Source organism: Coregonus clupeaformis, unplaced genomic scaffold, assembly GCF_020615455.1.
Source record: "Coregonus clupeaformis isolate EN_2021a unplaced genomic scaffold, ASM2061545v1 scaf0329, whole genome shotgun sequence".
NCBI lineage: Eukaryota > Metazoa > Chordata > Actinopteri > Salmoniformes > Salmonidae > Coregonus > Coregonus clupeaformis.
This window is the reverse complement of record NW_025533784.1, coordinates 323209-395297: the sequence shown is the minus strand read 5'-3', so window position 1 is coordinate 395297 and position 72089 is coordinate 323209. Positions and strand designations below refer to the sequence as shown.

At 42.8% G+C, this 72089-nt stretch overlaps 1 protein-coding gene across 1 annotated transcript; it reads left to right on the top strand.

Annotated features, from left to right (window-relative positions):
- Positions 1–28551: 28551 nt before the first annotated feature.
- On the top strand, positions 28552–65888 carry LOC121538766 (cytospin-A). Its single transcript, XM_041846927.2, has 11 exons — positions 28552–28839; positions 30072–30183; positions 31134–31736; positions 31936–32009; positions 59295–59863; positions 60355–60451; positions 60644–60710; positions 60834–61006; positions 63277–63393; positions 65055–65114; positions 65234–65888. Exons 2-11 carry the CDS (start codon positions 30144–30146, stop codon positions 65321–65323), a joined length of 1890 nt encoding a protein of 629 aa, XP_041702861.2. The 5' UTR covers positions 28552–28839; positions 30072–30143; the 3' UTR covers positions 65324–65888.
- Positions 65889–72089: the final 6201 nt, after the last annotated feature.

Here is a 72089-nt window from a genome sequence, read left to right as displayed (position 1 = left end):
GCGCTGTTCTGTGAAGGGAGTAGTACACAGCGTTGTACGAGATCCTCAGTTTCTTGGCAATTTTTCGCATGGGATAGCCTTCATTTCTCAGAACAAGAATAGACTGACGAGTTTCAGAAGAAAGGTATTTGTTTCTGGCCATTTTGATTCTGTACGCCTATGTAGATATTCCATAAAAAAATCAGCCGTTTCCAGCTACAATAGCCATTTACAACATTAACAATGTCTACACTGTATTTCTGATCAATTTGATGTTATTTTAATGGACAAAAAAATTGCTTTTCTTTCGAAAACGAGGACATTTCTAAGTGACCCCAAACTTTTGAACGGTAGTGTGTATATATGTACAGTTGAAGTCGGAAGTTTACATACACTTAGGTTTGAGTCATTAAAACTTGTTTTTCTCGTTTTTCAACCCCTCCACACATTTCTTGTTAACAAACTATAGTTTTGGCAAGTCTGTTAGGACATCTACTTTGTGCATAACACAAGTCATTTTTCCAACAATTGTTTACAGACAGATTATTTCACTTATAATTCACTGTATCACAATTCCAGTGGGTCAGAAGTTTACATACACTAAGTTGACGGTGCCTTTTAAACAGCTTGGAAAAATCCAGAAAATGATGTCATGGCTTTTGAAGCTTCTGATAAGCTAACTGACATCATTTGAGTCAATTGGAGGTGTACCTGTGGATGTATTTCAAGGCCTACCTTCAAACTCAGTGCCTCTTTGCTTGACATCATGGGAAAATCAAAAGAAATCAGCCAAGACCTCAGAAAAAGAATTGAAGACCTCCACAAGTCTGGTTCATCCTTGGGAGCAATTTCCAAATGCCTGAAGGTACCACGTTCATCTGTACAAACAATAGTACGCAAGTATAAACACCATGGGACCACGCAGCCGTCATACCGCTCAGGAAGGAGACGCATTCTGTCTCCTAGAGATGAACGTACTTTCGTGCAAATAAATCCCAGAACAACAGCAAAGGACCTTGTGAAGATGCTGGAGGAAACAGGTACAAAATTATCTATATCCACAGTAAAACGAGTCTTATATCGACATAACCTGAAAGGCCGCTCAGCAAGGAAGAAGCCACTGCTCCAAAACCGCCATAAAAAAGCCAGACTACGGTTTGCAACTGCACATGGGGACAAAGATTGTACTTTTTGAAGAACTGTCCTCTGGTCTGATGAAACCAAAATATAACTGTTTGGCCATAATGACCATTGTTATGTTTGGAGGAAAAAGGGGGGTGGCTTGCAAGCCGAAGAACACCATCCCAACCGTGAAGCACGGGGGTGGCAGCATCATGCTGTGGGGGTGCTTTGCTGCAGGAGGGACTGGTGCACTTCACAAAATAGATGGCATCATGAGGAAGGAAAATTATGTGGATATATTGAAGCAACATCTCAAGACATCAGTCAGGAAGTTAAAGCTTGGTCGCAAATGTGTCTTCCAAATGGACAATGACCCCAAGCATACTTCCAAAGTTGTGGCAAAATGGCTTAAGGACAACAAAGTCAAGGTATTGGAGTGGCCATCAGAAAGCCCTGACCTCAATCCTATAGAAAATGTGTGGGCAGAACTGAAAAAGCGTCTGCGAGCAAGGAGGCCTACAAACCTGACTCAGTTACACCAGCTCTCTCAGGAGGAATGGGCCAAAATTCACCCAAGTTATTGTGGGAAGCTTGTGGAAGGCTACCCGAAACGTTTGACCCAAGTTAAACAATTTAAAGGCAATGCTACCAAATACTAATTGACTGTATGTGAACTTCTGACCCACTGGGAATGTGATGAAAGAAATAAAAGCTGAAATAAATACTTCTCTCTACTATTATTCTGACATTTCACATTCTTAAAATAAAGTGGTGATCCTAACTGACCTAAAACAGGGAATTTTTACTAGGATTAAATGTCAGGAATTGTGGAAAAACTTAGTTTAAATGTATTTGGCTAAGGTGTATGTAAACTTCCGACATCAACTGTACATACACATACATACATAAAAATACATATACAGTGGGGAAAATATGTATTTAGTCAGCCACCAATTGTGCATGTTCTCCCACTTAAAAAGATGAGAGGCCTGTAATTTTCATCATAGGTACACGTCAACTATGACAGACAAAATTGCAAAAAAATTCCAGAAAATCACATTGTAGGATTTTTAATGAATTTTTTTGCAAATTATGGTGGAAAATAAGTATTTGGTCAATAACAAAAGTTTCTCAATACTTTGTTACATACCCTTTGTTGGCAATGACACAGGTCAAATGTTTTCTGTAAGTCTTCACAAGGTTTTCACACACTGTTGCTGGTATTTTGGCCCATTCCTCCATGCAGATCTCCTCTAGAGCAGTGATGTTTTGGGGCTGTCGCTGGGCAACACAGACTTTCAACTCCCTCCAAAGATTTTCTATGGGGTTGAGATCTGGAGACTGGCTAGGCCACTCCAGGACCTTGAAATGCTTCTTACGAAGCCACTCCTCCGTTGCCCGGGCGGTGTGTTTGGGATCATTGTCATGCTGAAAGACCCAGCCACGTTTCATCTTCAATGCCCTTGCTGATGGAAGGAGGTTTTCACTCAAAATCTCACGATACATGGCCCCATTCATTCTTTCCTTTACACGGATCTGTCGTCCTGGTCCCTTTGCAGAAAAACAGCCCCAAAGCATGATGTTTCCACCCCCATGCTTCACAGTAGGTATGGTGTTCTTTGGATGCAACACAGCATTCTTTGTCCTCCAAACACGACGAGTTAAGTTTTTACTAAAACGTTCTATTTTGGTTTCATCTGACCATATGACATTCTCCCAATCCTCTTCTGGATCATCCAAATGCACTCTAGCAAACTTCAGATGGGCCTGGACATGTACTGGCTTAAGCAGGGGGACACGTCTGGCACTGCAGGATTTGAGTCCCTGGCGGCGTAGTGTGTTACTGATGGTAGGCTTTGTTACTTTTGTCCCAGCTCTCTGCAGGTCATTCACTAGGTCCCCCCGTGTGGTTCTGGAATTTTTGCTCACCGTTCTTGTGATCATTTTGACCCCACGGGGTGAGATCATGCGTGGAGCCCCAGATCGAGGGAGATTATCAGTGGTCTTGTATGTCTTCCATTTCCTAATAATTGCTCCCACAGTTGATTTCTTCAAACCAAGCTGCTTACCTTTTGCAGATTCAGTCTTCCCAGCCTGGTGCAGGTCTACAATTTTGTTTCTGGTGTCCTTTGACAGCTCTTTGGTCTTGGCCATAGTGGAGTTTGGAGTGTGACTGTTTGAGGTTGTGGACAGGTGTCTTTTATACTGATAACAAGTTCAAACAGGTGCCATTAATACAGGTAACGAGTGGAGGACAGAGGAGCCTCTTAAAGAAGAAGTTACAGGTCTGTGAGAGCCAGAAATCTTGCTTGTTTGTAGGTGACCAAATACTTATTTTCCACCATAATTTGCAAATAAATTCATTAAAAATCCTACAATGTGATTTTCTGGGGAAAAAATGCTCAATTTGTCTGTCATAGTTTACATGTACCTATGATGAAAATTACAGGCCTCTCATCTTTTTAAGTGGGAGAACTTGCACAATTGGTGGCTGACTAAATACTTTTTTCCCCCCACTGTATATACATATCCTTTAAAAATATATATATATTTCCCTTTATTACTTTCCAACCCCACCACTCCTTCCCTAATTGGAGTAAACTAGTGAACAACAACGCTCAGGCCTCTACTTCCAGCTTATACATACTATATACATTTTATGGACACAGTCAATTTTACAATAATTCTATTTTGTTTGTTTTTACTCCTGAACTTCCTCTACCCTCAACCTCTCCGATCAATTTCATGATGTCCATCCGGTTTGCCATATATGCCATATCTTTCTAATTGTGCTCTTTCACAAAACTCTCAACCTATAACCTATATGCTTATTATGGACACAGTATGCTTTACATTAGTTATCTTGTTGTTATTAGTTGTTGTTAGTTGCTATTAGTACCATCCTTCAGCTCCATCAACACCTCCCATCTATCTCTTAACACCATCCATATTGGATTTCTATTTGCCATATATTTTTCAACTGTACTGTGATGTTTCACAAAAGTTCTGAACCCTTCTGTTCTCATTGTTTCTACAGATTGTAAATTGAAAATAAACATTTTTGCTAAAAGTATTATTATATTATTGATCAATTAATAATAATAATAATAATAATATGCCATTTAGGCAGACACTTTTATCCAAAGCGACTTACAGTCATGCGTGCATACATTTATTTTTTTTATTTTTTGTGTATGGGTGGTCCCAGGGATCGAACCCACTACCTTGGCGTTACAAGCGCCGTGCTCTACCAGCTGAGCTACAGAGGACCACAATTGACTGTGACTTTTCAGATCACCCAGTAGTGCTATCTGCAGGGTTAGCTCCAGGTAAATATTGCAATCCTTTAGCCATTCCTGGACCTGTGTCCAAAAACAAGCTACAAATGGATAATACCAAAACAAATGATCTAATGATTCTCTTCGCAGCAAAATCTGCAGAGCTGGGAAGATTGTATCCCCCATATAATATAACATTATATTAGTAGCAAGAATTTTGTATAATAATTTAAATTGAAAAATTATAAGTTTTGAATCCGGCGTCGTTTTCCGTATCAGTTCATAAACACTATGCCATGGAATCAATACGTCAAAAATCTCTTCCCAACTATTTTGCAATCTATATGGGACGGCTGTCAATCCTTTGGTCCTTAAATAAAACTGGTATACTTTTTTCTTTATCCCAATTTTCTTTAACCAATGATGTTCTTAAATGCAGGGCCGACAGACAAGTTCCTTACTTTTTCCCCCTTCCTCTTTCATTTTTGCGGTAATGCTGCAATTATTTGGTTGTAATTTTGGGTAGAGTAGACATTTCCATATGTTTTTGTTAGCTGCATGTGCGACAACTCCACCAGTCCTACCTATGATATCATTTATGAAGATTATACCTCTTTTAAACATCTTTCAAAAAATATATATATATTTGAGTTTAACCACAATATTTGTTGCATTATTTGTTCTGTAGTTTCTGGAGGATTAAATTGAAATTGCAACCAACTTTCTATGGCTTGTTTTAGAAATAGTAAAATTTGGGAGATGATTTCCTTTTCAAATAACTGAAAGTGAGAGGTTGTAATCTGAATAAAGGGAAAAAGGCCATTCTTGAACATGGGGTGTGACAATCTTACTAATTTGCTAGAGAACCAGTTCGGATTTAAGTATAACTTTTGTATGACTGAAGCTTTTAGTGATAGGTCTAATGCTTTAATATTTAATCATTTCTGTCCTCCGAATTCATTTTCATATTATATAAATAGGGCCGTTTAATTTTGTCTGGCTTGCCATTCCAAAAAAAATTGAATATTTCTTTCTCATATAATTTTTAAAACTGTTCGCTAGGCGTAGGCAAGACCATAAGCAAATAGGTAAACTGGGATAATACTAAATAATTAATCAGGGTGATTTTTCCACAAATAGACAGGTATTTACCTTTCCATGGTAGCAAGATTGTATCTATTTTTGCTAACTCTCTATTAAAATGTATTGGAGTGAGATCATTTAGTTCATTTGGGATATGTATTCCGAGTATATCCACATCACAATCAGACCATTTTATTGGTAAACTACATGGTAATGTAAAAATTGTATTTTCTTGTGATCCAATACGTAATATAGTACATTTATCATAATTTGGTTGTAATCCAGAGAGGTTAGAAAATGTATCTAGATTCTCTGAGGCTGTGGAGGGATTCAAGTTGTGGATTTAAAAGAACATGAATCGTCAATGTACAATGACAACTTTGTTTTTAAGCCCTGGATTTCTAATCAGTAGTGCTTTTCTTTCTATGTGGTGCTCGCTTGAAATTGCCCTAAACAATTCAAGTGGCCCCCGGGACTGCACAGGGTAATGGTAGTTGGCTGCAATGTCCACTCTGGAATGAGCATATCAAATTTCTCTTCACACGTTACACTAGCCTTCTGCTCCAGTGTCAATACATTTTTTACAGGTGTTGCACCAATGAGGAATTGCACTGTCCAGTGGTCATCACTCTTAACGGATCCCAAGAAATATGAAGCCTGGTCATCATTTTCTGTAACTTCACTAACCGATTTTGTATGACACATTCTTTCCCAATGTCCTGTTTTCTGGACATCTCTCCCGCTTTTTATGTTGCATTTTCCTTCTGCACACTCCGTGTCCCTTGAATCTCTGTTCTCATTGCGTTTTGTGCACCATTTTGCATTCTTCTTGTGCCACCCGTGCAATCTCTTACTTGCATGCTAACCCCCTCTGACTGACGGCTGTTTGTATAGTAGTTGCTAATGTGAGATCTGACATCAACTGCAGTTTGCGAGACAGTCCTTTATCCAGTCCTGAATATGCTCATCTCTATTCGCAGCAGTCACAATGCTCTGAAAGCTCGTAAAGGGCTCTTCCTTTTCCCCAGGCCGCTGTACTCTTTGATAAATACAGGCACGTTCGTGAATAATATTCTGCTTGGGGGGAGTATTATTTACTGAACAAAAATATAAACGCAACATGCAACAATTTAAGCGATTTTACTGAGTTACAGGAGGAAATCAGTAAATTGAAATAAATAAATTAGTCCCTAATCTATGGATTTCACATGACTGGGCAGGGCCGCAGCCATGGGTGGGCCTGGTAGGCCATAGGCCCACCCACTGGGGAGCCATCCCAGCCAACCAGAATAAGTTATTCCCCACAAAAGGGCTTTATTACAGACAGAAATACTCCTCAGTTTAAACAGCTGTCCGGGTGGTTGGTCTCAGACAATCCTGCAGGTGAAGAAGCCGGATGTAGAGGTCCTGGGCTGGTGTGGTTACGCGTGGTCTGCGGTTGTGAGGCCGGTTGGACTTACTGCCACATTCTCTAAGACGTTGGAGGCAGGTTTATGGTAGAGAAATGAACATTAAATTATCTGGCAACAGCTCTGGTAGACATTCCTGCAGTCAGCATGCCAATTGCACTCTCCCTCAAAACTTGAGACATTTGTGGCATTGTGTTGTGTGACAAAACTGTACATTTTAGATTGGCATTTTATTGTCCCCAGTACAAGGTGCACCTGTGTAATGATCATGCTGTTTAATCAGCTTCTTGATATGCCACACCTGCCATGTGCATAGATTATCTTTGCAAAGGAGAAATGCTTAAGATGTAAACACATTTTTGCACAAAATTTGAAAGAAATAAGCTTTACATGTTGAGTTTATATTTTTGTTCTGTATATTTCCACATGACAAGATCAAAGTCTGCTTTCTCATCCTCTGATGCAAAGGTGAACAATTAGAAAATGTTCTCTGCCTTGCTGCCCATGGCCTGTATGAGGGAACTGACCTGCACATCGCCATCTTCCTGATCCAACTTGGTCGTGGTTCTGAACCCCATAAAATGTTGTTTACAATCCGTTCATTCCGTCGGTTTATCAAAGTTAAAGTTTTGCGGTGCTTCAAACTTCGCCATAGTCCACTTTCTTAGTAGGATGTTAGCCTGTCACGCACTTCTGACACCATGTAATATAACGTGAATGTCCATTCAGAGAAGTATCTTTCTAGGTAAGTTGTTTTTAATGCACGTCTCACAAGAATGTCTCAAGATAACTCACTGCCTTACGAACTGCTTTACAACATGCCGTAACACTGTCGTGCATATTATGACAGTCATCTTTGGGGTGATGTGGACATGCATCGTATCCTATTAAATACCTTTTTGTGAGTAACAATCTACTTGGACTGACATTGGGGAGAGGATGCTCTGAAAGCTCAGTGGCCTAGTTGAGTGAGTGTGAAATGTACAAGCCACGGTTCAGAGGTTCTGTTGAGTGGAGGGTCATCACTGGTTCCTCTGTGCCACTGTTCCTTCTCTCCCTGTCCAATGAGGATGTTATCAACCGAACAACCTCCTTATTATTAGTGTTCTTCTGAGCTGGAGACCACCCCCAGGCAAGTATGGACCCAACAACACAAAGGGATATTAAACCTCAAGGAAGGCGCTGACTTAGCAAGAACAGAGGACACACTGCTGCAAACATAATCAGAAAAACATCCAGATCTCCCAACTCGGCCGATTTGAAGGAATCTTTGTTGTTGAGGGTTCAACTCACAACTAACGATACTCACTCTACCCTTGGGAAGGGGAGAGCAGCTAACCAACTGGTGTCGATGTGTTCTAATGCCCATCCTGTTGTAGGTAGCCTACCATTTAGTATGCTTGACCATATAACATTACTTCTAACCATGTATTACTACTACTGTACAGCTACTATGTATGCTGTGTTTACATATTGATCTCTGAGCAATGTGACCCACTTCTCACCTGGCTCACTAGTGATTGACTTGTTGTGTCTCCCCGTTGATGACCTTGTGTATAATCCCCCCTCCTCCCTGTCTGTTTACTCCTAGGTCATTGTCTCTGTGCCAGCAACTCCCATAATCCACTCACACACACCACCTGTGTTCTATACTGTACTGTGATTGTGTAAAGAGGAGAGGTTATATAAGAGCTTCAGAGACTGACACGCACCAGGTAGACAACAGCAGGTCCACACATCCAGATCCTCTGTCCTCTGACGAGTCCTCTTACAGTGGGTTCCTCACCGGAGAGAAAGAGAGGGAGTCTGAGAGGAAACAGTTTGAGGAGCTGACCAGTAGAGCTGTATTTTCACTATCAGTCTCTAAGCAACAGGTTGAAACCCTGGAGACCCGCAGCAAGATGTTTTTCAGACTCCCAAGATTAACTCCTGGATACATACGGTATTTACAGGTGAGTGGCCAGTGATGTGTACAACATTTTACTGTTTAGTCTTGTCCTTTTAGACAAATCTTATAAGAGTATACAAAGTACTGTATGTTTTGCTGTGTCATTCCTTACTCTAAGGTGATTAGTGGCTTTTAAACTGTCTGCTACCTCAAGTAGCTCAGGGCTAAATTAGTCCTCTTCTGGCTGAGTCACTGGAAACAGTATGTCCTCAACACTGGTTAGCATGAGGCAGTGGATTCTGCTTTGTTTGGCCTGATCTGGCCTGGCCTTGATTGAGGACCTTTCAAACATAAATGCCCTGCAATATCTGCTGATGTTCTAGTATAGATGACTTGGTCCTTGGCATTCTGTGGTTTTAGGAGTCTCTAGGGAGTACCTGGGAAGTAAAAAAATGGAATGAACTTGAAGTAGTGTATTGATGTATGCTGTATTGCCTGTAGTTGTGGACAGGTACTGCATGGCTTCCAGGTTAATACCCCATGGCCAGAGATTGCTTTACTGAGCCTAATGTTATCATTTATTACTAACCTATCGCACCTTATAGTAGGGCAGTTTGTCTCAAATGGTTTTATGTTTAGGTCCTTGTAAAAAGTGCAGTGGCCTTGCAATTTGATCGGACATAGGGCAGTTTGTGTCTCTGTTTCTATCAAACCACTTTAACACAAGTGGCCAGCTTGATCATATGTATTTTCCCCTTTCCATTCAAACTTGAGTGCCTGCAGGCAATGAATGACAGAGAACACAGTGGCGTTGCAATGTGTGATAGACCACAGTGCAGTTTACACCTCTACTTCATAAAAAAAAAACTATATTCTCTGTCTTAATTATCAGCTGTAAGTTTGAGGAAGTCTTTTGTTTTAGCTCACAACTTTGTTGGACTTATTTAGTGGTGTTTACCGCTAGCTAGTGAGGGAAAAATCCATGACATGGTTTGTTGAATTATGATTACAAATAACTCAGTGAGGGAGCATCAGGAAGGGCTGCTTAACAGCCTGAGTCCCAGACCCATTATTTCCTCTTCTCTGCTCTTTATTATTGTCTAGGGGCCTGCGAGGAAATTGCCCGTCTCGCAAAATAACAGAGCCTTTGTTTGACACAGACACCGACTGTAATTTGGCAAATGGGAGAAAATGGGTTTTTAATCTCTTCAGTTGGGATGTGGGGGGTGAAGGGGGCATAATGTGGCTGACTATTGGTACTGTGGGAATTTTGTCGCAAGAGACTGGGAGGTTTTATGTTTTTCAAGTTGTTCTTTTTAAGTGACTGCAGCCCACTACATCCCCTTATCTATCAGTATATAGCATAATTGCATTATATAGTGTATGTGATTTTGATTTAGTTGGCTTATATGGCCACAATGCACAGTACATTCAGTACATTGGTCAGTGCCGTAGTCTCAGTGGTTAGCATTGAGCCCGTTTAGAAAACCTATTCTGATTATCCTATGGATGCCAATGCCATGCCATCTCCCAGACCATTATTCATGAATAAGAAAGCTTTCCCCTTTAACCATGTCATGTTGCTTTGTCTGCCCCTCAGACCCAGGCTGTGGCGAGTGAGACCCAGAGAGCTGGGGACCTGGCCATGCCGCGTCTGGCCATGCTCCTGGGGGCCTTGGGGATCGGAGTGTGTGGCTACAGCTCCAGGCAGCTGGCACTGCACCACCGGCCCTCCGCCCGCGTGCTAACCTGGATGGACGTCGGGAGCACCCCAGTGAAGGGGAGAGCACCTTCCTTCATGGACCTGTCTCAAAGCCACAGCGTCTGTCAGGACATCCCGCCTCCAGCATTCGCTGGGCAGAAAGTGCCTTAAAACAACCACCAAATCTAGAGTGCATGTTTTAATCCCTCAGTATGCAGTACCTAGCCAGGTATGGTGGAGCTTTACTCCACTGTGCTAGCACTTCAGTGTTAACACAAGTTAAACCCTAACCCAGAGATCCATAATCTGATAATCAATGATTACTAGCCACACTTGTGCATTGGCATGCAGTATAGGAGCTGCTATACCAGGTTATGGATAAAAAATTGCTGATTGGATGAGTAGTTCAACTTATTGCTACAGTGGCTAGGAAGGTTTAGCTGTGGAAGTCTATCTGATTAGCTACATCCTGTGTGTCTTTTGTGAAGTCCCCGTGTTTTGCTCGTCACCCTGGTACACAGATATGGTTGGCAAACCCTGCTCACTGGAGCAGGTTGCCATCCATAAGTGGTGGGGCAGCTCATCCACAGCCAACAACTTCCATTGATTTCAACGGATAAGAACTAGGGGGACCTATCCATCACTAGAGCTTGGCATCCACTGTCAGGTCTGGTCTGGACTGGACTGAAAGACAGGTTTTATTTCCCGGTGTCTTCAAACGATAGCGCTACAGTAGTCGTCCTCTCTGAAGGTGTCAATTCTCTTACATATTGATATTGTAATGAGGTACATTGCAAGGAAAGGCTGGACGATTTTTCAGTTACTGAAGCATGCTAGTGATGCCTCTGGTTGTACAGAATGATCCAGACTCTCTTTATGATGTCTTACTGTCATGCTATTTAAATAATGTAACTGTATCAATACTGCTCATTCGATTACAGCTCTTATTTTACCCATGGTTATAATGATGATGGAGGGAGGGAGGGAGAGAGAGAACAAAGCTACTCATCACTAAGCCAATTTCCTCCTGTGGGATGAAACCAGGTGGAACATCAGTGAGCTGGCATACATCGCTCCAATCTGGTATTAGGGATGAGGACAGGAGACTGGTTCCTGCTGTGCCGTGAACAGAGGCTGGGTACCAGAGTTCATATGATATCAGGTATCTTTAACTATGTTTGGAAATGTGCACTGCATCTTTCAGAATGAGAATGTTTCTGTTACTGCTACCAACGCCTGTAATGGATTTCTCAGAGCTAGGGTGAACCACAACTATATTTTCCCCCAAAAGAGGATGGTGAGATTCATTGTACAACCACTGGAACCACAAAATATCAAACCAATGCTATTGTCTGTAAACAAGGAGAGCAGGTACAGTAGAGGTCAGCAAAAGCTGATCCCATAATCCTTTTCCACAGCAGCTGAGCCAGTTTCCTGTGTCTGCCAAAATAGATGTTTTTAGCAGGACCTGATTAGCTGTGCTATTAGCTGTGCTATCCCTGCCACTGCATTTTAGGTCGCTACAAATGGCCCTAATCCACTCAGCAGATGTGCTAATTGGCCGAGCTGGCATCAAAGAGCGACCGGCAGTTCTCTCAACTCATGACTGAGGCTGAGACTGACACTCATAAACACTTGTTAATGGCCCACCTAATGGTTGTACGCAGAAACATTACACGGTGTGTTCCCGTTGGGCTCGATTTGGAAACCACCTTGCATCCTGTTAGGTCACCCCCTATTTCCCTCAAACTGAACATTTTGTAGTCTGTACCTACTGTATAAATGTTATATGTAATTTGCTTAGGCTTGTAAGGGATTTCTGGGACAAATAAATGTTGTAACTTTTGGCACGTTTTTCTTCTCTAATTTATATTTGTTTTTAAAATGTATGATTATTTTACGTTGTTACTATTGTTGACCACTATTGTTGACTTTTACTACTCCTCAATCAGTCTGTTCTATCTACCTGTACATTAGAAAGTCCAAAGATTTTTTTACAAATGGATTGAACAATGTATTATCTATTGTTTAGTCTTATAGACTACATAATAATGGTCACTGAAGCGGTATGTGGGCATTTCCATCAAAAAGGACCCATGACCACCAACGTGATGTTCATATGAAAGTTAAGAGTATATATTTTGGGGAAATGAAGGCATAGATACATTTTTTGAAAATGTTTTATCTTAATAATGTGGCAAAAGTAAAGGCTTTGAGTTCTGGAAAAACAGATGGAAAAGGGGTCTTAGAAAACATCTACCAAAAAAAACCCTGCCAACTAATACCAACATTTATATTTAGTTTTGGAGAAATTGTTAACCTTCTGTAAGTTTAAGAAATAATGCCTTTGGCCTCCCGAGTTGCGCAGCGGTCTAAGGCACTGCATCACAGTGCTAGAGGAGTCACTACAGACCCGGTTCGATCCCGGGCTGTATCACAACCGGCCGTGATCGGGAGTCCCATAGGGCGGCGCACAATTAGCCCAGCGTCGTCCGGGATAGGGTGGGTTTGGCCGGGGGGAATTTACTTGGCTCATTGCGCTCTAGTGACTCCTTGTGGCGGGCCGGCTGCCTGCAGGCTGACTTCGGTCGTCAGGTGAACGGTGTTTCCTCCAACACATTGGTGCGGCTGGCTTCCAGGTAAAGCAGGCGGGTGTTAAGAAGTGCGGTTTGGCTGCTCATGTTTCGGAAGATGCATGACTCCACCTTCACCTCCCGAGCCCGTTGGGGAGTTGCAGCGATGAGACGATCTAAATTGGGGAGAAAAAGTACACACAAAATATATATATATATATATATATATATATATAATACAGTGAGGGGAAAAAATTATTTGATCCCCTGCTGATTTTGTACGTTTGCCCACTGACAAAGAAATGATCAGTCTATAATTTTAATGGTAGGTTTATTTGAACAGTGAGAGACAGAATAACAACAACAAAATCCAGAAAAACGCAAGTCAAAATTTTTATAAATTGATTTGCATTTTAATGAGGGAAATAAGTATTTGACCCCCTCTCAATCAGAAAGATTTCTGGCTCCCAGGTGTCTTTTATACAGGTAACGAGCTGAGATTAGGAGCACACTCTTAAAGGGAGTGCTCCTAATCTCAGCTTGTTACCTGTATAAAAGACACCTGTCCACAGAAGCAATCAATCAATCAGATTCCAAACTCTCCACCATGGCCAAGACCAAAGAGCTCTCCAAGGATGTCAGGGACAAGATTGTAGACCTACACAAGGCTGGAATGGGCTACAAGACTATCGCCAAGCAGCTTGGTGAGAAGGTGACAACAGTTGGTGCGATTATTCGCAAATGGAAGAAACACAAAATAACTGTCAATCTCCCTCGGCCTGGGGCTTCATGCAAGATCTCACCTCGTGGAGTTGCAATGATCATGAGAATGGTGAGAAATCAGCCCAGAACTACACGGGAGGATCTTGTCAATGATCTCAAGGCAGCTGGGACCATAGTCACCAAGAAAACAATTGGTAACACACTACGCCGTGAAGGGCTGAAATCCTGCAGCACCCGCAAGGTACCCCTGCTCAAGAAAGCACATATGCAGGCCTGTCTGAAGTTTGCCAATGAACATCTGAATGATTCAGAGGAGAACTGGGTGAAAGTATTGTGGTCAGATGAGACCACAATCGAGCTCTTTGGCATCAACTCAACTCGCCGTGTTTGGAGGAAGAGAAATGCTGCCTATGACCCCAAGAACACCATCCCCACCGTCAAACATGGAGGTGGAAACTGTAGTGTATTAAGATTATGACTTTCTTAATGGGTTTAAGTGGAACCTTTGAGGATGTTTATTTTAGTATCAAGAGGGAATGTTTTAGTGTAACGCCACATACAACAGACAGGAAATGTGTGTTGTAGACAGGGGATTGGACAGTAGAGGGAGCCACCCACATCTTGGGAAGATTATATATACTGGGTAAAAAGCGAAGAAGAGGTTAGAGCGGCCATTGCAATTCGGGGGATGCCGTTCTCCGGGTGATCTTGACACCTGTAACTCATGCTGAAAGCTTGTGATATGAATAAACTTATGATCAAGGTTCAGTATGAGCGGACTCCTTTGTTTATCAGCAATAATTGCCAGCATTTACTCGATACTACAAAACATTATGCTTTGGGGGCGTTTTTCTGCTAAGGGGACAGGACAACTTCACCACATCAAAGGGACGATGGACGGGGCCATGTACCGTCAAATCTTGGGTGAGAACCTCCTTCCCTCAGCCAGGGCATTGAAAATGGGTCGTGGATAGTTATTCCAGCATGACAATTACCCAAAACACACGGCCAAGGCAACAAAGGAGTGGCTCAAGAAGAAGCACATTAAGGTCCTGGATTGGCCTAGCCAGTCTCCAGACCTTAATCCCATAGAAAATCTGTGGAGGGAGCTGAAGGTTCGAGTTGCCAAACGTCAGCCTCGAAACCTTAATGACTTGGAGAAGATCTGCAAAGAGGAGTGGAACAAAATCCCTCCTGAGATGTGTGCAAACTTGGTGGCCAACTACAAGAAACGTCTGACCTCTGTGATTGCCAACAACGGTTTTGCCACCAAGTACTAAGTAATGTTTTGCAGAGGGGTCAAATACTTATTTCCCTCATTAAAATGCAAATCAATTTATACAATTTTTGACATGCGTTTTTTTTTCTGGATTTTGTTGTTGTTATTCTGTCTCTCACTGTTCAAATAAACCTACCGTTAAAATTATAGACTGATCATGTCTTTGTCAGTGGGCAAACGTACAAAATCAGCAGGGGATCAAATACTTTTTTCCCTCACTGTATATTGCCTTGTGCCTTGTAATTTCATTACCAAAAACCCACATATCTTTAAGATATTTTCACATTTCTTTCCCTCATGAGGAGGGAGGATAATGAAAGTTCACAACAGTAACAAGTAACATGTTTTAACTTTGAAATCAATGCTTTTTGTTTGGCATACATTTTAAAGTGAAAAAACTGAGTTGAAGTATAATTCCGTTATCGTGGAATTATCCATGTAGAGTAGCATAAACTGTACCAAGAACACTAACTAGAACGGTTGATATGCCACGTCTTATTCCTTCCAGACTGTTTCCTGTGGAGGCTTAAGGCTCTTTGGCTGTATAATGAAGAATTGGGCATGAAACAACATTGAGAGGCATTAGTTCTACATCAGCTCTGTTTGCTGTGGTCAACAGAGCACATACAGTGCCTTCAGAAAGTATTCACACCCCTTGACTTTTTACAGCCTTAATTTTAAATTAATTAAATTTAGATTTTTTTTGTGACTGGCCTTCAGGATAAAAAAGAAACGGAATGGAGCTAAACACAGGCAAAATCCTAGAGGAAAACCTGGTTCAGTCTGCTTACCACCAGACACTGGGAGATGAATTCACCTTTCAGCTGGACAATAACCTAAAACACAAGGCCAAATCTACACTGGAGTTGCTTAACAAGAAGACATTGAATGTTCATTAGTGGCCGAGTTACAGTTTTGACTTAAATCTACTTGAAAATCTATGGCAAGATCTGAAAATGGTTGTCTAGAAATGATCAACAACCAAGCTTGAAGACCTTTGAAAAGAATAATGGGCAAATGTTGCACAATCCAGGTGTGGAAAACTCTTAGAGACTGACCCAGAAAGACTCACAGCTGTAATCGTTGTAAAAGTTGTATTGACTCAGGGGTGTGAATACTTATGTAAATTAGATCTTTCTGTATCTCATTGTCAATAAATTAGCTAACATTGTTCACTTTGTCATTATGGGGTATTGTGTGTAGATGGGAGTGGAAAAAAAATATTTTTTTAATTCAAGCTGTAACAACAGAATGTGGATTAAGTCAAGGGGTATGAATACTTGAAGGCATTGTATTGCTGGTGTATCCTCACCGCCACACTATCATCATCCAACTAGATACCATACATTCTCTTAATGAACCCAAAGGTTGGAATAATGGTCTTTTACGCAGTACTAAATTCCAAATTGATTCAACTCGGTTTTACCAGGGAGAAATTAATTGAGTCATTAATTATATTTAGGGAGGAAAAGTTAACTGTGTGTGACAATATAAAGCCAAGTGTGTGAGCTCTACAACCAAGGAGTGTATTCATAGAGTTGGGTTGTTTTCATTCATGTTCTTCATATAGATATATTACGGATATTTGGTTGTTCATTATATTATGTGACCAAGTATGGCTGTTGATACTCTATCAAATCAGTTTGGGAAATCATGAAGAGTCTCTATGATGTAAGGGCCAGTGGCGATTTTAGCATGTAAATCTTGGTGGGGCAAACTCAAAAAAATATGTTTTAGATGCATGCCAGCAAAGCCACTACACAATACAACACTAAACAATACATTAATTGCACTATAACGGTGACAAACGGTGCCCACAAACTATTAGGGCCTACATAAAGCTGTCCCAACAGCAGAGTCCCAACAGCAGTCCAAACACCTTACCACTGCTACACCTGGCTATCAGCGGAGCCTTGTCGGGCAGCAGAAACTGTTCATTCAGCCTCATTTAATGCCTTTAAATAAAACATAGCTGATATGGCTGACTTGCTTAAACAAATGTGGTTTCTACTGACAATTGAGATGTACAAACTGGCATAAGGGAACGACGAGTGGATAAGAGGCAATCCGTAGTTTTGATTAAGACATTAATGAGCGAGCTAGGACGGACATAGTCAATATAACTATTTGTTCAGCACTTTTTAAATGTACAGCGACAGAATTCAGAACATGGGCCGTTCTTACAGTATTCTCACTGTACACCAAGTCAGAACCGTAGGATAAATAAAGGGGGCATATAAGCAGACAATGAAAGCTCTTACAATATTCAACGATTACATTTCCCTAAAACAGGCTATAGGCTACATGTGCACCACCAAGTCAGAACAGTAGGCTAAATTATGGGGGAAAGGGACCAAATTATTAGGCTGAGGCACATGGGATACTAACAGCTTACCACACAACATACACTTAGGGTTACTTTCTTAGCCACAGTATACATATCTCCCTGGCATATTGACATCAGGGATTTTCAGGTCGGAGCTCTAGAAAGAGGCCCGAGTTCCTGACTTGGAATTCTGAGTTGGATGACCGTTCAAAACCTATTTTCCCAGTCGGAGCTCTTTTTTTTCCCCAGAGTTCCCAGTTGTCCTGAACTCACTGAAGTCTGAGATATCCCAGTTCTGAGTTCCCAGTTGTTTTGAACGCGGCAGAAGTCATGCTGGATTGACAGCATGACCAATGTATTCAACCTTTTCTGGCCCATGGCATGTGAATGTTTATCCTTTTAAGCTTGGAAAAGAGACCCTTAAACCCAGACTTGGACCAAACACCCACTCCACTGAATAGCAGGCTAGTGATTGCTTTGCAACTCTTGCAGTTAGCCACTGATTCCTTCCAAACCACACATGACCTTGAGCCTTCTTGGATTGGAACTTCAAAATGTTTTTTTTATTTTGTATTATTATTTTACCCCTTTTTCGTGATATCCAATTGGTAGTTACAGTCTTGTCCCATCGCTGCAACTCCCGTACAGACTCAGGAGAGGCGAAGGTTGCGAGCCATGCGTCCTCTGAAATGCGACCCTGCCAAGCCGGACTGCTTCTTGACACACTGCTTGCTTAACCCGGAAGCCAGCCGCATCAATGTGTCGGAGGAAACACCGTACAACTGGCGACGAAGTCAGCGTGCATGCGCCCGGCCCGCCACAAGGAGTCGCAAGAGCGCGATGGGACAAGGACATCCCGGTCGGCCAAACCCTCCCCTAACCCGGACAACGCTGGGCCAACTATGTGCCGCCTCATGGGTCTCCCGGTCGTGGCTGGCTGCGACACAGCCCGGGAACGAACCCGGGTCTGTAGTAACGCCTCTAGCACTGCGATGCAGTGCCTTAGATGGCTGCGCCACTCGGGAGGCCACTGGATGGGCACTTCTAATGTAACTCTATGGCAGCACCCAAGGGGTCTTCCCGTAGATTTTGCGGTGACGTAGTGTCCCCATGAGTGACAGAACGCTGAGCCAATCACGGCGCAACTAGAGAACATTACCAACCCCTATGCTCTGTATTTTCCGCTGGCTGACCCACCACCACAAAAAGCACTGAGCTAGGCTGAAACATCAGCATTTTGGAGCTGCCTTACTCAAGAAAGCAAAAAAGAGACCATGTTTGTATGCGGCTTTATCAACTCAAAGATTATTTTATTTTTTTACATTGTTTGCAAACTGATATGTGACATGTATTAATACCCAAATAACATACAAAACAGGCAATAATAAGACATTAAAATAGTATACACTACCGTTCAAAAGTTTGGGGTCACTTAGAAATGTCCTTGTTTTCGAAAGAAAATAAACAAATGTCTCCATTAAAATAACATCAAATTAATCAGAAATACAGTGCAGACATTGTTAATGTTGTAAATGGCTATTGTACCTGGAAACGGCAGATTTTTTATGGAATATCTACATAGCCGTACAGAGGCCCATTATCAGCAGCCATTAGTCCTGTGTTCCAATGGCACGTTGTGTTTGCTAATCCAAGTTGATCATTTTAAAAGGCTAATTGATCATTAGAAAACCTTTTTGCAATTATGTTAGCACAGCTGAAAACTGTTGTGCTGATTAAAGAAGCAATAAAGCTGGCCTTTTTGAGACTAGTTGAGTATCTGGAGCATCAGCAATTGTGGGTTCGATTACAGGCTCAAAATGGCCAGAAACAAATAACTTTCTTCTGAAACTCGTCAGTCTATTCTTGTTCTGAGAAATTAAGGCTATTCCATGCGAAAAAATTGCCAAGAAACTGAAGATCTCGTACAACGCTGTGTACTACTCCCTTCACAGAACAGCGCAAACTGGTTCTAACCAGAATAGAAAGAGGAGTGGGAGGCCCCGGTGCACAACTGAGCAAGAGGACAAATACATTAGAGCGTCTAGTTTGAGAAACAGACGCCTCACAGGTCCTCAACTGGCAGCTTCATTAAATAGTACCCGCAAAACACCAGTCTCAACGTCAACAGTGAAGAGGCAACTCTGCGATGCTGACCTAGGCAGAGTTGCAAAGAAAAAGCCATATCTCAGACTGTCCAATAAAAATAAAATATTAAAATGGGCAAAAGAACACAGACACTAAACTTTTTCTTTGCAACTCTGCCTAGAAGGTCAGCATCCCGGAGTCGCCTCTTCACTGTTGACGTTGAGACTGGTGTTTTGCGGGTACTCTTTAATGAAGCTGCCAGTTATTGACCCCAAACGTTTGAACGGTAGAGTATATATACAGTACCAGTCAAAACTTTGGACACATCTTCTCATTCAAGGGTTTTTATTTATTTTTACTATTTTCTACATTGTAGAATAATAGTGAAGACATCAAAACTATGAAATAACATATATAGAATCATGTAGTAACCAAAAAAGTGTTTAACAAATCAAAATATATTTTAGATTTGAGATTCTTCAAATAGCCACCCTTTTCCTTTATGACAGCTTTGCACAATATTGGCATTCTCTCAACCAGCTTTACCTGGAATGCTTTTCCAACAGTCTCTTGAAGGAGTTCCCACATATGCTGAGCACTTGTTGGCTGCGTTTGCTTCACTCTGCGGACTGACTCATCCCAAACCATCTCAATTTGGTTGAGGTCGGGGGATTGTGGAGGCCAGGTCATCTGATGCAGCTCTCCATCACTCTCCTTCTTGGTAAAATAGCCCTTACACAGTCTGGAGGTGTGTTGGGTCATTGTCCTGTTGAAAAACAAATGATTGTCCCACTAAGCCCAAACCAGATGGGATGGCGTATTGCTGCAGAATGCTGTGGTAGCCTTGCTGGTTAAGTGTGCCTTGAATTTGATGGTTTTTGCGACTGCACTTGAAGAAACTTTCAAAGTTCTTGAAATGTTCCGTATTGACTGACCTTCATGTCTTAAAGTAATGATGGACTGTTGTTTCTCTTTGCTTATTTGAGCTGTTCATGCCATAGCCTTATTTGGTAAAAGACCAAATCCATATTGTCTTCTGTATACCCTCCCTACCTTGTCACAACACAACTGATTGACTCAAACGCATTGAGAAGGGAATAAATTCCACAAATTAACTTTTAAGAAGGCACACCTGTTAATTGAAATGCATTCCAGGTGAGTACCTCATGAAGCTGGTTGAGAGAATGCCAAGAGTGTGCAAAGCTGTCATCAAGGCATAGGGTGGCTATTTGAAGAATCTCAAATATAAAATATATTTTGATTTGTTTAACACTTTTTTGGTTACTACATGATTCCATATGTGTTATTTCATAGTTTTGATGTCTTCACTATTATTCTACAATGTAGAAAATAGTAAACATAAAGAAAATCCCTTGAATGAGTAGGTGTTTCCAAACTTTTGACTGGTAGTGTATATACAGTATATATATTTTTTTGCTAAACAGGTGGGGCTCGAAACAGGTGGGGCTTTGCACCTGACCTGAATGACGGGTCGCCACTGGTAAGGGCTTAGGATGGCTAGGCCTCGTCACGGGGCTATGAAGCACCTAGACCTACAACACCATGCCGTGTGTGCACACATCAGATAAAATGTTTGTAGGCTACAGTTACCTGTTTGGTAACTCTGTATAGCCTACTCTACATAATCCATGCCGGCTACTTCATTCTTAAAAATTGTAGCTGTTGTTTGTAGTCAGGAAAGGCCACGGATGAAAGTGACTAGTATGCTAGATAAATATGAAGTAAGTAGGCCTGTCTTTGGAAAGGAATACCGGCGCATTAATTGCCACCACGTACTCGCGTATCATTGTTCTACATCTTTGCATAGACTATTATTTATCATTACATGTATTTACATCAACTATTTATAAGAAACACTCAGACACGTTTTTATATTTGGAAGTCATGTCATATTTATTGTAAATCATTAGGCAGGTTTCCATTGACACAGGTTTATTCGACAAAATCAATTTCGTAAAAGAAATCATTGCGACATGTATAATGGAAACGGCAGATATAGGTGAAACTAAAGATCGACAAAAAAAAAAAAAGATCAGTTTAACGGGGTGGATTTTTCTTTTGTCAAACTTTCTTTATTTCAACAAATGATGACAGAAACTGTTTTTCGATCAATGATGATTGCCGAATCATTTTGAAGGTACAAGGGACACGTAACTATAAAGCTCTACTCCACATTTAATTTGAAATGCCTACCGCTTGTTTATTTGTTTATTTTAAAGGTTTATTTGCAGGACAACGATTGTCCTGACTTTCAAGAATGCCTGAATTGCTTCGCCATGCTTTTCTGGTTGTCTGGCAAGCAGGCCCTGAGTTCTGGGCGTGGCCCGCCCTACCGAACCTCCTTGCCCTTCCAAATAAAATATTGAACTATTGATCATTTATTTGACCAAGACGCACAATCTCAGATAAAGCATCCGAGCGAGCGAAACAGCGCCCCCCTGTCTCCGTATGTGTAGACCATGTATTTGATGCTGTCTGGACAAAAGGAGTATGGCATATCATACTTTTTCTGGCCAGACAACATCAGATACATGGGCTACATATAGGGGCGGTGTTTCGCTCGATATTTTCAGCAGAGAGGAAGAGGCGAATCGAGAGGGCTCACTTTCGGCCATATCTGTCCTGAATAAGCCCAATGCTTTTCTATGGGCATAATATGCAGACCTAAGCTTGTCGCCTGCATTCCCGCCTTTGAGACAACGACTCACATTGTTACATTTTTACATTTACGTCATTTAGCAGACGCTCTTATCCAGAGCGACTTACAAATTGGTGCATTCACCTTATAGCCAGTGGGATAACCACTTTACAATATGTTATTTTTTTAAAATATTAATTTTATTTTTTATTTATATTTTTTTGGGGGGTGGGGTAAAAGGGGGGTAGAAGGATTACTTTATCCTATCCCAGGTATTCCTTAAAGAGGTGGGGTTTCAAGTGTCTCCGGAAGGTGGTGAGTGACTCCGCTGTCCTGGCGTTGTGAGGGAGCTTGTTCCACCATTGGGGTGCCAGAGCAGCGAACAGTTTTGACTGGGCTGAGCGGGAACTGTGCTTCCGCAGAGGTAGTGGGGCCAGCAGGCCAGAGGTGGATGAACTCAATGCCCTCGTTTGGGTGTAGGGACTAATCAGAGCCTGAAGGTACGGAGGTGCCGTTCCCCTCACAGCTCCGTAGGCAAGCACCATGGTCTTGTAGCAGATTCGAGCTTCAACTGGACGTGAGAGAACTTGGGAAGGTTGAACACCAGACGGGCTGCGGCATTCTGGATGAGTTGTAGGGGTTTAATGGCACAGGCAGGGAGCCCAGCCAACAGCAATCCAGACGGGAGATGACAAGTGCCTGGATTAGGACCTGTGCCGCTTCCTGTGTAAGGCAGGGTCGTACTCTTCGAATGTTGTAGAGCATGAACCTACAGGATCGGGTCACCGCCTTGATGTTAGCGGAGAACGACAGGGTGTTGTCCAGGGTCACGCCAAGGCTCTTCACACTCTGGGAGGAGGACACAACGGAGTTGTCAACCGTGATGGCGAGATCATGGAACGGGCAGTCCTTCCCCAGGAGGAAGAGCAGCTCCGTCTTGCCGAGGTTCAGCTTGAGGTGGTGATCCGTAATCCACACTGATATGTCTGCCAGACATGCAGAGATGCGATTCGCCACCTGGTTATCAGAAGGGGGAAAGGAGAAGATTAGTTGTGTGTCGTCTGCGTAGCAATGATAGGAGAGGCCATGTGAGGATATGACAGAGCCAAGTGACTTGGTGTATAGCGAGAATAGGAGAGGGCCTAGAACTGAGCCCTGGGGGACACCAGTGGTGAGAGCACGTGGTGCGGAGACAGATTCTCGCCACGCCACTTGGTAGGAGCGACCGGTCAGGTAGGACGCAATCCAAGAGTGTTGTTAGGGCGGAGACATGTGGATCTTGTCATTATATATTGATCTCTGGTTTCAGCCACCTACGAAATAGAAAGGAAAGTTGGAGGGTGCACAGTGCACTGTTCGGATGCTGGTTCCCCTAAAGTAAACTGATGTTTTGCCAAAATTTTATAATTACTCCTGTCTAAATAAAATCATAAAAAATACTTTACCAGAGAGCTTGACTTAGCAACAGAGGATCATTAGCTTCTTCTTCTTCTTTTTTTTTTATAGCTGTGGATTGTTTCAAATCACAAGTTTATAGGCGTATGCCTATTAGGAAGCCAGCAATTTGGCAGCGCGCGTTGGCAGTAGGCCTAGCTGATTATTGCGTTGCAGCTGTCAGTGAAAAGCATCTAAAATGTGTGAATATAATATTGAGTATAATTTAAAATGTTGAGACAAGAAGGGAGGGGTGTGTGCCGGCGAAGATGTGGCCGTCTACGTCTCCCTCCAGAATGCATGCACTCAGCTCTCCAGAATGTGCTCTGCTGTCTCCCGCCAATTCTTGCACATTTATTGTGTGAATTGTTTGTCCACTGATTGTTTATTTTGATACATTCCTCATTACATATGTAACTAGTAGGCCTAGTAAACGTACTGTTAATCCCCATCATTTGGTTACATTAATTTCTGTTAATGCATGTATTACAGTCATTTACTGTTCTCATTCTCGGAGTGGAAATGGTGTTTGCAGAGTTCACAAACTGCTGCACTTGTGAGAAACAAGTTTTGGTTTATTTCATAACCATCATTAGGAGTTTAGTCAATTGTTTCATTGTATTTTATTTGGAGTGCGCAATGTGAGCAATGACCATGTGTGTGGTTTCTCTGACTTGTTAAAGTGAGGGAGCGCGCGCATGAGCATGCCAACCTGCTGAGTTGATACAATGTTGCACTTCACTAGCGATAGAAAGAACCTGCATTTTCATCAGGATACATCGACTTTAGGCCTATGTATTTTACTTAGTTGAGGATGGAAGTTATAGGCCTACTGCTGCATTGGCCTATAGGCTACCTCAGTTCCATGCGCTTATTTCTTTAGCCGCCAATGGATCATGATGTATCAATGTTTCGAAATGGCAAAAGCTGGTGCTCATGCATTAGTTGAATTTTAACTTTTAGATTTTTATAATTTTAATTCAGATTTTTATGATTAATCACCTGACAATAATTTTGAGAAACTAAAACATTATTGAAATGAAACTGTTCCATGAAAATGCACATATAAAAATGATCATAACTGGCACTCAGATAGGTAGCAATATGGTAGGATAAATTGTAAGCTTCCCCAAACTTGAAACTCACAAGCTGCCTATGGTCTTTATTATAACACCCATTAACATTTTTATTTATTTATTTTTTAAACGTCGAACTGATTTGTTCTGGCGCCGGCCCTGCTGTCAAGTTTCAACATCCAATTATTTCCGATCTACAGGAGTGCAAGTTTCACTATAGCACAGACCGTGGCGATACCTTGGCACATGAGAATTATTAGAATATGGCAAATATTAGTCAACTATTGCAAACTATAGCCAACATGCGGGCTATAGGCCCACCTGAGACATGAAACAGATTGCTGGGAGGGCATACAGGCTGTCGCCAATTTATTATTGCACAATGTGCCTAAATGGGTAATGGAAACACTTCAACCACTACATTTTTATTCGACACTGTAAGTGTCCATCTCATTATGTCCATCTGTTTTTATGAGAAGGGTGCAACTGCAGTCAGCAATTCGGGGTGTTTCTGCATGTGGGCATTCCTGCATCTGCAGGAACCCCTCTTTATACTTATTTTGGTCCATTTCTAAGCTACGACTCCAGTACATAGGCGGGAGGCAGGGGCGCTCCAGTACAGTAGATGTCAGTAATGCACCATAATGTTGGATGCCAACCGATGATAAACCCCACAGAAGAAGAGGCGGGGAGCGAAAACAGTAGCTAGCCATAGTTAGTACACACCGGTAGAGTGTGTTTCTCCCTCCTGCCTGTCCGGCACTGTTTTCTCGCAGTTCTGTTAATGACGGCGAGGACAGGTTTTCGGCAGGTGGGAGCGAAGAACATTGTGTGCTAGCTTAGCCAGCTAGTCCTAAGGAGGACTCCGGTACACAGCAGGCGGCAGTGACACTGTGTCATGGAAATTCTACACCATGTCGTGGAAATTACCACTAGGGACACTCCAAGTCAATCTTAAATTAATCATCCTTTATTGTCAGCGCGCTGGAGAGGTTCCAACCAACTCAATGCACCAGATGTACACATGTCGACCAGGAGCTCGGCTGGGGTAGTCCCAGCAGTTGTCTTATATACGGCTATACACAGACAAGTTATATGATTTAGCATAATTAATTAATCATTAGCATTTTGTTTCATTCATGTGACCGACCAATACTGGTTCATAACATGTGACAGACCAATACCTCACGAGGATTCTTCTCTCTAAGCGGAGACCTTGGAACTGAGATATCTTCTGCCACCCCTGATCTATGTTTCCCAAGTGCTGGGTGTTTGAAAATGTTCTTATAACAATTTCTCAAAATCACCAAACCTTCAAGAAAAATCTAATGAATATCAATATTCAGGTGGTTTATGCCTACTAGTTGAAGAGCCCTGCCATCATCTTACTCTACATAGACAAAATATGATGCTTTTATGAGTTGCCTAGAATGTGCACAATACTAAAATGTAAAACATTATATTTGATTCCTGGAGCATTTAATATCCAGTCCTTATTTGTATGACTTATTCAAAACGGTCAATGAATGGCTGCAAAAATACATAGCCTCATATAATTCATTTTCAAAGACAAGTAGACATATGATATTTTAAATATGTGATTACACTGGCAAAATTGGGAAGAAGTGGAATAATACAATAAGTGTGGTTATTGTTCCTGCTGACAAGCACAGTAATTACCCTATATTTTAGCCCATTGTTAAGAATGAGAATTGTTTCACTGATTAGACTAAATAAAATGGATAATAAAATCTCCTGAAGACAAAATGACATAAATATGCCCCTACACCCTAACAAAATTATTTGTATGTTTATTGTCCCCCTACTAGAATCAAACGTACACTTTTGGGTTCACAATCTGTTTGACAAAATTATTTTCATAGTGACAAATCATGTCACCCTACCAAACATCCATGCCAAATACATACTGTAGGTCTGTCTGCTGCCTTTTCGTTGTCACAGCCTAAATTCCAATCACCAAACGAGGGGACTAATGCAAGTGTGGATTAAATCGACTTTAGTACATGCTGTCAAAAGGCTGCATTCTTCAATAGAGATGGGAGTCAAAGCAACCTAATTTTGTTGACAACATTGTACATAAAACAGCGCTGCCATGCTACTCTTTTTACAGTTTTATAAACTCAGCGGAGAACGTTCTCTCTCTCAATTCAGCTCCAATCTAATCTTGAGGGGCGTTTATTTAAAACATTCATCCAATCCCCTTGATTCCTTAAATAACTAGACCAATCATATGCTTCAATGTGCCACTGTTCACAGTGCTGTGGCAAGACAGGACAATGATAGAGGTTCTGCTCGTGATGTTAAATTGCAGGCGCAGATGCTCCGATTTGGAGCACAGTTGAAAAGTTAACGCGCTGACTATACAATGGACTACTTAGAAAAATTCATGAAGGAACCAATTGGGTGCTCGAGGGGAGGCGTTCATGCAGGAATCAATGGGAATCTCGAGTGGGGGCGTTCCTACAGATGCAGGAATGCCCAAATGCAGGAAGGCCCCGAATTGCTGGCTGCACACCATTGGTTTTTATCAACACAAGAAAGTTAAATGGAAACGCATCCTAGCAGGCAATTGTCACATCTATGTTCTATGCAAACTCTAAATGTTGACTTTAAAATTCACTGAAACACTTAATGGAAACTTAATGGAAACTGTAGCTTCTGAAATCAGAATTATGGTTCTGTTGCCATTCAACTCACCTGTCCGAATCTCCATCTGTCCAAGTTGCAAACCTGAATTGGGAGATTCCAAGGACAGAGAGACTGGAGAGGTTCCAGCCTTCCAGGGTATCAAACCACAGGAGGTTGGTGGCACCTTAATTGGGGAGGATGGGCTCATGGTAATGGGTGGAGCAGAACACATGGAATGACCATCCTGATCTCGCAAACTTACATTTTGTTTCGCGAGAGCAGGATGGTTCATACGAGGCTAACACTTTTTAGGGCCCAAGCCAAGTTGGCGTAGTCTAAACCAAGTTTGTTTTTTCAAGTTTGTATCATATATAATATAATAATAATATAATATGCCATTTAGCAGACGCTTTTATCCAAAGCGACTTAAGTCATGTGTGCATACATTTTTACGTATGGGTGGTCCCGGGGATCGAACACACTACCCTGGCGTTACAAGCGCCATGCTCTACCAATTGAGCTACATGTTATTTATTTTATTTTTTGTCAGGCACTGTAAATAGCCTAATTCCCATAGAGACCTGGAACTTTGCATATTTTCTATGAAACAAACCAATGATGTAAGGCCACTGCTGCCTCCATTCCAACGCTTTCAAGCCTACTGCTGGGCCAACCTTACAGGCGCAGGCCTACCCCTACCCCTACCCCTGGATTAATCAATATGTTTCACTTTATATGAGTGTACACCTGAAAGCCTAATAAGATACCACTAGATCAAAAATAGTTGACACCTCAAAAGGCTATAACACAGAGTTTCTAAACCCAGAGGCGCAACATCGCAAGACTTCCGGGAACGCTTGAGAAGCAGACCAGTCCGGGGTTTGAGAAGTCAATGAGTGAAAAATTCTTCCTTAGGTCTTAATTTTCTCGAAATCTAAAGGCACAACTTAGATTCGTGCCAAAGTAGTTGAACATGTCATTACTCCAGCCTCGTGAAAGTGAAAAACTGACACGTTTTCATTTTCGTCAAACACGACTTTATATTGAAGGAGTGCCTTTGATTTGACGGCTTGCACATGCGCAGTTTGGCGCATGGCGACCATTATACCCGAGCATGAGATTAGCTAGCTATCAGCATACTGTACTGTCTTTGACTATAATTCCATCTGTAAAGTTGCATACCATAGGACAGCCCAACTATGCACCCTAGTGGCCAAGGCCAGAATTGAGAGAAGAATGGATCAAAGTTAGAGAAATTTAGGCCTGTGTAAAGTTGATAACGATAAAGATGCATTCAGTTCTGTTATAAAATAATAATCACATGACATATTGGGGGTTTTCATGAGAGAAACAGGAGTTTATATGTCTACTCCACCGAGAACAAGCGGAGTTGGTGCACTTGGCTACTTCATCCCGACTCTTTCGTGGTGCGCAACCCCCGCCAACCCCACCGCATTGACAAAGACGGATCCAATGCGCGGTAGGCTACAGCGGGAAGATAGGACAACAAACGGATTATATTTCCACGAGGAGGAAAAGAAAGCGATTAAAAAAGAAATTATTCTACTTTAAAGGTTGTGTACAGTTACTTTTTTTCGCTGAGTAAAAAGCTTGTTGCATGCGTCACTGTTTGGAAAGAAAGAACATCTCAGCCAACTTCTTTGAAACGGGTTTTGTGTTTTTTGAACAATGTTTGCTCCTCTAATTCCTTGGATAAATAGGTATGTTTCAGAATAAATATTTTTTATGGGACGACTTGAGTTGCGCCTGTAGGCTACATTAATTAGGGGAAGGTGCGGTTCTGTAAGTGTAGGGCTACATGCATGACACTTCGTTCGGTTATCAATCATCCAATTTAGATCTTGATTAAAGGCCTTCGTGTTAATTTAACATGTGAGAACAATGCAAACACCCAAAGCCACTCAGGTTTGAGTGATCTCCATCATTAGTCAGCTACAAATTTGGATTGAGGACCACCAGCGCCTCATGTATTGGCAGGCTTTTTTGGACTGATCTCACTGACATGATTAGACGACCTAACCTAGGATACCAGCACTGATTTATTATTACTACTAATGTAAATAGTCTTTACATCTAGTGTCTTCTATAATTAAAATGTATGCAAATGTACCTTGGACATTATATAGTTTGTCATCTGTGCTAATGATAAGAAGTTGTGTGATTCTATTGTCTCCTGGTCTATCCCTCTCACTAAAATGTGGTTTATTTTGTTGTAGGCTTTGATTTACACCACAGGTACTACACCAAATTCAAATGAACATTCAAATGAACATTGTGTAGTTTCTAGGGTGTGTAATGTTTAGTCTGGATGCACAGTCTCTCTTAATGGGCATACAATATGCTAGACTAGAGGGTCAGGGTCAAGTGATTGGTTTGCATGTGAAACAAAGTAGCCTTTTTCCATAGCACTTCTCTAATCATATCTAGAGTGATTAGAGAAGCACTATCACTGGCTTACCACACACCCTGCAACCCCCGCCAAAAAACAAAACTGCAACATTTTCTCTCAGCCTCATGCCAAAATGTGTAGAATGGCATGATATTAGCTATGTAACTGCACATTTTTCTTTTTGCCCCATGGCCAAATGTGTACAACTGTTGGAAGTTTGCTCTTTTCCCCCCCAGACCTTGTGGGGGCCCCTCAAAACTGCGTTATGCCACTGAGTGCTATGTGTATGATTAGAGAAGTGATGTGCTATTCATTGGTGCATCATTTCCCTTGTGGAATATTACATACTTGTGCAGTGTCATATTGGAGATTAATCCTACTGATTGTTGTGTGCAGGTCTCCTCTGCAGCCTCTGCTCTGTCCTGACTGAGAGAGCCACTGGTGTGTTGCCCACTTTCCCACTGCATCATGGGTAACTTCTCCAGCAAGGATGGCCATGGACCCACAGGTACCCTCTGCCCCCCAACAATACACACACCTCACTTAATTAAGCTGTCAACCCTCCTGCTGTGCTGAACAGTCTCTGAAGTCTTTGACTTTTCTTACAGAGAACACAGACAACATACCCTGAGACTCGCATACATATTTCAGCTTTTAGTCGACGGTGGAAAGACCGAAAGGAGGGGGGATGGACAGAGACTGACATGAATAGAGTGAAGGAATGAGACAGGGAGAGGGGAAGAGACAGGAGATTGGGGAACACAAAGGGAGAGATGGATGCAGAGAGACAAAGTGTGTGTGTGTGTGAGCCAGAGGGTAGGAAGCTTGGCTTGGCTCCTGTGTGTGTGCTGCTCGGTGGTCATTCTCCTCGCGTCCTCTTGTGATTCGTCAGGCTCTGCTGCCCCAGCTGTGATGAATCGGCAGAATTCCTCAGCTCTGCACAAGGGCAACGGATTAATCATGGCAAGCCTAATGCTGGCAGACACACACACACACTAGCACATTATGGCTTGGAATAGGTGAACAAAAGGCAGCGGTGGAAGTGGGGAGTTATGGCCCGTCACTCTGTATTGATATTTACCTGATCATGATGCATCACTTTCCATAACTTGTTTAGTTTAACTCTATCAGTGAAAATATCCATTAAACCTAGAGTAAATCTGTTCAAGCCAAGGACATAGGAGGACTTAGGGTCAGTGGTGGTGTAGATCAGCAGCACAGAGCAGAGGAATGTGTCTCCTGATGAGCAATGGCCCATTCATCCTGAGAATGACAGCCTGGGTATTGTGCGGGGTTAATGGTCTGGTTTAGTCATCCTGGCAGCTCTGCATGCCCAACCAATGACCACTGCACTCAATCTCTCACACTCTCTTTGTCAGTCTGCCTGTCTCTCTGACTGTCTGTCTGTGTACCTCACTCACCCTCACACTCGTGCGTTGTTGCTCTTATGCTCTCCAGGGCCCAACTTGGATTTGTTCCAAACCCCTCCTACTTCTCCAGTGACCACCACCCTGCCTGGTCTCACTCCGATCACACCCTCTATACCAGGCCAGCTGGCGGTCCCAGCACCAGTCACAGCCCTAGCCCTAGCCCCAGCTCCAGGCCCAACACCAGTCACAGCCCCAGCCTTAGCTCCAGCCCTAAGTGGGAAGAGACCCCTGCCCATCAGCCCAGGCTACTCTGTGATTGGTCCTGGGTTTATCTCCCTGCAAGGAAGGACAGGAAGTAATGCAGCAGTGCCTGAAGGGTGGGTTGTGATGGGGCGTAATGGAGGCCCCACCAGGTCTAGTCCCAGGATCCCTGTACCCCAGGGGAAGAGCTCAACGATGAGCCCCACCAAGAGTCCTTCATCCCTGGGTAGCTCCCTGTCCTCGGCCAGCCCGGTTAGCCTGGTCAGCCCCTCGGGGCAGAGCGGGAAGGAGAAGGACAGTGGGCTGAGCCTGACTACACTGGAGCACCATGGGGCTACAGACAACCAGGGTGAGATTGAGAGACTGGTGGAGGAGTGTAGGACAGCACTGGGTCTCAGTCCCAGTCAGTATGCAACACTGAACAGCACGGGTAAGAGCAGCACATACTGTACATAAACATTACCACTCCCTCTTTATAGCAATGCCTAAAATAGTCCCCCAGTATGAAATGCATGATCTCATACCTCTGAATTATGTGAATGTCTACTTCCAAATGCATCTTTCTCTCCTCCCCCCTCTCTCGCGCTTACTCTCTTTCTCCTTTTTCTCCCCTCCCCTCCCTCTGTCAGATGTGTTGAAGCATCTGCTAGTGGAGCGTCAGGAGTTGACCGCTGAGGTCCAGAGTCTACAGGAGACCATGCAGGTGAGAAACACCAACAAGACATCCCAATAAACAATAAACTGACCTCAGGACAGGAGATGTCCTGTTTCCAAATCAGGAAGCTGATTTTACATAGTGTAACCCTTCAGCTTCAGTCTAGTCCCAGATCTGATTAGGCTTTAGCCAACTCTTCTAACTATTGTTGTCATGCCATGCAGCACATTTGGCATAATAAGAAAAGAACACTGCAGAGAACATTTGGCAAAAGCACAAACATATCTGTAGGGAGGCTCATCATGGCTACAAACTCAGACAATAGAACATGACAGATTCTCTTCCTATTAATCTAAGTACTGAAGCCCAGGTGTGTTTTTAGGTTGGAAAACTACCTTCCGTTTTAGGTGTTGCTACTATTCTATTTTTGGTTTTAGTACTTGGAGAGGTGTATTGGAGAGAGCTTTCGGTGGATACGTTTAGAAATGTAAACAGGAAATGACACCACCCCTGAGGCAGAGGTCAGGGCTGGGGTTCACCGTGTGTTCAGGAGATAACAACAAAAGACCCTGTCATCTCCACCCAGAAATGCATCAGAGCAAGGGCCTCTGGGAGAAGCGGTCCAGCTAATAGGCCTCTTCCTGTCCTAGACCCATCCTGAGATCCTGAGAGGCCCAGGAGGAAACGCTCTGAGATTATCTTGACCCCCCCCCAACCCCACACAATATATTTCCCTGTCTCCCTCGCCTGACGCACCATTAAAGGTTCCTGTGTTGAAAGGGCTAGATGGTGTGTAGAAAGACAAGGAGAGGAAGATGGAAGTTTAAATTCTTAGAGTGTTGCTCAGACAATCCAAAGAGGCTCCCAAGAGATTCCAAATCAGATTCATTTTTTATTCTGGTGATTTCCTGTCAAAAGCCCATTCCAAACCTTGACCCACCCTAATGAGTATTCTACCCAGGGGCTCCCAGCTTCCCCTGATCTGATACAGATTGGGACAGTTGGAACACAAGCCCTCCTCCCCCCATCCCTCTCTCTTTTCCTACCACCCTCTCTCTTTTCCTACCATCCTCTCTCTTTTCCTACCATCCTCTCTCTTTTCCTACCATCCTCTCTCTTTTCCTACCATCCTCTCTCTTTTCCTACCATCCTCTCTCGTTTCCTACCATCCTCTCTCGTTTCCTACCATCCTCTCTCGTTTCCTTCCATCCTCTCTCGTTTCCTACCATCCTCTCTAATTTCCTACCATCCTCTCTCGTTTCCTACCTCCTTCCATCCCTTTCTATCATTTCCTCTCCTTCCCTGAGTTGAAGTCGGAAGTTTACATACACTTAGGTTGGAGTCATTAAAACTTGTTTTTCAACCACTCCACAAATATCTTGTTAACAAACTATAGTTTTGGCAAGTCGGTTAGGACATCTACTTTGTGCATGACACAAGTAATTTTTCCAACAATTGTTTACAGACAGATTATTTCACTTATAATTCACTGTATCACAATTCCAGTGGGTCAGAAGTTTACATACACTAAGTTGACTGTGCCTTTAAACAGTTTGGAAAATTCCAGAAAATGATGTCATGGCTTTAGAAGCTTCTGATAGGCTAATTTACATCATTTGACTCAATTGGAGGTGTACTTGTGGATGTATTTCAAGGCCTACCTTCAAACTCAGTGCCTCTTTGCTTGACATCATGCGAAAATGAAAAGAAATCAGCCAAGACCTCAGAATGTTTTTTGTAGACCTTGGGAGCAATTTCCAAATGCCTGAAGGCACCACGTTCATCTGTACAAACAGTAGTAGGCAAGTATAAACACCATGGGACCACGCAGCCGTCATACCGCTCAGGAAGGAGACGCGTCTCCTAGAGATGAACGTACTTTGGTGCGAAAAGTGCAAATCAATCCCAGAACAACAGCAAAGGACCTTGTGAAGATGCTGGAGGAAACGGGTACAAAAGTATCTATGTCCACAGTAAAATGAGTCCTATATCGACATAACCTGAAAGGCCGCTCAGCAAGGAAGAAGCCACTGCTCCAAAACCGCCATAAAAAAGGCAGACTACAGTTTGCAACTGCATGGGGACAAAGATCGTACTTTTTGGAGAAATGTCCTCTGGTCTGATGAATCAAAAATATAACTGTTTGGCCATAATGACCATCGTTATGTTTGGAGGAAAAAGGTGATGGCTTGCAAGCCGAAGAACACCATCCCAACCGTGAAGCACGGGGGTGGCAGCATCATGCTGTGTGGGTGCTTTGCTGCAGGAGGGACTGGTGCACTTCACAAAATAGATGGCATCATGAGGAAGGACAATTATGTGGATATATTGAAGCAACATCTCAAGACATCAGTCAGGAAGTTAAAGCTTGGTCACAAATGGGACTTCCAAATGGACAATGACCCCATGAATACTTCCAAAGTTGTGGCAAAATGGCTTAAGGACAACAAAATCAAGGTATTGGAGTGGCCATCACAAAGCCCTGACCTCAATCCAATAGAACATTTGTGGGCAGAACTGAAAAAGCGTGTGCGAGCAAGGAGGCCTACAAACCTGACTCAGTTACACCAGCTCTGTCAGGAGGAATGGGCCAAAATTCACCCAACTTATTGTGGGAAGCTTGTGGAAGGCTACCCGAAACGTTTGACCCAAGTTAAACAATTTAAAGGCAATGCTACCAAATACTAATTGAGTGTAACTTCTGACCCACTGGGAATGTGATGAAAGAAATAAAAGCTGAAAGAAATAATTCTCTCTATTATTATTCTGACATTTCAAATTCTAGAAATGAAGTGGTGATCCTAACTGACCTAAAACAGGGAATTATTACTAGGATTAAATGTCAGGAATTGTGAAAAACTGAGTTTAAATGTATTTGGCTAAGGTGTATGTAAACTTCCGACTTCAACTGTATCTGTGGGGGCCCAAGGCAGATAAACTGAGCTGGGGAAAGCCAAGAGAGACGGGCTCTAGAGAGAGATAACCTTTAACCCTAAATATCCAGTCTTTCTAACACTATGTTGACTCAGTTGTGTAATATAAGTGATATTAGCTTTAATGAACTTTCAGGTTTCTCTGTTCTCCTGTGGGTTGGGGAGGCTTTTGTAGACAGAGCGAGCGAGGGAGGGAGGGAGAGAGAGAGAGAGAGGGAAAGTTGTGTGGAGGAGGAGGGCTGCATTCAGCTGTCGAGGAGACAACTTGTTTTGTTTGGTGGCGTTAGGGAAAAAGTCAGTGTGTTGTTACTGACTGTGTGTTAGAGGGAGAGAATGGAGAGTGTGACTGACTGACTGTATTGTTGGTGTGTGTGTGTGCACGCTAGAGAGAGAGAATGGGGAGAGGGATCCGACACATTGAGATTCTTGGCTGAGATGTCGGTGTCGGGCTGCAGTGTTTCCCTGTGTCTCTCTCGCTCTCTCTCTCTCTCTCTCTCTCTCTCTCTCTCTCTCTCTCTCTCTCTCTCTCTCTCTCTCTCTCTCTCTCTCTCTCTCTCTCTCTCTCTCTCTCTCTCTCTCTCTCTCTCTCTCTCTCTCTCTCTCTCTCTCTCTCTCTCTCTCTCTCTCTCTCTCTCTCTCTCTCTCTCTCTCTCTCTCTTCCCCCTGTGTCTCTCTCTCTCTCCCTCCCTGTGCCTCTCTCTTTCCCTGTACTTCTCTCAATTCAATTTAAGGGCTTTATTGGTATGGGAAACATATGTTTACATTGCCAAAGCAAGTGAAATAAACAATACAAAAAATGAACAGTAAACATTACACTCACAAAAGTACCAAAAGGATAAAGACATTTCAAATGTCATATTATGTCTATGTGTTATAACGATGTGCAAATAGTTAAAGTACAAAAGGGAAAATTAAATAAACATAAATATGGGTTGTATTTACAATGGTGTTTGTTCTTCACTGGTTGCCCTTTTCTTGTGGCTACAGGTCACAAATCTTGCTGCTATGATGGCACACTGTGGTATTTCACCCAATAGATATGGGAGTTTATCAAAATTGGGTTTGTTTTCAAATTCTTTGTGGGCCTGTGTAATCTGAGGGAATCTGCCTCTCTGTATCTCTCTCTGTCTCTCTGTCTCTGCCTGTCTTTCTGCCTCTCTCACTGCCTCTCTCACTGCACCTCTCTCTCTCTCTCTCTCTCTCTCTCTCTCTCTCTCTCTCTCTCTCTCTCTCTCTCTCTCTCTCTCTCTGCCTCTCTCTCTGCCTCTCTCTCTCCTCTCTCCCTCTCTCTCTCTGTGTGTGTGTGTGTTTCTTTTTCTCTCTTCCAAATTCAGATTGCTTCATTATAGATATTGACAAAGCAGTATAGTGGTAGAGCATTTCAGTAAATGCAGTACAATGCAATGAGGATAATAAAAATACTGTTCATTTCAGTATGAATAATAATAGTACATATAATCATGAATACAGTTACAACACTACAGCTGTTGTACTGTGTAATCTTCGTTCAATAAATGTAATTAAATAAAAATAAGATTACAAAAAAGAATGGCTAATAAATAAACAACAATGTACATGGATGATGGTTACACTACAGTATGTATTACTTGTAAGTTATACAGTGGGGAGAACAAGTATTTGATACACTGCCGATTTTGCAGGTTTTCCTACTTACAAAGCATGTAGAGGTCTGTAATTTTTATCATAGGTACACTTCAAAAAAACAAAAATCCAGAAAATCACATTGTATGATTTTTAAGTAATTAATTTGCATTTTATTGCATGACATAAGTATTTGATACATCAGAAAAGCAGAACTTAATATTTGGTACAGAAACCTTTGTTTGCAATTACAGAGATCATATGTTTCCTGTAGGTCTTGACCAGGTTTGCACACACTGCAGCAGGGATTTTGGCCCACTCCTCCATACAGACCTTCTCCAGATCCTTCAGGTTTCGGGGCTGTCGCTGGGCAATACGGACTTTCAGCTCCCTCCAAAGATTTTCTATTGGGTTCAGGTTTGGAGACTGGCTAGGCCACTCCAGGACCTTGAGATGCTTCTTACGGAGCCACTCCTTAGTTGCCCTGGCTGTGTGTTTCGGGTCGTTGTCATGCTGGAAGACCCAGCCACGACCCATCTTCAATGCTTTTACTGAGGGAAGGAGGTTGTTGGCCAAAATCTTGCGATACATGGCCCCATCCATCCTCCCCTCAATACGGTGCAGTCGTCCTGTCCCCTTTGCAGAAATCATCCCCAAAGAATGATGTTTCCACCTCCATGCTTCACGGTTGGGATGGTGTTCTTGGAGTTGTACTCATCCTTATTCTTCCTCCAAACACGGCGAGTGGAGTTTAGACCAAAAAGCTATATTTCTGTCTCATCAGACCACATGACCTTCTCCCATTCCTCCTCTGGATCATCCAGATGGTCATTGGCAAACTTCAGACGGGCCTGGACATGCGCTGGCTTGAGCAGGGGGACCTTGCGTGCGCTGCAGGATTTTAATCCATGACGGCGTAGTGTGTTACTAATGGTTTTCTTTGAGACTGTGGTCTCAGCTCTCTTCAGGTCATTGACCAGGTCCTGCTGTGTAGTTCTGGGCTGATCCCTCACCTTCCTCTTGATCATTGATGCCCCACGAGGTGAGATCTTGCATGGAGCCCAAGACCGAGGGTGATTGACCGTCATCTTGAACTTCTTCCATTTTCTAATAATTGCGCCAACAGTTGTTGCCTTCTCACCAAGCTGCTTGCCTATTGTCCTGTAGCCCATCCCAGCCTTGTGCAGGTCTACAATTTTATCCCTGATGTCCTTACACAGCTCTCTGGTCTTGGCCATTGTGGAGAGGTTGGAGTCTGTTTGATTGAGTGTGTGGACAGGTGTCTTTTATACAGGTAACGAGTTCAAACAGGTGCAGTTAATACAGGTAATGAGTGGAGAACAGGAGGGCTTCTTAAAGAAAAACTAACAGGTCTGTGAGAGCTGGAATTCTTACTGGTTGGTAGGTGATCAAATACTTATGTCATGCAATAAAATGCAAATGAATTACTTAAAAATCATACAATGTGATTTTCTGGATTTTTGTTTTAGATTCCATCTCTCACAGTTGAAGTGTACCTATGATAAAAAATTACAGACCTCTACATGCTTTGTAAGTAGGAAAACCTGCAAAATCGGTAGTGTATCAAATACTTGTTCTCCCCACTGTATATAGCGTAAATACTTTGATGGTTATGGGATGTCCCTCAGGCTATGGCAATCATATCTGTAATAAATCGCAGTAATATTTGCGATTTCTCCCTCACCCAGAATAATTCCCAGCTTTATGTCATTAGGAAATGCACAGAAGTTGGGAATTGATTGAGATACAGTGAGGGGAAAAAGTATTTGATCCCCTGCTGATTTTGTACGTTTGCCCACTGACAAATAAATGATCAGTCTATAATTTTAATGGTAGGTTTATTTGAACAGTGAGAGACAGAATAACAACAAAAAAATCCAGAAAAACGCATGTCAAAAATGTTATAAATTGATTTGCATTTTAATGAGGGAAATAAGTATTTGACCCCTCTGCAAAGCATTACTTAGTACTTGGTGGCAAAACCCTTGTTGGTAATCACAGAGGACAGACATTTCTTGTAGTTGGCCACCAGGTTTGCACACATCTCAGGAGGGATTTTGTCCCACTCTTCTTTGCAGATCTTCTCCAAGTCATTAAGGTTTCGAGGCTGACGTTTGGCAACTCGAACCTTCAGCTCCCTCCACAGATTTTCTATGGGATTAAGGTCTGGAGACTGGCTAGGCCACTCCAGGACCTTAATGTGCTTCTTCTTGAGCCACTCCTTTGTTGCCTTGGCCGTGTGTTTTGGGTCATTGTCATGCTGGAATACCCATCCACGACCCATTTTGAATGCCCTGGCTGAGGGAAGGAGGTTCTCACCCATGATTTGACGGTACATGGCCCCGTCCATCGTCCCTTTGATGCGGTGAAGTTGTTCTGTCCCCTTAGCAGAAAAACACCCCCAAAGCATAATGTTTCCACCTCCATGTTTGACGGTGGAGATGGTGTTCTTGGGGTCATAGGCAGCATTCCTCCTCCTCCAAACACGGCGAGTTGAGTTGATGCCAAAGAGCTCCATTTTGGTCTCATCTGACCACAACACTTTCACCCAGTTCTCCTCTGAATCATTCAGATGTTCATTGGCAAACTTCAGACGGGCCTGTATATGTGCTTTCTTGAGCAGGGGGACCTTGCGGGTGCTGCAGGATTTCAGTCCTTCACGGCGTAGTGTGTTACCAATTGTTTTCTTGGTGACTATGGTCCCAGCTGTCTTGAGATCATTGACAAGATCCTCCCGTGTAGTTCTGGGCTGATTCCTCAACATTTTTATGATCCTTGCAACTCCATGAGGTGAGATCTTGCATGGAGCCCCAGGCCGAGGGAGATTGACAGTTCTTTTGTGTTTCTTCCATTGCAACTGTTGTCACCTTCTTGCCAAGCTGCTTGGAGATTGTGTTGTAGCCCATTCCAGCCTTGTGTAGGTCTACAATCTTGTCCCTGACATCCTTGGAGAGCTCTTTGTTCTTGGCCATGGTGGAGAGTTTGGAATCTGATTGATTGCTTCTGTGGACAGGTGTCTTTTATACAGGTAACACGCTGAGATTAGGAGCACTCCCTTTAAGAGTGTGCTCCTAATCTCAGCTCGTTACCTGTATAAATGACACCTGGGAGCCAGAAATCTTTCTGATTGAGAGGGGGTCATACTTATTTCCCTCATTTAAAATGCAAATCAATTTATAACATTTTTGACATGCGTTTTTCTGCATGTATTTGTTGTTATTCTGTCTCTCACTGTTCAAATAGACCTACGATTAAAATTATAGACTGATCATTTCTTTGTCAGTGGGCAAACGTACAAAATCAGCAGGCGATGAAATACTTTTTTCCCTCACTGTATTTTCTATTCTCTTTTGAGGGCCAAATGGCAATTTTTGTTTATTCTGTATTTGTTTCATTTTCCCAATTTGTCAAATAGGAGGTTTTCATTTCTGTAGCAATTTGATTGATTTCCCTGTGTGTTTGGATAATAGGGTTGTTTAATGTTTTTAATTATTAACAGCTGACATGGGGGACTCTTTTCAGGGTTCAGCTCTTGGGTTTCCAGTGCTTTGAATTCTAAGGATGTTTTGGGGCTTAATTTTAAATGGTGCCAACATTTTAGTGTCCTTTTCTTTATATTGACAATTAAAGGGAGTCTTCAGAGTTCTGCTCTGCATGCATAATTTGGTACTTTCTTTTTGATATTTAGGATAATTCTGTATGTAGATTTTTTTATTGGGTTTTTCTCCCAGTGCTTGTAATCGTAATTACAGGTTAGACCCCAAACCTCGCTTCCATATAGTGCTTTCGGTAAAATTACACTTGAATATTTTGCACCAGATTTGGAAAGGAATATTTAATTTTGGAATGTTCTTTTTGAGTAATGCTTTGCGGGCTTTTTCTTTTAGTGCATTCACTGCCGGAGCAAATCCACCAGAGGCACTGATTTTCAGTCTCACGTAGTTGTACAATTGGGCATGTTCAACCATGGTATTTCCTAATTTGAAGGAGTGTCTGCTGCTCTGATTCCTGGCCTTTTTCTGGAAAATCACAACTTTGGTTTTCTGAAAGTTGATGTTGATTTCCCCGTTGATGCAGTATTCCCAAAGAATGTTAAGTTGTTCCTGTAGATCTTGCTCTCTTGGTGACAGTAGGATTGAAACTGCATCCTTGTCTCACCCCTCACCCTTGTGCAAAAATGTGTTGTTCGAGTAAATATATTTTATGATGTCGTATACTTTAACCCCAACGCCACTTTGGATGGTTTTGTAATATAATCCATCAAGCCATATGGAATCAAAAGCATTCTTAAAATCAACAAAACATGCAAATACTTTTCCTCTGATTTTCTGATGAACATGCTGGCATAGCGGTCGTGTTCTTTGTTGTGTGTCTGTGTAAATAGCCAGTTTTTTGTATTTTTCGTACATATTTCCCTATCACACTTTTCATCCTTCTACAAAATATACACTACTAAAATAACACATCCTAGATCTGAATGAATGAAATAATCTTATTAAATACTTTTTTCTTTATATAGTTGAATGTGCTGACAACAAAATCACACAAAAATTATCAATGGAAATCAAATTTATCAACCCATGGAGGTCTGGATTTGGAGTCACCCTCAAAATTAAAGTGGAAAACCACACTACAGGCTGATCCAACTTTGATGTAATGTCCTTAAAACAAGTCAAAATGAGGCTCAGTAGTGTGTGTGGCCTCCACGTGCCTGTATGACCTCCCTACAACGCCTGGGCATGCTCCTGATGAGGTGGTGGATGGTCTCCTGAGGGATCTCCTCCCAGACCTGGACTAAAGCATCCGCCAACTCCTGGACAGTCTGTGGTGCAACGTGGCGTTGGTGGATGGAGCGAGACATGATGTCCCAGATGTGCTCAATTGGATTCAGGTCTGGGAACGGGCAGGCCAGTCCATAGCATCAATGCCTTCCTCTTGCAGGAACTGCTGACACACTCCAGCCACATGAGGTCTAGCATTGTCTTGCATTAGGAGGAACCCAGGGCCAACCGCACCAGCATATGGTCTCATAAGGGGTCTGAGGATCTCATCTCGGTACCTAATGGCAGTCAGGCTACCTCTGGCGAGCACATGGAGGGCTGTGCGGCCCCCCAAAGAAATGCCACCTCACACCATGACTGACCCACCGCCAAACCGGTCATGCTGGAGGATGTTGCAGGCAGCAGAACGTTCTCCACGGCGTCTCCAGACTCTGTCACGTCTGTCACGTGCTCAGTGTGAACCTGCTTTCATCTGTGAAGAGCACAGGGCGCCAGTGGCGAATTTGCCAATCTTGGTGTTCTCTGGCAAATGCCAAACGTCCTGCACGGTGTTGTACTGTAAGCACAACCCCCACCTGTGGACGTCGGGCCCTCATACCACCCTCATGGAGTCTGTTTCTGACCGTTTGAGCAGACACATGCACATTTGTGGCCTGCTGGAGGTCATTTTGCAGAGCTCTGGCAGTGCTCCTCCCGCTCCTCCTTGCACAAAGGCGGAGGTAGCAGTCCTGCTGCTGGGTTGTTGCCCTCCTACGGCCTCCTCCACGTCTCCTGATGTACTGGCCTGTCTCCTGGTAGCGCCTCCATGCTCTGGACACTACGCTGACAGACAGCAAACCTTCTTGCCACAGCTCGCATTGATGTGCCATCCTGGAAGAGCTGCACTACCTGAGCCACTTGTGTGGGTTGTAGACTCCGTCTCATGCTACCACTAGAGTGAAAGCACCACCAGCATTCAAAAGTGACCAAAACATCAGCCAGGAAGCATAGGAACTGAGAAGTGGTCTGTGGTCACCACCTGCAAAACCAGTCCTTTATTGGGGGTGTCTTGCTAATTGCCTATAATTTCCACCTGTTGTCTATTCCAATTGCACAACAGCATGTGAAATTTATTGTCAATCAGTGTTGCTTCTTAAGTGGACAGTTTGATTTCACAGAAGTGTGATTGACTTGGAGTTACATTGTGTTGTTTAAGTGTTCCCTTTATTTTTTTGAGCAGTGTACTTTCCTGCAACCCGCCTCACTCAATGTGGAACGGATTCTATTATTTACTTACCTTTTATCTAGAATCTCCAGTTGATGCCAGCTAACTAGCTACTTGCTATTAGCCACCGTTAGCGGTTTTCACCCAGAACATCTGATTTTCTGCCGGAATAACTGAATCACTGGACATTAACACCGGATCGCAACTAGCTAGCCGCAACCGAATTGGATGTTGCTGTTTGGCTAATCACCACTGCCCCTGAAGCAAGCACCAGTTAGCCTGGAGCCAGGCCCATATCCCGGCTATCTACCTCTGTCTACCGGACTGGAGTAGCCAGCTAACTAGGTACTTGCCAGTAGCCACCGCTAGCGGTTTCTCACCATTGTCCGTGGCCTGCACTACCTACCAGCCAGCTCTAGCCTGGACTATTATCCGCCAGTCTGCACTGTCTGCACAGCGCGTTATCGACCCAGAACATCACTGATTCACTGGACCTTTAACACCGGATCATCGTAGCTAGATAGCTGCAATCAAATGGACGTTGTTGTTGGCTAATCAGCCTCGAGCTAGCCGCGAGCCAGGCCCTTCTCCCGGCTATCTACCTCTCTGTCAACCAGACGGGACCTCCTAGTGTTGACATGGAGCCCCGCCGATCCAACACGACTGGTCTGCCGACAAAATCGTCTGATGTGATTACAACAGGTTTCCCGTTACGACGTCGACCACGAAGATCCATCTGCTAGCCCCGGCCTGCTAGCACACGCTAGCCGTGGCCTCTTGCTCGCTAGTGCTATAGCAGCCCCCGAACTACCTCCGAACTCTCCTATTGCTGTTCACCGGACCTTATGATAACTCAGCTATACAGCTGATGCCTGCTGGACTGTTCCTTTATATGGTACTGCATCCTGTTTATGTTTAGCCTCAGCCCAAACTTTGTCGCCATTACCAGCTGTTGTCTTAGCTCTCGAATAACACCTGTGATTGCTTTATGCCTCTCTCCCATTTCAATATGCCTTGCTTATTGCTGTTTCAGTTATTTCTTATTGTACTATTTCACTGTAGATCCCCCAGCCCAACTCAACCTGCCATAGATAGCTCCTTTGTCCCACCCCCCATACACGTGGAGACCGACTCAATCGGTGCCTCCAGTGATGCTATCTCTTTCATCGTTACCCAACGCTTAGGTTTACCTCCACTGTACTGATATCCTTCCATATCCTTTTCTGTACATAATGCCCTGAATCTATTCTACAACGCCCGGAAACCTGCCCCTTTTTTTCTCTGTACCCAACGCACTAGAAGACCAGTACTTAAAGCCTTTAGCCGTATCCTTATTCTACTCCTCCTCTGTTCCTCTGGTGATGTAGAGGTTAACCCAGGCCCTGTAGCCCCCAGTATCACTCCTACTCCCCAGGCGTTATCATTTGTTGACTTCTGTAACCGTAAAAGCATTGGTTTCTTGCACGTTAACATCCGAAGCCTCCTCCCTAAGTTTGAGTTATTCACTGCGTTAGCACACTCCGCCAACCCTGATGTCCTAGCAGTGTCTGAATCCTGGCTTAGGAAGGCCACCAAAATTTCAGAAATGTCCATCCCCAACTACAACATTTTCCGTCTCGATAGAACTGCCAAAGGGGGTGGGGTTGCAATCTACTGTAGAGATAGCTTGCAGAGCGCCATCGTACTATCCAGGTCTGTGCCCAAACAGTTTGAGCTTCTACTTCTAAAAATCCACCTTTCCAGAAATACGTCTCTCACTGTTGCCGCTTGCTACAGACCCCCCTCAGCCCCGAGCTGTGCCCTGGACACCATATGTGAGCTGATTGCCCCCCATCTATCCTCAGAGTTCGTACTGCTTGGTGACCTAAACTGGGATATGCTTAACACCCAGGCCGTCCTACAATCTAAACTAGATGCCCTCAACCTCACACAAATTATCAACGAACCTACCAGGTACAACCCTAAATCTGTAAACATGGGCACCCTCATAGATATCATCCTGACAAATGTACCCTCTAAATACACCTCCGCTGTCTTCAACCAGGATCTCAACAGATATAGCCCCTGGTTCTCCTCAGACTTGACTGCCCTTGACCAGCACAAAAACATCCTGTGGCGTACTGCATCAGCATCGAACAGCCCCCGCGATATGCAACTTTTCAGGGAAGTCAGGAACCAATATACACAATCAGTTAGGAAAGCAAAGGCTAGCTTTTTCAAACAGAAATGTGCATCCTGTAGCACTAACTCCAAAAAGTTTTTGGACACTGTAAAGTCCATGGAAAAGAAGAGCACCTCCTCCCAACTACCCACTGCACTGAGGCTAGGAAACACTGTCACCACCGATAAATCGAGAATTTCAACAAGCATTTTGCTACGGCTGGCCATGCTTTCCACCTGGCTACCACTACCCCGGCCACCAGCTCTGCACCCTCCGCTGCAACTTGCCCCCCCGCTTCTGCTTCACACAAATTCAGACAGCTGATGTTCTGAAAGAGCTGAAAAATCTGGACCCCTACAAATCAGCTGGGCTAGACAATCAGGACCCTTTCTAAAATTAGCCGCCGGAATTGTCGCAACCCCTATTTCTAGCCTGTTCAACCTCTCTTTCGTAACATCTGAGATCCCCAGAGATTGGAAAGCTGCCGCGGTCATTCCCCTCTTCAAAGGGGGTGACACTCTAGATCCAAACTGTTACAGACCTATATTCATCCTGCCCTGCCTTTCGAAAGTATTTGAAAGCCAAGTTAACAAACATATCACTGACCATTTCGAATCCCACCGTACCTTCTCCGCTATGCAATCCGGTTTCCGAGCTGGTCATGGGTGCACCTCAGCCACGCTCAAGGTCCTAAATGATATTATAACCGCGATCGATAAAAGACAGTACTGCGCAGCCATCTTCATCGACCAGGCCAAGGCTTTTGACTCTGTCAACCACCGCATTCTTATTGGCAGACTAAATAGTATTGGTTTCTCTAATGACTGCCTCACCTGGTTCACCAACTACTTCTCAGGTAGAGTTCAATGTGTCAAATCGGAGGGCCTGTTGTCTGGACCTCTGGCAGTCTCTCTGGGGGTGCCACAGGGTTCAATTCTCGGGCCGACTCTATTCTCTGTGTATATATATGATGTTGCTCTTGCTGATGGTGAAGCTCGGATCCACCTCTATGCGGACGACACCATTTTGTATACATCTGGCCCTTCATTGGACACTGTGTTAACAAACCTCCAAACGAGCTTCAACGCCATACAACATTCCTTCCGTAGCCTCCAACTGCTCTTAAACACTAGTAAAACTAAATGCATGCTCTTCAACTGAACGCTGCTTGCACCCGCCCACCCGACTAGAATCACTACTCTCGGCGGGTCTGACCTAAAGTATGTGGACAACTACAAATACCTAGGTGTCTGGTTAGACTGTAAACTCTCCTTCCAGACTCACATTAAGCATCTCCAATCAAAAGTTAGATCTAGAATCGGCTTCCTATTTCGCAACAAAGCCTCCTTCACTCATGCTGCCAAACATGCCCTCGTAAAACTGACTATCCTACCGATCCTTGACTTCGGCGATGTCATTTACAAAATAGCCTCCAACACTCTACTCAGCAAATTGGATGTAGTCTATCACAGTGCCATCCGTTTTGTCACCAAAGCCCCATATACTACCCACCATTGTGACCTGTACCCTCTTGTTGGCTGGCCCTCACTACATATTCGTCGCCAAACCCACTGGCTCCAGGTCATCTATAAATCACTGCTAGGCAAGTCTCCGTCTTACCTTAGCTCACTGGTCACCATAGCAACACCCACCCGTAGTCTGCGCTCCAGCAGGTATATCTCACTGGTCATCCCCAAAGCCAACACCTCCTTTGGCCGCCATCCCTTCCAGTTCTCTGCTGCCAATGACTGGAACGAACTGCAAAAAGCTTTGAAGCTGGAGACTCATCTCCTTCACTAACTTTAAGCGTCAGTTGTCAGAGCAGCTTACCGATCACTACACCTGTACACAGCCATTCTGAAATTAGCCCACCCAACTACCTCATCCCCATATTGTTATTTATTTTGCTAATTTGCACCCCAGTATCTCTATTTTCACATCATCTTTTGCACATCTATCATTCCAGTGTTACTACGAAATTGTAATTATTTTGCACTATGGCCTATTTATTGCCTTACCTCCATAACTTACTACATTCGCACACACTGTATATATATTTTCTGTTTGTATTTTTGACTTTATGTTTTGTTTACCCCATATGTAACTCTGTGTTGTTGTTTTTATCGCACTGCTTTGCTTTATCTTGGCCAGGTCGCAGTTGTAAATGAGAACTTGTTCTCAACTGGCTTACCTGGTTAAATAAAGGTGAAATAAAAATAAGTGTGTATGTGGTCTGTTCTATGTTTGTGTAGAATTGTTTTTTTGCAGAGAGCGTTATGTTGTGTAAGGAAGGTCTGTATTCATTCATTGATAATACAGCAGAACAGTTTCCTCATGTTACTAGTGACACATATTCCGCTATAGTTATTAGGGTCTAATTTGTCTTTTTTTTTTGTCACCTCTAGGGCTCTGGCAGTCATGAAATTTTGTCAGCCGGTGATTGTCATGCAAATAACTGTCTCGCGTGAATTAACATAAACACATTTAGCATCTCCTGGCTTCCACACATAGCCTACAAGCCGTTGATGCAGACCTTCGGAACATCTACATTTAAAAAAGTCTAATAAATCCATTTAATATAGTCTACATCACATTATTTATTTTAGACCGGTCTAAAGAAACATGATATGAAGAAAATGTAGCCTATTTCAGAAGAACAGAATAGCATACTCTGAGTTGTTCTTATCTTAGGCCCTATGGCTGTGCGCTACACTAGTTCATTTAGCAGCTACTTAAGTTTGTTTTTGGACAATCATTTCCTCCTCCAGTTTAAATGGATGTCATATTCTATTTGTGTCTCCCCGTCTCGTAGGCCTATTTTATGGAGAACGTTGTTTTTATTGATCTGTTTGTCAGTGTCAGCAGAGTAGGCTACCCTGTCATTTGTCATATTAAAATGTCTCCAGTCATATGAAGTGCAGTAGAATTGCATGAAATGTGTTTATAAAAGGCCACATTTTTTCCATGCAAAGAAAGAATAAACGTATCTGATATAGCCTAGGTCTACTCTATGCTATACACTCTCAGCCATGCATTGAACTCTTTTTTTGTGAACAGTGATTGAGTTATATTATTAGCCTAAATTATGACTATTCAATCTACTCATCACATTGCGAATAGTAGGTTTATCTTACATAAGTCTGCAAATGCCATGATGCATGGAATGCTTTATTATCAAGGTGCATTTTATGGTGAAAATTAGCTTCCCCAAACTTGAAACTCACACTCTGCCTATGTATGCCAGGTAGGCTACTATGGTTGTAAAGGGGATTCGTGCTTCATTTTAAGAATTGAGCAATAAATATAGCAGCAGGAGAAAGCTGGGATCCTCTTAAATAGTGGCCAGTCAAAACTCTGTTTTCACACGCGATTGCTCAATGACTGGGCTTATAATAACACGTTTCACTAGGCTCTGTAGGCTATGTGCTCTGACTGTGTTCCAGGAGTCCTAGGCCTATAGGCTATGTTTAGTTGTGATACAAACCTTATCTAAACATATAGGCCTATGGGCCAGGCTATATGATGTGTGCGACTATGATTTGAAAAAGTCACAAAAAAGGCATGCGCTGTTTCAAAAAATAAAATACACAAATGTTTATTTTCCAATAAAAAAAAGACAGATACAAACATTGACATTCATTTTAGTGTTGAATGGAATGGCAAATTTAGAGGATAAAACAAAAGTTAACTCGCATAGTCTTGCCTTAGACTGCACACGCTGGGCATCATTCACAAATGATAATACATCAATCTCATGTGATAATATTGTCACCCGTCAGACTATTCTCAATTTAATCTTGTCTTTACATATATTAAATAATACATGTGTGAAGTTAGTTTTGATTTAGAATGGAGCATTATCATGCACCTGTCAGAACAGGGGCAGAAAGAAAAACAAAAAAACATCCTTATACATATAAATAGCGAATGGAGGACGCTTTTCCTGCGGTTCATTTTCATGCCAGCCAGGTAGGCTATACTCCTGTTGTAAAGAGAAACAATGTGCTTAATATTAGGAAAGTTGAGAAATAAATATATTAGACCTAGCCTATAGAAAGCTGATGGAATACTCCTCTCTTTAATAGAGGCAATCAAACTCTGCTTTCTCACGCAATTGCATAGCCTATAGAAATGTTGTGCAACATGAGCTCATGGGGTCTCATGAAGTGTTTGATTTGATTTTGGATTGCATTTGCATTGATGTCAGAGTGATTAGAGGGACAATAGAGTGCTGAGTACCAGGTCATTATCGCTGGTAGTTAGCAAGTTTGGTAGGCTACTAATGACCATCAGCGGCATCAGAGCGCAGTTTTGGAGAAGCCTAGTTACTGTGACCGTTCACGTGGAATTTGACTGCGGTGTGGCGGTAATACAGTCAGCGAAACAGCCCTAGTCACGTCTCTATGTCTCTGTGTGTGTCTCTCTCGCTCTCTCAATTCAATTTCAATCAAATTTAAGAGGCTTTATTTGCATGGGAAACACATGTTTACGTTGCCAAAGCAAGTGAAATAGATAATAAACAAAAGTGAAATAAACAATATAAAATTAACAGTAAACATTTCACTCACAAAAGTTCCAAAGGAATAGAGACATTTCAAATGTCATATTATGGTGACAGTGGGGAGAACAAGTATTTGATACACTGCCGATTTTGCAGGTTTTCATACTTACAATGCATGTAGAGGTCTGTAATTTTTTATCATAGGTACACTTCAACTGTGAGAGACAGAATCTAAAACCTGTATAAAAGACACCTGTCCACACACTCAATCAAACAGACTCCAACCTCTCCACAATGGCCAAGACCAGAGAGCTGTGTAAGGACATCAGGGATAAAATTGTAGACCTGCACAAGGCTGGGATGGGCTACAGGACAATAGGCAAGCAGCTTGGTGAGAAGGCAACAACTGTTGGCGCAATTATTAGAAAATGGAAGAAGTTCAAGATGTCGGTCAATCACCCTCGGTCTGGGGCTCCATGCAAGATCTCACCTCGTGGGGCATCAATGATCATGAGGAAGGTGAGGGATCAGCCCAGAACTACACAGCAGGACCTGGTCAATGACATGAAGAGAGCTGGGACCACAGTCTCAAAGAAAAGCATTAGTAACACACTACGCCGTCATGGATTAAAATCCTGCAGCGCACGCAAGGTCCCCCCGCTCAAGCCAGCGCATGTCCAGGCCCGTCTGAAGTTTGCCAATGACCATCTGAATGATCCAGAGGAGGTATGGGAGAAGGTAATGTGGTCTGATGAGACAGAAATATAGCTTTTTGGTCTAAACTCATGTTTGGAGGAAGAAGAAGGATGAGTACAACCCCAAGAACACCATCCCAACCGTGAAGCATGGAGGTGGAAACATCATTCTTTGGGGATGCTTTTCTGCAAAGGGGACTGGACGACTGCACCGTATTGAGGGAAGGATGGATGGGGCCATGTATCGCGAGATCTTGGCCAACAACCTCCTTCCCTCAGTAAGAGCATTGAAGATGGGTCGTGGCTGGGTCTTCCAGCATGACAACGACCCGAAACACACAGCCAGGGCAACTAAGGAGTGGCTCCGTAAGAAGCATCTCAAGGTCCTGGAGTGGCCTAGCCAGTCTCCAGACCTGAACCCAATAGAAAATCTTTGGAGGGAGCTGAAAGTCCGTATTGCCCAGCGACAGCCCCGAAACCTGAAGGATCTGGAGAAGGTCTGTATGGAGGAGTGGGCCAAAATCCCTGCTGCAGTGTGTGCAAACCTGGTCAAGACCTACAGGAAACGTATGATCTCTGTAATTGCAAACAAAGGTTTCTGTACCAAATATTAAGTTCTGCTTTTCTGATGTATCAAATACTTATGTCATGCAATAAAATGCAAATGAATTACTTAAAAATCATACAATGTGATTTTCTGGATTTTTGTTTTAGATTCCGTCTCTCACAGTTGAAGTGTACCTATGATAAAAAATTACAGACCTCTACATGCTTTGTAAGTAGGAAAACCTGCAAAATCGGCAGTGTATCAAATACTTGTTCTCCCCAGTGTATATAGCGTAAATACTTTGATGGTTATGGGATGTCCCTCAGGCTATAGCAATCATATCTGTAATAAATCGCAGTAATATTTGCGATTTCTCCCTCACCCAGAATAATTCCCAGCTTTATGTCATTAGGAAATGCACAGAAGTTGGGAATGTTATAACTGTACAGTGTTATAATGATGTGCAAATAGTACAAAAGGGAAAAGAAATAAACATAAATATGGGTTGTATGGGTTCACGCAATAGATATGGGAGTTTATCAAAATTGGATTTGTTTTCGAATACTTTGTGGGTCTGTGTAATCTGAGGGAAATATGTGTCTCTAATATGGTCATACATTTGGCAGGAGGTTAGGAAGTGCAACTCAGTTTCCTCCTCATTTTGTGGGCAGTGTGCACACAGCCTGTCTTCTCTTGAGAGCCAGGTCTGCCTACGGCGGCCTTTCTCAATAGCAAGGCTATGCTCACTGCGTCTGCACATAGTCAAAGCTTTCCTTAATTTTGGGTCAGTCACAGTGGTCAGGTATTTTGCCAGTGTGTACTCTCTGTTTAGGGTCAAATAGCATTCTAGTTTGCTCAGTTTTTTTGTTAATTCTTTCCAATGTGTCAAGTAATTATCTTTTTGTTTTGTCATGATTTGGTTGGGTCTAATTGTGTTGCTGTCCTGGGGCTCTGTGGGGTCTGTTTGTGAACAGAGACCCAGGACCAGCTTGCTTAGGGGACCCTTCTCCAGGTTCATCTCTCTGTAGGTGACTGCTTTGTTATGGAAGGTTTGGGAATCGTTTCCCTTTAGGTGGTTATAGAATTTAATGTCTCTTTCTGAATATTGATAATTAGCGGGTATCTGCCTAATTCTGCTCTGCATGCATTATTTGGTGTTTTACGTCGTACACAGGATATTTTTGCAGAATTCTTTTTTTTTTTCAATTTGTTTTTTGTCCCATTTTGTGAATTCTTCGTTGGTGAGTGGGACCACAGACCTCACAACCATAAAGGGCAATGGGTTCTATAACTGATTCAAGTATTTTCAGCCAGATCCTAATTGGTATGTTGAATTTTATGTTCCTTTTGATGGCGTAGAAGGCCCTTCTTGCCTTGTCTCTCAGATCGTTCACAGCTTTGTGGAAGTTACCTGTGGCGCTGATGTTTAGGCCGAGGTTTGTATCGTTTTTTATGTGCTCTAGGGCAACAGTGTCTAGATGGAATTTGTATTTGTGGTCCTGGCAACTGGACCTTTTTTGGAACACCATTATTTGTGTCTTACTGAGATTTACTGTCAGGGCCCAGGTCTGACAGAATGTATTTCCTTCTTAATGCGTTTGAGCCAATCAGTTGTGTTGTGACAAGGTAGGGGTGTGGCAAGAACAGCTCAAATAAGCAAAGAGAAACGACAGTCCATCATTACTTTAAGACATAAAGGTCAGTCAATACGGAACATTTCAAGAACTTTGAAAGTTTCTCCAAGTGCAGTCGCAAAAACCATCAAGCGCTATGATGAAACTGGCTCTCATGAGGACCGCCACAGGAATGGAAGACCCAGAGTTACCTCTGCTGCAGAAGATAGGTTCATTAGAGTTACCAGCCTCAGAAATTGCAGCCCAAATAAATGCTTCACAGAGTTCAAGTAACAGACACATCTCAACATCAACTGTTCAGAGGGGACTGTGTGAATCAGGCCTTCATGGTCGAATTGCTGCAAAGAAACCACTACTAATGGACACCAATAATAAGAAGAGACCTGCTTGGGCCAAGAAACACGAGCAATGGACAATAGACCGGTGGAAATGTGTCCTTTGGTCTGGAGTCCAAATTTGAGATATTTGGTTCCAACCGCTGTGTCTTTGTGAGACGCGTTGTGGGTGAACGGATGTGTATTTCCCACCGTAAAGCATGGATTAGGAGGTGTTATGGTGTGGGGGTGCATTGCTGGTGACACTGTCTGTGATTTATTTAGAATTCAAGGCACACTTAACCAGCATGGCTACCACAGCATTCTGCAGCGATACGCCATCCCATCTGGTTTGGGCTTAGTGGGACTATCATTTGTTTTTCAACAGGACAATGACCCAACACACCTCCAGACTGTGTAAGGTCTATTTTACCAAGAAGGAGAGTGATGGAGTGCTGCATTAGATGACCTGGCCTCCACAATCCCCTGACCTCAACCCAATTGAGATGGTTTGGGATGAGTCGGACTGCAGAGTGAAGGAAAAGCAGCCAACAAGTGCTCAGCATATGTGGGAACTCCTTCTGTTGGAAAAGCATTCCAGGTGAAGCTGGTTGAGAGTGCCAAGCGTGTGCAAAGCTGTTATCAAGGCAAAGGGTGGCCATTTGAAGAATCTCCAATTTGTTTAACACTTTTTTGTTTACTACATGATTCCTTATGTGTTATTTCATAGTTTTGATGTCTTCACTATTATTATACAATGTAAAAATAAAGAAAAACCCTTGAATGAGTAGGTGTCCAAACTTTTGACTGGTAGTGTATGTTGAAGAGGGTGGGGATCAAACTGCATCCCTGTATCACCCCACGGCCCTGTGGAAAGAAATGTGTTTTTTGCCAATTTTCACCGCACACTTGAGGTCCTTGCTGCAGGGGTGAGGGGCAGAAGGTGCATAAGACTTGGTTGGTGTGCGGACCCCAGACCTTACAACCATAAAGGGCAATGGGTTCTATAACTGATTCATGTATTTTTAGCCAGATCCTAATTGGTATGTCAAATATTATGTTCCTTTTGATGGCATAGAAGGTCCTTCTTGCCTTGTCTCTCAGATCGTTCACAGCTTTGTGGAAGTTACCTGTGCCGCTGATGTTTAGGCCGAGGTATGTATAGTTTTTTGTGTGCTCTAGGGCAACGGTGTCTAGATGGAATTTGTATTTGTGGTCCTGGCAACTGGACCTTTTTTGGAACACCATTATTTTTGTCTTACTGAGATTTACTCTCAGTGCCCAGGTCTGACAGAATCTGTGCAGAAGATCTAGGTGCTGCTGTAGGCCCTCCTTGGTTGGTGACAGAAGCACCAGTTCATCAGCAAACAATAGACATTTGGCTCCCAGCTTCCCCTGATCTGATACAGATTGGGACAGCTGGAACACAAGCCCTCCTCCCTCCATCCCTCTCTCTTTTCCTACCATCCTCTCTTTTCCCTACCATCCTCTCTCTTTTCCTACCATCCTCTCTTTTCCTACCATCCTCTCTCTTTTCCTACCATCCTCTCTCGTGTCCTACCATCCTCTCTCGTGTCCTACCATCCTCTCTCGTTTCCTACCATCCTCTCTCGTTTCCTACCATCCTCTCTTGTTTCCTTCCACCCTCTCTCATTTCCTACCATCCTCTCTCGTTTCCTACCTCCTTCCATCCCTTTCTATCGTTTCCTCTCCTTCCCTGAGCTCTTCAATATACAGTTGAAGTCGGAAGTTTACATACACTTAGGTTGGAGTCATTTAAACTCATTTTTCAACCACTCCACAAATATCTTGTTAACAAACTATAGTTTTGGCAAGTCGGTTAGGACATCTACCTTGTGCATGACACAAGTAATTTTTCCAACAATTGTTTACAGACAGATTATTTCACTTATAATTCACTGTATCACAATTCCAGTGGGTCAGAAGTTTATATACAATAAGTTGACTGTGCCTTTAAACAGCCAGGAAAATTCCAGAAAATGATGTCATGACTTTAGAAGCTTCTGATAGGCTAATTGACGTCATTTGAGTCAATTGGAGGAGTACCTGTGGATGAATTTCTAGGTCTACCTTCAAACTCAGTGCCTCTTTGTTTGACATCATGGGAAAATCTAAGGAAATCAGCCAAGACCTCAGATTTGTTTTTGTAGACCTCCACAAGTCTGGTTCATCCTTGGGAGCAATTTCCAAATGCCTGAAGGTACCAAGTTCATCTATACAAACAATAGTACGCAAATATAAACACCATGGGACCACGCAGACGTCATACCGCTCAGGAAGGAGACGCGTTCTGTCTCCTAGAGATGAACGTACTTTGGTGCGAAAAGTGCAAATCAATCCCAGAACAACAGCAAAGGACCTTGTGAAGATGCTGGAGGAAACGGGTACAAAAGTATCTATATCCACAGTAAAACAAGTCATATATCGACATAACCTGAAAGGCCGCTCAGCAAGGAAGAAGCCACTGCTCCAAAACCGCCATAAAAAAGCCAGACTACAGTTTACAACTGCACATGGGGACAAAGATCGTACTTTTTGGAGAAATGTCCTCTGGTCTGATGAAACAAAAATAGAACTGTTTGGCCATAATTACCATCGTTATGTTTGGAGGAAAAAGGGGGTGGCTTGCAAGCTGAAGAACACCATCCCAACCGTGAAGCATGGGGGTGGCAGCATCATGCTTTGGGGGTGCTTTGCTGCAGGAGGGACTGGTGCACTTCACAAAATAGATGGCATCATGAGGAAGGAAAATTATGTGGATATATTGAAGCAACATCTCAAGACATCAGTCAGGAAGTTAAAGCTTGGTCGCAAATGGGTCTTCCAAATGGACATTGACCCCAAGCATACTTCCAAAGTTGTGGCAAAATGGCTTAAGGACAACAAAGTCAAGGTATTGGAGTGGACATCACAAAGCCCTGACCTCAATCCTATAGAAAATTTGTGGGCAGAACTGAAAAAGCGTGTGCGAGCAAGGAGGCCTACAAACCTGACTCAGTTACACCAGCTCTGTCAGGAGGAATGGGCCAAAATTCACCTAAGTTATTGTGGGAAGCTTGTGGAAGGCTACCCGAATGTTTGACCCAAGTTAAACAATTTAAAGGGAATGCTACTAAATACTAATTGAGTGTATGTAAACTTCTGACCCACTGGGAATGTGATGAAATAAATAAAAGCTGAAATAAATAATTCTCTCTACTATTATTCTGACATTTCACATTCTTAAAATAAAGTGGTGATCCTAACTGACCTAAGACAGGGAATTTTTACTAGGACTAAATGTCAGGAATTGTGAAAAACTGAGTTTAAATGTATTTGGCTAAGGTGTATGTAAACTTCCGACTTCAACTTTATGTTGAAGAGGGTGGGGCTTAAACTGCATCCCTGTGTCACCCCACGGCCCTGTGGAAATAAATGTGTGAGTTTTTTGCCAATTTTAACCGCACATTTGTTGTTGGTGTACATGGATTTTATAATGTTGTAGGTTTTTCCCTTAACACCACTTTCCATCAATTAGTATAGCAGACCCTCATGCTAAATTGAGTCAAAAGCTTTTTTGAAATCAACAAAGCATGAGAAGACGTTGCCTTTGTTTTGGTTTGTGTAGTTGTCAATTAGGGTGTGCAGGGTGAATACGTGGTCTGTCGTAAAAAGCCTGTTTGACATTTGCTCAGTACATTGTTTTCACTGTGGAAATGAACTAGTCTGCTGTTAATAATAATGCAGAGGATTTTCCCAAGGTTACTGTTGAAGCATATCCCACGGTAGTTATTGGGGTCAAATTTGTCTCCACTTTTGCATTTGATCATGTATATTTTTGGTGGTTAGAGTCTATGGATTCTTCAATTCTCTCTCTCTCTCTCTGTGTGCCTCTCTCTCTCTCTGTGCCACTCTCTCTCTGTGTGGCAGGTAGCCTAGCGGTTAGGAGCATTGGACCAGTAACCGAAAGGTCGCTGGTTCGAAGAATCTGTTGTGCCCTTGAGCGAAGGCAGTTAACCCTGTGCTTCTTTCTCCCTGTGCCCCTGTGCCTCTCTCTCTGGACATCTGAGGGTTCACCGCTCCTCTCTCACCACGCCTCCCTCCTTCAGCACAGAAACTACAACAATGACTTCACAACTGTTGCTCCCGTCCATCCACCCTGTCTCTTATCCCTCTCTTTCTACCCCCCCCCCCCCCCTCATTCTAGCCTCCCTGTCTCACTCTCTTCATTGTGCCTGTCCATTTGGTTGGTGGGTGGGTGGGCTGATCACGAGGATTTAATAGCTCTCAGATCTGCTCTGGGATCAGTTCCAGGTGGACAGTGCTGCAGATTTCCTGGAATGAGCTATTTGGTTTTGGCTCCAAACACTCAAGAGGCTGGGGTTGAATATGTTTACATGCCAAATGAAGGTTGTGTGTCAAATTTGCAATGCATAATAAATGGTGGAGGCTGGGGAGAAGGTAGATACCATCTGTGTGTGTGTATGTGTCTGTGTGTGTACTTGTCAGGTGGCTTTGTGTGTGTATATATGGGAGGTATAAGCAGTATGTATTTTCTCTAGGTGTGTGTGTAGTGTGCCTGAGTGAGTGTATCCACAGGCCTTGTAAGTAGAGGGACTGAGCCGGTCTCTTAATGAGTATCAGAGTGTATGGGAACTGGTTGTTCAACACACCCCAGTGAATGTGTAAAGCTGCAGAAGAGCCACGTCAGAGTGAGGATGTATCCCCAAGTACGCGTTAGGGAGTCTGGGTGTGGATGTAAACTGAGGCGTGGGGACAGATGAATGGTTCTTTCTCTCTATCTCTCTCTCTCTCTCTCTTTCTCACACGCACAAACACACACACACAAACTGAGATATACACACATCTGGAATAAGCTCAACACTCCCGGAGAGACTGTGCATGTATCAGTGTATGAGAGTCAGCATCTGTGCCTGTGGTGGGTCACTATGTCAGTACCTCAGGGATAGCTAGAGAGAGAGCAAGAGAGAGAGTGTCTGAGGGAAAATCAACAGTGTTATCTCACTCCTGTCTAGTTGAGGAGTGTCCCATCCTGTTTCCCTTCTAAGACGTACCCTAGTTGGACACACTGACAGTTAGTTAGCTGTACAGACAGAATTCAGAACATAGGCTACAAAATAATGTGGTGGTTTAGACAATAATGGTTTCCCATGTTGTCCTTTTCTCCCATCTGGCGTTATGAGTTGCATCATGTGTACTAATAAAAAGTAGTTTGTCTCTGCTGCCATAACAAGGTAGTTTAAACTCTGTGAGGCTGTGTGTTTGTGGCTTTGAATCAAAGAATGTAAGAACGGGTTGTTCAGTGTTTGTGTGGTTTTACATGCTGTAAAGTTTGCGTTAGAGAGAGGGGTGAACTTCACTTTATGGCTGTGTTCGAAGGGAAAAGACAAAGAAGGGGGAGGTGTGTGTAATAGAGAGGGGGCGGAAGAGAATATGTTCTGTGTGTGTGTGTCTCCAGTGACTGCATAATTGGCCCCAGCTGTGGTCTTAAGTCGCTGGTCAGATGAGGAAATGAGTTGGCTCCAGTTTCTCCGCCTCTTCTCTTCCTCCTCCACATCTCTATCCATTCTTCATTTAATTACCAACCGACCCAACTCCTCCACACTCCCACGTTTCTCCGTGGGTCACATTGCAATGCTCACAAACCCCTTCTGCTCCGAGTCCATCTGTACATGTTACCTGAATGCTTTGTAACTAGATAGTCCACTATTTCCATCGTTATAGTGATGGCTGTTCTCAAAATCTTTTCTCAATATGAGAGCTTGGGACTATAAGGTTCTATCTGCAAAAAGATGATTCTGAGATAATTAGCTTTAAATTTCCAAGTCCTCATTTGGAATGGTTTCAGCAATTTTTTCATTGTATTATTTTGAACTTAACAACATGAATTGGGGTATTTTGAGTACTATATAGGTAGAGAACATTGAACAGAACAAGGCTACAGTATGTCAATGACTCAATTTGGACAACAATTAAGATATTTCCAAACTTGAATAGTCAGTATTGTTTACCTTTTGGCTCGGCAACTCTGTTTGAGAACCTTTGTTTTATCTCTGCCCCTTATCCACAGGGCAATGGGTGTGCATGTCCAGAGCTATGGCATGCTCTCAGGGTCTATCTCAATAGTCTAAAGTGGTGTTCTCACCTGGTCTCCTCTCCTGCATTTGCACTAATCTGAGAACACAGGAGATGTGAAGAAAACATGGTTGATGTTTATTGGAACTTTACCTTGGTGCAATTCTATCAGTGCAGATGAGGTTAGGGGAGGAGCCCACTTTAGAATATTGAGATGCACAGTCTGGGTTTGATTAGAGGACTTGGTATTGATATCTTGGTATCCACCCTTCTCATGAGGTAATAGCCTGATGCGGGGATAATTCAAGATGGCGTCGATAGACATGGTCGCCCTGTTCCTAGCTCCTAGCCAACTATAAGCATTTCACTACACCCGCGATAACATCTGCTAAATATGTGTACGCGACCAATAAAATGTGATTTGATTCTCCCTGTTTATTGGGATGAGTCTTGTCCTGGAGGCAGAACTGAGCGATTCCCGCTAGATGGGCCAGCTGCAAAGTCAAAGGGTTGCCTCTCATTCCATCCAACTGATGAGTCAGATTATGAAGGCCAAATGGATATTTGATCATTGAATAGCTCATAGTCTCTAGAGGCGCAGTGCTGTGTATAATGTGATGCTGGTAGACAAATTAATATAGAAGTGATGTCATATGAGATCAAAGATAAAAGGCTTGCACTCTGGGTGTGAATATAGAAATACACTTTAAGACCGAATTAAGCAACTCCAGGCCTTGAGCTGCAGACTATACATATGTTTGTTCCAGCCCAGCACTAACACTGCTGATTCAACCTTTGGATTGTTCTTCATAGTAGCTAACTGTTAGTGTCTTCCTTCCTGCAGACGGAGCGAGTGGAGTGGCAGCAGTTCCAGTCTGACCTGCAGGTGGCGGTAGCAGTGGCCGACCGGTTGAGGGCCGAGGCCGAGGAGGAGCTGAACACGCTCAGAGCTGCTCAGATGGATACAGAGCGGGAGCTGGTGGCTGCCCAGCAGAGACAGAAAGAGACTGATGGGCAGCTGGTCAGCCTGAGAGGAGAGCTGAGGGAGAGCAGGCAGAGACTGGTCCACCTCACCCAGAACCAGGGACCAGGACAGGCCCAGGCTCAAGCCAAGACCCAGGGCATGGATATGGCTACTGGGGAGACCAGCACTCCTGAGCCCCAGGAGGGGACACACCGGGGAAGGGAGAGGGGGATCAGCAGGTTGGGCCGAGGAGTAGGAAGAGGAGATGACGAGATGGAGAAGAGGAAACAGGAAGAAAGGAATAAGAATGTAGGTGTGGAAGAGGCTCGAACTGACACTAAGGGCGTGGCCAACAGGTACTTGAGGAACGTGACCAATGAGGAGAGGAGTGGAGAGGAAGGGTGTAGCATGAGGGAGACGTGGAGGATAGTCACACAGGAGAGGGCAAGGTGAGTACCACGATGACTTCCTGTTTGTGTTATTTCAACTATACATGAACTTACACTCAGCCTCCTGCTTAAATCAATGTATTGAAGGTTAATGTCCATGATTTATTTATTTATTTATTTATTTATTCAAACAAAATGCAGTCCAGACCGATTTTGGACTGCTGTAAATTAAGGGTTGTAGGGTTGAGCGGTCGTTGGAATGGAAGAGAGATTAACAGGCAGGGCACTTGAGGACATGGATTTGTAGAAACATGTTAAAACTGTGATTTACTACTATGGTTTCAGTTAGATTATTAAAACATAATTGTGATTTTCAGTATTGATAATTTAAAAAAACATGAACTGAGAAATAAAGTGTATCAACAACAGTTGGCTTTGCTCTCATGTCTAACCCCTGATAAGTTGAACAACAAATGGTTATTCTCTGCTCAGTGTGGCTGTGTGAGTTGAGTTCATCCAATAATAGCAAAGCACATTTCTTGATTTCACAGAAGCCTTTCCAGACTAACCGCATCTTCAGACTCCCCTGCTGTAATGAATGGAACATCCCAGTCCAATACTGCCATAATAACTGGATCTACAAACAAAGTGAGCAATTAAAAGTTGGGGTCTAACTGCTTGTCTGTGTGTCATACCTCTGGAAATATTTAACGCGATTACTATTCCAACAGGTGGCGTCATTGCTTTAGTCAATGTGTTTACTGATCTACTGGAATTGGAAAGGAATGTATGGTATGTAATTGCGTATGAATCAATATACTGTATCGTGTCTCCTTTCAGAACCAAAGCCAAACCAGAGGAAGAAAAGGGCTGGAAAGGCAAGATAGCTGGTCCAGCACTCACACAGGTGTGGTTCTGTGTGTGTGTTCCCCTATCACCCACGTGTCCGTCCACTCACCATTCCATGTTCTTATGTCTAGTAACGGAAGTTAGGTAAATGACCTTCTATTGGCATATCTGTGTGTTCCAGGGAAACAGGAGGGGGCATTGAACCAGTACAACTCCACCCTGACAGAACTGCCCCCTAACAAGACCTCTAAGACCAGGTCTCAGGATGGCTTCAATCTGCTGCTACGCCGCCATGGAGGCTCCAAGAGGAACTCTCTTCTGCGCTGGTGTCAGAGCCGCACTCAGGGCTACAAGGTACTGTAACGTGTGTGTTTGTTAGTGTTAGGGTTGGGTGATTATTATGATAGCATCGTCTATCGACGATGATTGGTGACATCGTGATGTGACCCAAAACGGAGTCTCGTAGGGATTCACACAAGTGACATTCTGAGTAATTTGCCTTGTCCTATTTGCTATAGTTTATTTCAATAGATATGTTCTATAGGCCTACACAAGAGAGGGATGTAGGTCAGACAGAGCAGCGCAAAATGTCCAGTCAGAAAATATAGTTTCTTTCTCTCTGTCAGATGCATGGGCATCAGTCTATAGTAGCCTAAACCTGTTTAAAAAAAAAAAAAAAACGTAGCCTATATCCCCTTCTCTCTCCATTCGATAGGATGAATATGACAGAAGGCTACGCTTCATCGGTTTATGCATGGCTTTCTCCCGATCAAACAATGAACGAAACGGCGTTCCATCTCAAAGTTATTTGAATAGCCTAAAAATGTAAGGTAGCCAGTAGTGCTGAGCGATTAGTGCCTTTTGAGGTCAGTTTGGTTTCAGTTTGATTATTAAAAAATAATCACGATTTCGGTTTCAATTATTATTATTTTTTACATTAAATGCATACTGCATTATGTGGGTTGAGTGCTGTAACACAGAATAAAACTATTAATAAAAGTCCCATAATGGTAGTGACTGCCCATGACTGCTGATCACTTATTAACCATTAGTTGTTCACATTACTTTACTTTAGTAAAATATTTAGTTGTGGATATTACATTTGTTTTACATTTGTTTTATTTTATGACTTTATTTCATTCCAAGTCATCATCTCATCTCTATAGAGCTGCTATCTATGCTTTCTGACAAAATCACTATTTTGTAGTTCTTCAAAGTAAATAAGGCATACTTTTATGACTGCTGAATACCAACTATCAAACACTTAGATCATGTATTTTCAGGTAGAGATACATCACGAAGAAACTGCTCTCTATGTATCCCATCTTGATCGCACAGACCTGACAATGGATTATGGTCATTGTAGTTAATTATCAAGTTTTCTGCGCTAAACTATGTAGAACATTGGCCTGTTGGAAACTACAACTCCTTACTACTTCGCACAGTTTGGGCATATGATCTGATTTATCTGTAGAGAAACTGCAGCAAAATGTGCGCATTGAGCTCACAGAAAAAAATTATTATGAAATGGAATTCAAATAATCAAACCGACGTCGGTCAATTAGTTGTTTAAAAAACAAAAAATAACCAACATTTTGGTTAATTGCTCAGCACTAGTAGCCAGAGGACTAATAATGAGAAAAAACAAACAATATCAATAACCTATAGAAAAATCGAATGACAAGTTTTTAAGCTTATTAAGACAGAAATGATCCATGCGGGCCGGGAAAATCCCTCTATGCGAGGTTGAAAACTAAATGGCCAATGACCTATCCTCTTACTAGGCCTATCATAAAAGCTTTAAGAAAATGTACAGTTATGAACAGTAGCTTATTTCCCAAATATTCTAGCCTACGAAGGTGTTGTGGCTTTCAGAAATAGCAAGAATGAAAGTCCATAGCCTAAGTCTAGGTATACTGTAGGCTATTCTCAACCACAGCTTTATGAGAGATAGAACAAGCAATATTATTCATTTTTCTATTTTATGATGCAAATAAAACAGTTCTGAAGACTGTAGACTGCTTCTATCCAGCACTTGATGTAGTCCTATAACCTAGCGCTCACTACTGTAAGACAGGCCGTTCCTCATCACACGGTCACTGCTTCACCATGTGCGTGCCACACACACACACACACACACACACACACACACACACACACACACACACACACACACACACACACACACACACACACACACACACACACACACACACACACAAACCTCTTCTGCTCCTCCACCAGAAAGGAATAATAGAAAATATTTGCCATTGTCTGCACTTTGCCTCTGCCCAGGCTTTCAACAACATTATCTTTCGTCATGATTCGTCCAGTTTCATTCGATTTCGCGCTATAGCCCAACAGTCGTTTTAGCAGATTTGTATTATTTATTTATTTTAATAGGGGCGATAGCATCGCACATCACAATGTTTAATGGGTACATAATCACGATAGGACAAAGGTTGACATCGCCCATACCTAGTGTGTGTGTTTGTGTGTGTGTGTTGAACAGGGTCATCGACTCTCTGATGTAAAGAGAATGTTGTCCAGATGTAATCAGTCAACACTCATTATGGTGGTGTCTTTACCCTTTCTCTGACCCCGCTCACCTTCTCTATTGACAGAATATTGACATCACTAACTTCAGCAGTAGCTGGGCGGATGGTCTGGCCTTCTGTGCTGTGTACCACAGCTACCTCCCCTCACACATCCCCTACTGCACCCTAAGCCCTGACAAAAAGGTGGGTAATACTAGGGCTGTGGCGGTTATCACATTTTGTCAGCCGTTGATTGTCATGCAAATCTGTCCGTCTCACGGTAATTTACCGTTAATTAACATAAACACGTTTACCATCTCCTGGCTTCCACACATAGCCTACAAGCCACTGATGCAGACCTTTGGAACATCTACATTTTTAAAAAGTCTAATAAATCCATTTAATATCGCCTACACCATCACAATAAATCCATTATTTATTTTAGGCAGGTCTAATGAAACATGATATGAAGAAAATGTAGCATATTTCAGATGAACAGAATAGCATTTTCTGAGTTGTCCTTATGTTAGGTCCTGATCCATATGGCTGTGGGCTACACTAGTTCATTTAGCAGACAAGATTTGCTTAGAATTCTGTGGCATTATCTTATAGTATGAAGAATACAATTGAACATAAATAGAAAGGATATTTTCCAGATTAAGTGTGCACATGCGGCTATTCGCATGAAGGCATGAGCTCTGCTCTGTTTCTTGCTCAGGCTGCACACACTTCATCAGTTGCTCATTCACAATTTGACAAGCACTTGATAATATTCTCACCCATCAGACTATTCTTAATTTAATCTTGTCTTTATGTATAGCCTACTAATATACACTGAGTATACAAAACATAAATAACACCTGCTCTTTCGATGACATAGACTGACCAGGTGAATCCATGTAAAAGCTATGATCCCTTATTGATGTCACTTCAATCAGTGTCGATGAAGGGAAGACGACAGGCTAAAGAAGGATTGTGTATGTGTGAAGAAGTTAATTGACAGCATGCCAGGGCAGATTGCAGAGGTCTTGAAAAAGAAGGGTCAACACTGCAAATATTGACTCTTTGCATAAACTTAATGTAATTGTCAATAAAAGCCTTTGACACTTATGGAATGCTTGTAATTATACTTCAGTATACCATAGTAGCATCTGACAAAAATATCTAAAAACACTGAAGCAGCAAACTTTGTGAAGACCAAAACTTTTGACCACGACTGTACATGATGCGTGCGACTGATTTGAAAATGTCACAAAAAGGCATGTGCTGTTTCTTGCCTGCACACACTGGGCATCATTCACAAGTGATAATACATAATTCACAAGTGATAATATTGTCACCATCACACTATTCTCAATTTATTATTTTCTTTAGTTTTGAAATTAGTTTTGATTTAGAATGGACCATTATCATGCACCTGTCGAGCAGGGGAAAAAATACATGTCATCCTTATGTACTTAAATAGCTGTTAATTTTCATGCCAGCCAGGTCGGCTACTCCTGTTGTAAAGCGAAGCAATGTGCTATTGTGCTGTGTATTAGGAAAGTTGAGAAATAAATATAGTAGGCCTAGCCTATAGAAAGCTGATGGGATACTGCTCTTTTTAATGGAGGACATCAAAACTCTCTTTTCTCACGCAATTGCATAACCTATAGAAATATTGCGCCACATGAACTCATGGGCTCTCATGGAGAAGCCTAGTTACTGTGACAACGGTCACGTGGAATTTGATTGCGGTCATGACTCGTGACCGCCAGTGTGGTGGTAATACGGTCACCGAAACAGCCCTATGTAACACACACATGCATTGCACACTCACCCAGTGATTTGCCTGTCAGACATGGTGCTGCTTCTTTTATCCATAGAGCGAGAACCTCAGCCTGGCATTTAAGACGGGAGAGAATGTTGGAATCACAACATCACTGGTGAGTCTCAGTTAATCAGATGTTGTGTTATTTAAAGACTGTCTAGTTTGTTGTATGCTTGTATGAAAACTCAACAGTGAATGAGATGCTGCAGTATTGAAGTCATCTGTGTTTTACAGACCATGGAGGAGATGCTGAGGGCCGGAGGACCAGACTGGCAAAGGGTTCTGGGATACGTGGAGTGCATGTACCGTCACTTTGAGATGTAACGCCAAGGACTGTGTGTTTGAGGGAAGCCTCGGCGGGAGGTACAGTTCACTGCTACTGGTGGAAGGATGGGGAATGTGAGGGTCACTCCTCTACTAGCTGAGATGGCCATTGATTGCCATGTAGAGAATTGTAGGCTTTGTTGGCACAACAGAGCCCCCTTCCGGTTAGGAGTGCAGGTGCAGGTTGTGTTGCTGTAAACGTCTCTACACTGGGACCCCATCAGACAGTTACTTGTGTCACCTATCTTATCATACCAAACCATTGCTTGACTCTTAAACTTTTTCTCAGCAGTGCCATCTAAAGCTGCTAATCTGTGTCCAGTGCCTTTAGTACCACAGTCTTCCATTATAAACATGTTCATGTTTTCTATCCGTTTTAGCACTCTGTAAATATGCACTTTTATAAGCACTTTGATGATTGTAATTTAAAGAAGGAAGGAGGAAAAAGGAGTGTATGGATGCAGTCTCCCTGTCTAGCAATCCATTGATTCTTATATGTAACTAAAATGTGAATACTGACTATGTTGCCAAAGATGCAGAATAAATAAAATGGTCAATATAAAGCTAACAATGTCTGTTCGTTCTATACAGTGCTGTCTAGAAGGGAGACTGAAGTGCTTTATTAATGACTTGACTTGTGAAATCAGAGGGGAGGCCTTGGTTAGTATGGGCTTTGTCTCCATCTAGTGGTGTCTTCAAAGTTGACAAGTTATAGCCATTGTAGTTATTAGTACTGTGATAAAAACAAACAAATGAAAGGTTTTTCCGAAGATGATTACAGAAGAACCATAATCACACAGTGACACAGACACACACACACACACACACACACACACACACACACACACACACACACACACACACCGACAGAGACACACACACACACACCCCGACAGACACACACGCACACACAATGACCGATTAAGAAAATATCACACCCAGGTGCTGCCCTCTTGTCACCTGTATTAATCTGTCCCCAAGTGGTAATGGAAAGATCACGTCCATTTATTACATACTTGAATTAGTTATGAAAACTTTAGACCACTGAATCATATTACTCTATATAGCTCTTGGCTTGGAAGTTGTTTTGCTCCAAACAAACTTTTGTTCCAAGTGGGTGATACTGAAAAAGGTGGATTTAATTCATGTGTGGAATAGGATCTTCTTAGCTGTGGACAGAAACATTCAGCTACTGAATATAGTCCCTCTGGGCAGAGATGTAGTGTCAGTCCCCACATGATCATCTTCAGCCCCTACAACATGGCACAGGGATGAACCTGAACTGGGATGAACCTGATATGGCTATCGGTGTGTGTGGCTGGGTAAGGGCCGGGCTGTGGCCCCTTGGGCTTGGCACTATGGGTGTGGTTTGTACAGGTATGGTACGGGTCAGTGGAGTTGATTAGAGCCAAACGGACTGGTGTTGCTTTCAGTCTGGCCCTGAGTACAGTAGAGAAGACATGGAGAGGATTTGGCTCCTGGGAGTTTGTGTGGCACTGGCTGTCGTTTCTGCTTCTGCTCAGGTCTCCTCCAGGTAATGCACCTTCAATTTGATGAAAATGAGATATTTCTATGATTTATTTGAAATATTTTGCCATGTCTTTAAATTGAATCTTAAAGGATGACTGGGTCTTCCCTGTCAGGTAGTCTGCTTATTATTAGAAATACTCATTTCTGATAGTCATAACTCATAGGAGTCAACAAGCATGTTTGAATAGTTTAAATTGCTATCTGTTTTTTTTTTTTTTTGGGTGGAGCATTTTATTGATTGCTTGAACACTCTTAGGCTTTACACAGGAAGACCAATTATTTTCACTAATTGGTATTTTGACAAATCAGATCAGCTCTGAAAAATATCTGATGTGATTGGTCAAAAGACCAATTAGTGGAAAAAATATCAGAATTGGTCTGCCTGTGTAAACTCAGCCTCAGTGTGTGTATCCCTGCTGATGTAGAAGTTATTCCATCTTCTCTCTCTGTCTTTCCCAGTATGAGTGCTACATACTTGATCTCAGCCCCCAGTGTGTTGCGTCCTGGAACTCTTACCTCCCTGGCTGTCACCATCCTCACTAATGACCCAGTCAGAGTCACAGCAGAGCTGACCAACGGCAACACCAGCCTGGTCCAGGCAGAGGGCACCTTTAGAGGAGGTGACATTGACTTATATGACTCTGTCTGCAAGAACTTTTGAAGATGTTCAACTTAAACATTGTTGCTGTTTTTTTTCTCCAAAGGTGTGACTGGAGTTCTAGATCTTCCTCCAGTGAGTATTTTTAAAATCTGTATTTATAGTCTATTGAGGTAATATCTGGGCTGGTCAGTGGTGGGTAAAGGACCACTGATGATACAAAAAGTATTCACATTTGACCAAGCATGACATTCATTTTGGTTATTACCAAGTTATTACAGCGTAATTACACAGATATAAGATCAACTCAATTACATAATATACTTTTTCTTTTTTAGTTTCCTGAGAGCTCTGTTGACCAGAGGTATTCCTTTACACTGCTTGTGAGGGGATACCAAAGAGACCGAATGGTATTCATCAACACAACCACTCTACGCTCCAACCCCAGGACTTTCTCCACCTTCATCCAGACTGATAAACACAACTATAGACCAGGAGACACGGTCAAAATGAGAGTCCTGTCCGTCCAACCAGATGGCAAGCCACACAAGGGCCGTGTGTATGTCTCTATAAGGGTGGGTCTGAATCCTCTATGTGTGAGAACTTCGAAACAAAACCCAGGGTGATGAATAGATTTGCAGCCTGTATTGTGTTCTAAACAGTTTGACTGACGCCCCTTTGTGCTACCTTCCCTGTAATCCAGGATCCCAAAGGGAACCTCATCCAAGGGTGGGCATCGCTGGACAGTTACCTGGGTGTTGTGTCCAAAGAATTCCACTTGTCTCAGACCCCTCACCTTGGCATATGGACCATCGAGACCATGGTGGATGTATGATTCACCATACTGTCATTCTGCATTGTCATCATACTGTATTCCACCACAAATACATTCTGTTTTTCATATCAGTGGTGATGATCAGATATAGTTTCACCCCATTGACATTGATTTCTGTTTCTCTGTAGGAGTTGGCCACAGAGGAGCAGTTCATAGTGGATTACTATGGTAAGACTCTCCTGGCCAGGTTGACATAGCTAATGATTGGAAATGGCCTAGTTAAGGGTTGGATAAAGAAATGAAAGGGGGGCGGGGGTCATTGAAATGTTCATGATAGTTGACATATCAGACTATTATCTATTCAACCTTTCTTTTTGGCTGTTGTTCTAGAGCCGCCCCACTTTGAGGTGCAGGTAAAGACAGACCCAGCGATTGCCATGGTGGACGACCTCTCAGGGACTGTGACTGCTCAGTGAGTCAGGCTTAAAAAACAACAACCAACTCAATATTTTTGTGTATCGATATTAAAGGTGCTAGAAAAATGTACTTTCAATATGTAAATCATTTTGGTTCACATACATTATATTTCTTTCCAGACACACCAATGGACAGCCAGTCCAGGGAACGCTGTCTGTCACAGTTACTCTGGTGTCTGCTTTGTACAACTCTGGCCGTCCAACCATTGTCCATAATACAACCAAAGAAGTAAGACTGTCATACTACGTTTATGAAGTGAAACTAGTAACAGCAAACCATTATAGATAAATCCAGTTTGAGCCAGGATTCAGTCACTGTTTGATCCAAAATGGATATACAGTGCATTCGGAAAGTAAAAAAAATCCTCATAAATCTACACACAATACCCCATAATGACAAAGCAAAAACAGGTTTTTAGACATTTTTGCACATGTATAATAAACAGATACCTAATTTACATAAGTATTCAGACCCTTTGCGATGAGAAGACTCGAAATTGAGCTCAGGTGCATCCTGTTTCTATTGATCATCCTTGAGATGTTTCTACAACTTGATTGGAGTCCACCTGTAGTAAATTCAATTGATTGGACATTATTTGGAAAGGCACACACCTGTCTATATAAGGTCCCACAGTTGACAGTGCATATCAGAGCAAAAACCAAGCCATGAGGTCGAAGGAATTGTCCGTAGAGCTCCGAGACAGGATTGTGTCGAGGCACTGATCTGGGGAATGGTACCAAAAATTGTCTGCAGCATTGAAGGTCCCCAAGAACACAGTGGCCTCCATCATTCTTAAATGGAAGAAGTTTAGAACCACCAAGACTCTTCCTAGAGCTGGCTGCCTGCCCAAACTGAGCAATCGGGGGAGAAGGGCCTTGGTCAGGGAGGTGACCAAGAACCCAATGGTCACTCTGACAGAGCTCCAGAGTTCCTCTGTGGAGATGGGAGAACCTTCCAGAAGGACAACCATCTCTGCAGCACTCCACCAATAAGGCCTTTATGGTAGAGTGGCCAGACGGAAGCCACTCCTCAGTAAAAGGCACATGACAGCCCGTTTGGAGTTTGCCAAAAGACACCTAAAGGGCTCTCAGACCATGAGAAATGACATTCTCTGGTCTGATGAAACCAAGATTGGGGTGAATGTTCACCTTCCAACAGGACAACGACCCTAAGCACACAGCCAAGACAACGCAGGAGTGGCTTCGGGACAAGTCTCTGAATGTCCTTGAGTTGCCCAGCCAGAGCCCGGACTTGAACTCGATTGAACATCTCTGGAGAGACCTAAAAATAGCTGTGCAGTGACGCTCCCCATCCAACCTGACAGAGCTTTAGAGGATCTGCAGAGAAGAATGGGAGAAACTCCCCAAATCAATTCAAATCAAATACAGGTGTGCCAAGCTTGTAGCGTCATACCCAAGAAGACTCGAGGCTGTAATCGTTGCCAAAGGTGCTTCAACAAAGTACTGAGTAAAGGGTCTGAATATTTATGAACAGTGGGGAAAAAAAGAATTTAGTCAGCCACCAATTGTGCAAGTTCTCTCACTTAAAAAGATGAGAGAGGCCTGTAATTTTCATCATAGGTACACGTCAACTATGACAGACAAATTGAGAGAAAAAAAATCCAGAAAATCACATTGTAGGATTTTTTATGAATTTATTTGCAAATTATGGTGGAAAATAAGTATTTGGTCACCTACAAACAAGCAAGATTTCTGGCTCTCACAGACCTGTAACTTCTTCTATAAGAGGCTCCTCTGTCCTCCACTCGTTACCTGTATTAATGGCACCTGTTTGAACTTGTTATCAGTATAAAAGACACCTGTCCACAACCTCAAACAGTCACACTCCAAACTCCACTATGGCCAAGACCAAAGAGCTGTCAAAGGACACCAGAAACAAAATGTTAGACCTGCACCAGGCTGGGAAGACTGAATCTGCAATAGGTAAGCAGCTTGGTTTGAAGAAATCAACTGTGGGAGCAATTATTAGGAAATGGAAGACATACAAGACCACTGATAATCTCCCTCGATCTGGGGCTCCACGCAAGATCTCACCCCGTGGGGTCAAAATGATCACAAGAACGGTGAGCAAAAATCCCAGAACCACACGGGGGGACCTAGTGAATGACATGCAGAGAGCTGGGACCAAAGTAACAAAGCTTACCATCAGTAACACACTACGCAGCCAGGGACTCAAATCCTGCAGTGCCAGACGTGTCCCCCTGCTTAAGCCAGTACATGTCCAGGCCCGTCTGAAGTTTGCTAGAGTGCATTTGGATGATCCAGAAGAGGATTGGGAGAATGTCATATGGTCAGATGAAACCAAAATTGAACTTTTTGGTAAAAACTCAACTCGTCGTGTTTGGAGGACAAAGAATGCTGAGTTGCATCCAAAGAACACCATACCTACTGTGAAGCATGGGGGTGGAAACATCATGCTTTGGGGCTGTTTTTCTGCAAAGGGACCAGGACGACTGATCCGTGTAAAGGAAAGAATGAATGGGGCCATGTATTGTGAGATTTTGAGTGAAAACCTCCTTCCATCAGCAAGGGCATTGAAGATGAAACGTGGCTGGGTCTTTCAGCATGACAATGATCCCAAACACACCGCCCGGGCAACGAAGGAGTGGCTTCGTAAGAAGCATTTCAAGGTCCTGGAGTGGCCTAGCCAGTCTCCAGATCTCAACCCCATAGAAAATCTTTGGAGGGAGTTGAAAGTCCGTGTTGCCCAGCGACAGCCCCAAAACATCACTGCTCTAGAGGAGATCTGCATGGAGGAATGGGCCAAAATACCAGCAACAGTGTGTGAAAACCTTGTGAAGACTTATAGAAAACGTTTGACCTGTGTCATTGCCAACAAAGGGTATATAACAAAGTATGAAAATGTCATTTGTTATTGACCAAATACTTATTTTCCACCATAATTTGCAAATAAATTCATTAAAAATCCTACAATGTGATTTTCTGGAAAATGTTTTCTCATTTTGTCTGTCATAGTTGACGTGTACCTATGATGAAAATTACAGGCCTCTCTCATCTTTTTAAGTGGGAGAACTTGCACAATTGGTTGCTGACTAAATACTTGTTTTCCCCACTGTAAATGTAATATTAAAGTTTATTATTTTATTTTTTGCAAAAATTATGGGGTATTGTGTGTAGATTGATGAGGGGGGAAAAAACTATTTTATCCATTTCAGAATAAGGCTGTAACGTAACAAAATGTGGAAAAAGTCAAGGGGTCTTAATACTTTCCGAATGCACTGTATGTTACAGGTGTACCTGTCTGACAATGGTGCCAGAATCTCATACACACTATCTCACCATCTCTTTCAGATTCATGGGTCGACCCAGTTTCTTTTCAGCCAAGATGATCCTCCTGTACGCCAG

What these genes read in the sequence shown, in the direction of transcription:
- LOC121538766 (XM_041846927.2), top strand. Translation starts at nt 30,144, where the DNA reads ATGGGTAACTTCTCCAGCAAGGATGGCCATGGACCCACAG. An exon ending in GCCGCACTCAGGGCTACAAG is followed by an intron (nt 61,007 to 63,276) that starts GTACTGTAACGT and finishes CTCTATTGACAG; the next exon opens with AATATTGACATCACTAACTT. An exon ending in CCCTAAGCCCTGACAAAAAG is followed by an intron (nt 63,394 to 65,054) that starts GTGGGTAATACT and finishes TTTTATCCATAG; the next exon opens with AGCGAGAACCTCAGCCTGGC.